At 41.3% G+C, this 72,089-nt stretch overlaps 3 protein-coding genes across 3 annotated transcripts in view; 2 read left to right on the forward strand and 1 right to left on the reverse strand.

Annotated features, from left to right (window-relative positions):
* LOC145634770 ((R)-mandelonitrile lyase-like) overlaps positions 1-343 on the forward strand; it is a 3,654-nt gene extending 3,311 nt beyond the window's left edge. The window contains exon 3 of the mRNA XM_081686153.1: positions 1-343. This exon is cut by the window's left edge and continues 27 nt beyond it. Coding sequence (XP_081542279.1) covers positions 1-13 — 13 coding nt within the window. The 3' untranslated portion in view covers positions 14-343.
* A 16,642-nt stretch (positions 344-16,985) lies between these two features.
* On the forward strand, positions 16,986-28,219 carry LOC145635977 (D-3-phosphoglycerate dehydrogenase 1, chloroplastic-like). The gene is made up of 5 exons (XM_081687396.1): positions 16,986-17,773; positions 26,283-26,659; positions 26,764-26,874; positions 26,963-27,058; positions 27,160-28,219. Exons 1-5 carry the CDS (start codon positions 17,110-17,112, stop codon positions 27,829-27,831), a joined length of 1,920 nt encoding a protein of 639 aa, XP_081543522.1. The 5' UTR covers positions 16,986-17,109; the 3' UTR covers positions 27,832-28,219.
* A 577-nt stretch (positions 28,220-28,796) lies between these two features.
* On the reverse strand, positions 28,797-33,644 carry LOC145635978 (uncharacterized). Its single transcript, XM_081687397.1, has 2 exons — positions 30,449-33,644; positions 28,797-29,358 (listed from the first exon to the last, which is right to left on the reverse strand). The coding sequence occupies exons 1-2, from the start codon at positions 33,429-33,431 to the stop codon at positions 29,009-29,011; spliced, it is 3,333 nt and encodes a 1,110-aa protein (XP_081543523.1). The 5' UTR covers positions 33,432-33,644; the 3' UTR covers positions 28,797-29,008.
* Positions 33,645-72,089: the final 38,445 nt, after the last annotated feature.

The following is a 72,089-nucleotide window of genomic DNA, read 5'->3' on the forward strand; positions in this document are numbered from 1 at the left end:
ACGAACAAGATAAATGTAAATGTCCGTTGTGGACTTGTGGTAGCCATAGCCAATCCAAGCAGTAGTAGATGCACATCATTTGTTCCTTCAATATACACAGCAAAGTGCTGGTGTATGATTCTTTTATGCTTATTTTTTTGTTCATAGTTGGTAGATGTATGAGGAATTGTTTCGTTAGCTGCACCGATAGTAGAATACTGAGGCTGTACATACATAGGAGTTGTTTCTATATAGAGCACCATTGTTCCCATGATCTGGGTCATCTGAAAGTTTTATGGGATACTATCCAAGTATCCATACATCTAGATTTTGATCATTACATATGAATTAAAACTTCAACTTACATTGACTTTTCTTCCTTTTGCCCATTTCTTCTCTTCTGTTCATTGATTTTTATGTCTTCTTGATCTCAATGCTAACAGTCTGCGACCGTCAGACATGCTGCATCTGGATGTGATTTGAATTCATATATGTCAAGCTATGTGATGAAGGTTAGAAAACAGTGAACATATAACATTCTGGAAATTTATATAGCAAATTAATTGGAGCCGTGCATCATTTGCAGAATTTAATCAGCAATCGTGTTTCTAGTTAAAGGTCTTTAAGTTCCAGCTTTCAGAGAAAATAAAGTGCAACAGTAGTAGTACCAATGTATTGTGTGATAAAACCTGTTTTCAGGTATACAAAAATTGTCATAAAAGGGCTAATTTAGATCTTGTTTTGTTTACTTCATTTCCACTTCAAGTTATTTCTCACAAGTTCAAATAAGGTTGGATAAATTCATTTAACTTCAGACAAAATACTACTCCGTATAATTCAAATATGTTCAAATAATATAATTTCAGACAAACATCAAATGAATCAAGATACTAAAAATGTTTATGTACAATAATAATGTTCAACCTACTTTTTTCTTGAGTTGTAGGCCTAATATTGATGTCTTGCAATGATAGCATTGTAGGTGGCACAAAGTTATTCATGCATATTTTGATGTAGGACCTTGACTTTAGTTTAATGTAGGGCCTAACTTTGAGCACTTGATAAAGAGACATACAAGAACCCTTCCTAAAAGTACTGAAAATTTATGCACTCCATAGAGTCCATACATGCTAATTGAAAAGCATGGTGGCCAATTAAAGAGAAAATTCTTTCAAGGATTTTATGTATGGACCCTCAATTTTTTAAAACATTAATTAGCTTTATTATTATTGTAATATAATCATTCATTATTCTTGCATCTATTTACTACGGAGTATTATTTCTTCTTTCTATTCATATCTTTTCAAAAATTCTTCAATCTTTCATTTAATTAATGTTGAAAGTCACCTCATTTTCCTTAATGTTTTGTTACCATAGACAAAATCAAATAATTGCTATTTTATTTTAAAATGGAAGTATATTATTTCAAATAAAAAATTACATTTTTCCCTCCTCAATAACATATGGTGTAAATTAATAAATGCTTTTATAATATAAAAGAATTAATGTTGAAACTATTATAAATTAGACAAAGATTTTATGCTTTTACTTTTGTTTTTAGAGAGATACTCTTTTGCCACTAAGGGCTTGTTTGGTTCACCTTATTTTTTCTTATGTAATCTGTTCCGGTCTGATCTGATCTTAATGTCAAATTTGACAAAACTTTGACTTTAAATATACGATAATCTATACGGAAAAAAATATATCAAGTGCGGTCTTGTTAGATTTGTAATAATGTGTATTTTATTAATATGTGATTTTCATAATTTTTTCATTACAAAATTAAAGATAATTAGCGATAAAAAACTACATATAAAACGATGATATGATCTTAACTTATTTTTTCTGAAATAAGTAAAAATAAGGTGAACTAAACAATGCCTAAATCACACTTAGAAGGCGTTGTTCTTTTTCACCTTATTTTTACCAAACTGAAATCATTTTAACCAATTTAAAATTATTGTGTTGAAATGAAACTACTATGTATATGTATTGATTTGAACTTATTTTTATTGAAGTGAAATATTTGTTTAATAAATCTTTTTGGTGAAAAGAACACGACCTAAATCATATTTGACTTCCATATTCAATTTTCCAACATTTATGGCATTATTTTTTTTTCTTTTCTTTTTTTTAAGTCATTGTTATAATTTTTTTTCTTTTTTTTTTCAATATTATAATTTTGTCTTAGAATAGTAGAACTTTTGTTATTTATCTTATTTTGGAAAATAATTACTTTTCTCATAAAGTCTAACAAATGAGATCAGATAAAAAGATTTAAATAAATGCTATTATATCCATTTATTTCAGTTGCATGTATAGATATCTTTAGTACATAGTACTCCATTGTCTGTTTTATGGTTACGGTTTGACCTTTACGGTCTACAATGTTCATCTTTAACCACGTATATATTCACTATAACTTGAGATAAATTTTAAAAATTTATATTTTGAAATTTCGTTTTAAGATGAATCCAAGAACATCTCACATAATATATATGGTTTTAAGGCGAATTCAATATTATAAGTTTAAATAAATAAGATAAGATCACATGCATCCATATAAAATATTTCATCATGTTTAATAAGTGTTACACTTATCAAAGCAACAATGTTTTAATAAGTGTTACACTTTTTTTTTATATACAAAAAAAACCTACATTTTAATATTATTATATCTTTTTCTTTTTATGGTTCTCATCCAAACCTACTACTACACTTTGGGGAACCCATCTTGTGACTTTGAGGTCACGAGTTCGAGCCCCACCAAATACAAAAGGCTTGGGAGTAGGGGGATTCCCTTACCTCCCCTCTCTACTCTCAAGTGATGACCTGCGGAACTGGCTGGCAAAACCTATGAAAGGTACCGGTATATATACATATAAGCTAAGGGTATGAATTACTTGTGTTAAGTAAGGAAGCATTGGATGGGTCAATTTCAACTTGGTATATCTCTTAATCTACTTGGATTTTGATGTGATTCGAGTTGGAGGTTAAAGCTTGTTTCAAGAGCTTTCCAATGATAGATCATAAGCTTAATTCCGATGAGAAACGAGGAAGTTATAGCTGTTTTACTACGAGCTATCTGTGCTGACCCGAACAAGAGATGCACGTCCGTGTCAAATTTGGCATGTCCGTGCAGCTCCAGTTCCAGACGAGCAATAGCTACTTGAATGATTTATCAAAGCTAGCACGTCTGTGCCATATTTGGCACGTCCGTGCCTACCTGATACCCTGTTCAAATCCGTTGGGGGTATAAATACCCATTAAGAGTTATTTTGTTCATTATCCCCAAATTGAGTGAAACACAATTAGAGGTAGGGTTCTTGTTCTTGAAACCTTTTTGCTTTAGAGTGGAAATTAGTGAGAGATTACTCTTGTAAACATTAATTATAATCAATACAAACATTCTCCTTGTTCTTGGGTGAGTTTTATAGTATTCAAGTAATTGCTAGAAGGATTTTCCCACCTTCAATTTTTTGTCTCTTTTTTACTATCAAATTTCTTAATTGTTCTTGCTAATTACTTCAATTATCAACCATTTGCTCTAACAATATATATATTTACAATTTTTCATATTGCAATGAACTATCACATTCACCTCTTATTTTATCTAAGTGGAATAAGTCAATTTAATTGTCTAAAATTATATACCGATTATAATATAACACTTATTAAAATACGAAGAAAATAAATTTAATTCAAGTGAATAAAACGCTATATCAAGAACATTAGACATGGCAAGTGAATATATCTGATTTGGGTATTTTATACCCGGCCAGGTGGCCCAATCAGGAAGCGCCACGTGTCCTCCATAGAGGTGCCATTTGGACCCATGGAATGATGACACGTGGAGGGCGGACACTCCTCTGTCCTACGTGGACTGAAGATCCAGCATGGACCATTCAGATGGCGACACGTGTCACTCAAAAGATGCCTCAAAAACCTTTTGGGCTCAGTGACACGTGTCACTCAGGCATTGGCCCTGGGATGGCGGCCTTCAAAGGCCCAAATCCCGAGGCGCCGCAAAACGACGTGACCTAATTCCTAGGTCACCAGATCCTAGGAGGGGCACACTTTTCAAAAGGACCCTATAAATAGGGACATTCTGGCATTTATGACAGAACAGAGAATATACACGCAATACGAGACAATACGTCACTTATCACACCTTACCTGAGCTTGGAATCCGAGCAGATAACCTAATTTCCGCACGTTTTATTACCGAACGCTTACTAACTTAATCTTCGGAGGCGGACTCCCAACCATCCGGCAGTCCGTTTGCTTTGCAGGTACAGGCGTCCTTAGTTGAATCCAGTTTCGGTGTTGTAACTCTCCCAAGGGACAAAAACCCCCGAAACATTTGGCGCCGTCTGTGGGGAGAGTACCTCTGAAATGGCTTCACAAGAACCTGTACCAAATCCAGAGGCCATTCGGCCTCCAAATGATATACTGGTCCAAACGGACCATGACTCAAGTGACAACGCCGACGTCGAAACCTATGTGGATCCAAATGGATCCCTCATCTCTAAACGCATCCGCAGTAAGGAGAGGCGGGAGCGTCACAATGACCAGGAAGGGCCAAGCAAAACTGCTGGTCAGCCAAAGAAGCCCTCGGGGCGGCCGGTTGATCCTTCCCAGGCGGCAGGATCAACTCCAGTCACTCGGGATGAACTAATGACACTCCTGAGCAGCCTCAGGGGTGAAATCAAACAACTCGCCTCAAAAAAGTCGCCTGCCCCTAGAAAGGAGCAGTCGGCCAAGAAGCCAGCCCAGGCTGGCAAGCAGAAGTCGGTCAGGGACCGTCAGCCAACTCCTCATCCTGCCCCTAAGGAGAAGGCCCGGCCCCAATTTGACCTTACTCGGCTCCGTTTCCTAGAAACGAGCACAAGAAAACCCATCCGGCACGTACAGCCGGATGGCAGCAAGAAGACGTTCTGTGACGCTCGGCAATACATTGAGGAGAAGAGAACCCAGCTATCAGAGTCGGCTTCAACGTCGACTTATCATGATATCTTTTGGAATACCTCTATGAGGTGTTCCCAGTCTGTACATGAGACCCCAGCAAGCAGCCAACGGGTTCAGTCTGGGCCTCATATGATTCAGTCCGCCCAGTACATGGCACAGCCATTGTACCAGGCGCCAGTTTTACCTTACATGCAACCTGCTCTCTATGGAGGACAGGCGGCATACGGCTATCAGCCGATGGACTGGCAGCTTAGGCTGCAACACCTTGGAGATCGACCCTCTGCTTTCTCCAGGGAAATAACTGAAGCCGTACAGTCGGCTAAAGTTAAAAACGTTCTGGTTGGAGCCTATGACGGGACCTCCAACCCAGAAGACCACCTGCTAGCATACACCCACCTCATGTATTTACAGGGGTTGGATGATGCCGCATGGTGTCGTTGCTTTCCAGCCACCCTGAAGGGCATAGCCCAGCAGTGGTTTGGCAATCTGCTGGCTGGCTGCATAAATAGCTTCAAGACGCTTACGTTCTTGTTTGCATCAAACTTCTCTATGAACATCCCTGCCAAAAAGACAAGTCTTGACTTGGGCAATGTACAGTAGGGAGATAGAGAAGGTTTGCGTTCCTACGTTAGGCGGTTCAATCTGGTCCGAATCCAGATTCATGGGCTGTCTGATGAGGTCGCTTTCACAGACTTCTTCAAGGGTCTGAAGGACGGGTCTACTTTTAAGTACGAACTCGTCCGCAAACAAATCTTTACTCTGCAAGGAGCCTTGCGAGAGGCGGAAGCCTATATACAGGCGACCGAACTCTGCTCCTCCAATAAGCAGTCGGACCATAAGAAGTCCGACCGGTAGAAAGAGAGTCGGCCTGCTCAGCCGGCTCCTAAGTCAGAAGAGAGCAAAAAGAAAAAGCAAGTCTGGGCCATTGATAACTCTGATCAACCGGCCCAGAAGAAGAAAAAGGAGTGGAAACCGTACGTCCCAAGGTACGAATTCCACAAGGACTGCTGCTCCATCCTCTTGGAAATTAAGGATCGGCTAACTCTTGAAAAGCCGACTCCTATGAAAGGTTCCGCTGAAAATCGGAACAAAAACAAGCATTGCCATTTCCATGAGGATGTTGGCCATGACACGAACGACTGCTTTAGTCTCAAGCGGGAGCTCGACCGTCTGGCCGACAAAGGACAGCTGAAGTCCTATGTGAAGTCCAAAGTGACTTCAAAGGCAAATCCGGGGCAGTCCAAGAAGAAGACTCCCCAGCCTGCTGTGAGTGCCGAAACTGATGAAGATCCGGTATACACCATAGCAGGCGGATTTGCCGGTGGTGGCCCGACCATTCGGGGCACCAAGGACCATCTGAGAAAGATGGTCAACTCTGTTGAGGAAGGGGATGCGGCAGGCACATCCACCTTCCTTAAAGTTGTCATCACCGAGCAGGACAAAGGCAAGGTCCGTCGGCCGCATGATGACCCTGTTGTCATTGAGTGCAAAGTCGCCAACCAGTTGGTTAGCCGAATTCTAATTGACACAGGAAGCTCCTCTGACCTCATCAGCCTCAAATGCTTATCCAATCTCAAGTACAAACCGGATAGCATGATGGAGGTCTCCCACACCCTTGTTGGGTTTGGGGGAGGACTTGTGCACCCAGTCGGACGAATTGACCTACCTTTCCGCCTGGGAAGCAGGGGAGACGGTCGGCACATGACCATCCGTTTCCTAGTGGTTGAAGAGCTCACAGCTTACAACCTTATCTTTGGCCGACCCACTCTTAATGAGTGTAAGGCCGTCATCATCCCTGCTCTCATGCTACTCAAGTATGAGAAGGATGATGGCACAGTTGGCTCCCTTAATGGGGACCAAAAGACGGCTCGAGAGTGTTACCTCTCGGACGTCAAGCCCGCGGCCGTAGCCTCCGGTCGGGGCAAGCAAACAATCGACCTCGACGATGTCGAGGAAGAACAGTCGGCCCCACCAGCCGGAAAGAAAAGAAAGACTGATCAGCTGGTGGTGGTCAAAAAAGAAAAGCAATAGCAATCACTGACCGGGGAATGGTTGGATGATCTTCGTCCCCAGCCTGCTGGTGAACACATTGATATCCCTCTGGACGACAGCCGTCCAAAGCGGACTGTTAAGGTGGGGACAATTGCCTTTGCAAAGCTGGGTGAAAGCCTTCACCAGCTGCTGAGGGAATTCAAAGACATCTTTGCCTTTGAAGTGGAGGAGATGCCAGGCATCAGCCCGGATCTCGCTGTCCACAAACTCGCCGTGGATCCTAAAAAGAAGCCCATCCGGCAAAAGAAAAGAAACCACGGCGAAGAAAGAAGTCAGGCGGCAGCTACCGATGTAAAAAAACTGTTAGATGCCAAGTTCATTCGGCCGTGCAATTTCCCTGAGTGGGTAGCTAACGTTGTGTTAGTAAAAAAGTCGAATGGAACTTGGCGGATGTGTGTTGACTACACAGACCTCAACAAGGCATGTCCAAAGGATAGCTATCCATTGCCTAAGATCGACAGTCTGGTCGACTCAACAGCCGGACATGCCCTGATGAGTTTCATGGACGCCTATTAAGGTTTCCATCAGATCCCCCTATGGAAAAAAGATCAAGAAAAGACGGCATTCGTCACTGATCAGGGGTTGTTCTGTTATACGGTGATGTCGTTTGGTTTGAAGAATGCGCCTGCTACTTTCCAACGAATGATTAATACGGTCTTCATTAATCAAATCGGAAGGAATGTAGAGGTGTACATTGATGACATGATAGTCAAATCCAAACTACAGGCGGATCATCTTGCTGATCTCCGAGAAACATTCGCCACACTCAGGCGGCACAAGGTCATGCTTAACCCAAAAAAGTGTGTCTTTGGTGTTGAGTCTGGGAAGTTTCTCGGATTTTTGATTGACCAAAGGGGAATAGAGGCCAACCCTGAGAAAATACAGGCGGTGATCGACATGCAGTCGCCCCGTACTGTGAAGGAGGTGCAAAAACTAACAGGTTGTCTGGCGGCCTTGGGGAGATTCCTCAGTCGGTCAGGTGACAAGTGCCTCTACTTTTTCCAGGCAATCAAAAAGAAGACAAACTTTGAATGGGGGGATGATGTAGAGGCGGCCTTTCAAAAGCTGAAAACTCATCTGCACTCTTTGCCGAGGCTTGTCAGCCCTTTGCCCACAGAGAAGCTCTTCATGTACTTAGCCGTCTCTGATCATGCCCTCAGTGCCATTCTCTTAGCTGAAAGAGACGACATCCAGCTCCCGGTGTATTTCATTAGCCATGTTCTGAGAAACGCGGAGCTTCGATACCCCACGGTTGAGAAATTCGGCCTTGCCCTTTACATGGCCATCAAGAAGCTTAAAACCTACTTCTTGGCGCATGCGGTAGAAGTCTATACTGACCAACCGATCAAACGGCCACTCACAACCTTGGAGTCTTCTGGACGAATGCTCAAATGGGCGATTGAAATGCAAGGACTAGAAATCACTTACGAACCAAGGAAGGCAATAAAAGGACAAGCATTCGCTGACTTTATTGTCGAAATGACAAGGCCGGTTGTACCGGACAATACAGACCAGGTTTGGAAAGTGTATGTGGATGGGAGCTCCACTGTGAACGGCTGTGGTGCAGGGATTATCTGTCAGTCTCCTGAAGGAGATAAGTACGAATACGCACTACGGTTCAAGTTCCAGGTCTCTAACAATGAGGCCGAGTATGAGGCCCTGCTGGCCGGCATTCGGTACTGCAAGGCGGCAGGGGCAAAGAAGATAGCCGCCTGCTCTGATTCTCAACTGGTCGTACTCCAGGTTAATGGAACGTACGAGGCCACTCATCCGGCCATGATAAAATATTTGCAGGCGGTCAAGAGTGAAGTTGGGTCACTTGAAGAATTTCATCTAACTCAAGTGCCCAGGTCTTCAAATAATCAGGCGGATGCTTTGTCAAAACTAGCATCATCTGCCTCCTGTGAAACGCCTCAGTCAGTTTTCTGGGAGGTCATGGAAAGAAGAAGTATATCTGAGGAAGACCCCATTGGAATTCATGACCGAAGCTCAACCTGGATGGACAGCATCCGGGCCTATCTTGCAGACGGCACGCTCCCTGACTCACCACAAGAGGCGGCTGTTCTGAAAAAACAAGCGGCTAACTTCGAGTTGCGACAAGGAGAACTCTTCAGGGCTGGCTTTTTGAAACCCCATTTCTCATGGTGTATGGTGCAGAAGCTGTCCTGCCCATTGAACATTATGAGCCGACTCTTCGAGTCATGTTATATGACGAGGAAGCTAACTGGGAGGCCATGCGGCTGGCATTGGACTTGCTTCCAGAGCGTAGGGGCAATGCTGCCTTACGCCATGAGATTTACCGTCTGAGAATGACACGAGCTTACAACAAGAGAGTACACAAGCGTCCTCTCAAAGTAGGGGACTTTGTGTTACGGAAGATGGAGGCAGTCGGTAGGGCGAATGAACAGGGAAAGCTAACCCCAAATTGGGAAGGCCCCTACCGAATCTATGAGGAAGTAAGAGACGGAACCTACTGCCTGGAAGACCCAGACGGCAGGCGGCTGCCTAGAACTTGGAATGTAGACAACTTGAAAAAGTACTACTTCTAAGTACGAATGTAAAGACCTAAATTTTGTTATCTCAAGCTTTGTTAATGAGAATAGGCCTTTCATTTCCTAACTTGTCTTTTTATTTAAAGTTTATTAGTTTCGCCTGTATAAAGTACAGACGGCCAATGCGTTTGGAAAGCGTCTGAACCAACAGCAGACGCCCCAATCCTTCTGAAGGAGCCGATTGCTTTAGAACAGTCGCTCCTACGAAATCCACTAAGTAAATATCGACACTTAACGAATATTTACCCAACCATTTAAGAGGCCTAAGGCCAGATAAAATCATGATGAGGCCCATGGCCGGATATTAATAAACAAAAAGAGACCGCATGGTCACAGTCTGCTCCAACATGAGTATGACCGTCTGCTCCAACATGAGTCAGATAACCGGCGACGTCCATTCGGGCGAATTCGTCGAGGAGAAGCATCTCCCATTTTGGTGGCACATTTCTCTACAAATATAACAAGCGGCCCTACCGAATGCTAAGGCAGCATTCGCAGTCATTTGTTTTAATCGAAAGTGAAATCTAAAAGGCCTGAATTTTCTAACTGTTCTAGCACAGCTTGAAAAGGGTCACTGTTTCATAAGTAGAGGCTAAAGAGGCATTAAGCCGGATGCGCCTGTTTTTGCCCAGGGGCAAAGCAGGCGGAACATTCTTGTTAATATACAAGTTAACTACTTAAGCACCTAATGAGGCTTTTGACCGGATGACGCCTGTTCTTTGCTTTTGGGGCAAGACAGGCGGACAATTCCTTTTAAAGAACATTTCCTAAGTTATAAACTTATCTTATCTCAAAGAGGCCTATGGCCGGATGCGCCTGTTTTCAGCAAACGCAAAACAGGCGGTAGTTTTCCCCTAGCAAAATTTGCTAAGTTGGAAATTTGAGTTTTGTTTGAGCCAATGGCCGAATGAAAACTTTAAGTTGCCAATTCTGGATGGACGTCTGCCGAGTGGTTTGGGGCAATCACCATAGTGATTGATTGACTTAGAAACCATGAATACTCTTCTAAGTATCAATAATTTCTAAGTCAATCAATCCAATAAACCGAAACCACTCGACATCCGTCCAGGGGCAAGAACATTCGCATGATATACAGGTTATAATACTTAGCCAAAAACATGCAATGAAAAATTCAAAAATGCAAAGGACAACAATATGAATAACTTCAGCCAAATGGCCGAATGATTAAAATTAAAAAGACCAATCGCCATCTGTAGACACCCAAATGTGTCTCCCCAAAACCAAACCCAGTGATGAGTACCTTTCACGTCGAATCATAATCGAATGAAACAAAAGTGTGGAAAGGTCTAGTGTGTTGCGGAAAGTTTTATTTCTTTTCTTTTCTCTTCTCCCTGTTTTTGAAAACTTTATTTTAAGAAAACAGACAATCCAGTTTGGTTGGTCCATGATATGGGTCCAATAGTGGTGTAGTTGGATGGGGTTTGCAAAGACCTTTCCAACGATATATTATAAGCCCAATTCCGATGAATATTGAGGAATTTATGGCCAATTTACTAAACTGGGCTCGGTTTGAGCTTTATGTACGGCCCAATGATCTAGGGGAGGGCCTAATATGATTTATCATTCCTAATGTAATTAGGAATGGTTTTGGTCTTCTAGAACATTCTAGAAGGTCTTATCATTCTTAATTCAATTAGGATTCTTCAGAGTTTTAATTAGATCAAATAGCATTTTCGACTGAAATTATATTATTTTATCTTCCAGTACGGGAAATTTATCAGATTTTCGAAAACGCGTTGAAAGCCGGTTTGGCGTCCAACCCCAGGCCTTGGCGCCTGGAATCAGGATTGGCGCCAGACGCCAGCATTGGTGCCTGGCGCTAGCCACTGGTCCTGGCGCCAATGAGTCAGGGCTGGCGCCAAGTTAGTTTTGTGGTCTTCAGACTCTGTTTTGATAAATTATCTTTTTTGGATGATTTTCTCTATAAATATCGTATCAAAAACTCCGTTTTCAATCATCAAGAGTCATCAATTCTCAGTATTCAATTCTTTTCAATAACATTCATTCATTCATGCATTCTTTCTTCTTTGCTTTTTAATACAAAATTCCGCATTCACAAGATCTTGATACGCCTAGCCATATTCGAAGTTGCCTTCGCCCTAGACGTGAAAGGTTTTAATTTCTGAGGGTTTGGTCCCAAATCTCTATTTCAATTATTTAATTTAATTGCTTTGATTATTATTCTCCTTGAAGTTACTAACGTGTGTATTTTGTTATTAGAAAGAGGTACGAGGCATCCAAGTAAGTACTTTAATGGTTTAATTGATATTATGATGTAGATATCATGCTTAGATTGTTATTTTGATTCCTAGTATCATGTCTAGGGTAATTTTAATATCAAGTATGATTAAAAGTACGATGCTTCCTATTATTCTCTTCCTAATATTTATGATTGTTAGTATCATGTTAGGGCTAAAGACTTGATTTTTATTGTTTAGTGACATGCTAGGGTTTATTATTAATCTTGTTAGTATCATGCCTAGGATCTTGCTATGCTTTAACATGATTATGATTATTTCAATTATAATTTATTTTTATGATGATATTATCATTATTATAATTATTATTCATGATATTGATTATTTATTTATGTTGCTTGATATGTATTATTTTATTTGTTATTGCTTGATCACCTTTATTGCATGTTAAAGGAAATTGGTATTTGTAATCACGCTTAATAAGATAATTAATAATCTTGTTAGGTTAATTGTGATTATAAATTCAAGTGATCGCCAATAATAGATTTATTTGTGCATTAAATTCAACCAATATAGATTAAACAGGTTTAGGGTTAACCTATTGATTGTATGTTAATCAGAAAGCGCACATGAATACGAGCAGAATAAAGTAGAGGCCTATTATTAGGGCAGGTTCAATCTCTTTTAGGTTGGATTTGTACCTTCATCCCCGAACCCTTATTTGGTTCATGACCTTATGGAGTTAACGATCTCTTGGATCGTTAAGGGGTGTAACCTTCACCTCGTGAACGGTTTACAAGTTCCTTAAAAACTTGTTGGCGACTCTTTTGCTCTATCTTCTTCCCTTTTGGACGCCACCGTACTTTAGTGTATGATCACAGTGGGGTTCAAGCTAGTGGGATTTTAAAGGCTTGAAACTATTCCCTTACACCATCTGACGACTGGTTAAGATTGTTTTCAGGCAAAGCCAGAGAAATTGTCAAAGTACCCGACCCCTCGGTCGTTAAAGAAACATCAATACTCGGCACGCAGGCCGGAAAAGCAAAGTACATGGCCATTCGGCCGCAGAAAATATAAAAAGCTTAAGTGATCAGGGGAGAGCTTCTTCATTGGCAGCCGGCCTGTTGTCCTTCGGCTGCTCTTCATCATTTTTCTCTTGATCCTCCACCTGATCTTCCTCCTCGCCACCAGAGGACGACTCCCCAGAAGAGTCGGACCCAGAGCTTTCCTAGGCCGCAGCAGCATTCTCAGCCTGTTCAATAAGGCGAGCGTCGAATGCTTTGCTGGCTTCATCAAACTTGGATTTCCAAGTCTGATAGTCCGAGTCCGGCTGCACAGCCGCCCAAGTGTCCCGCATGATGGCATCATAGTCGCTCATCATTTGCTTAACAAGAGCCTCTCTCTCTTGTTCAGCCACGGACTCAAACTTGGTCTTCAGTTGATGCTCCTGGTTGCTGAGGCGCTGCTCCAGGCGGCCCACCTTCTGCTTGGCTCTCTCGGCCTCTTCTTTGGACTCTTGAAGAGGCTCGAGCTTCTCCTTAAGATTTGCAATTTCTTTCTTAAGGGAAGTGATGCGCAGGCGGGCCGAGTCCAGGTCCTTCTTCACCTGCATATGAATTGGCTTCCGCCTGCGAATACATCATATCAAGCGTTAGAAACTCATTTTGAGCAATATCAAATTGAGCTCGATCCAAGGCGGACTCGGCCCGAGCTTTAGCGGTTGTTACCTCTTTAGACTTCTCCTTGAGAGGTTGCCTGAGCCCTTGGACGCGCAGCATGGCCTGCAAAAAGAGTCGAATGGTTAAAACCAGGCGGATAAAGACTTGAGCAAAAAAAAAAAAAAAAAAAAAAAAAAAAAAAAAAAAAAAGAATTGAATTGCTTAAGTTAAGACTCATACCTCGCAGAGGTTTCCCAAGATGCCATCCAAGTCAAGGGTGTCGGCTCCTCTGACAGACGCCTTGTTGTCAGGATCAACCGCCCTAAGCATGGATTTGGCTATCTGGATTACAGTCGGCCTCTACACAGGGACTGAGAAGGAAAGAGAGTTAGAAAAATAACACAAGTATACCTAAATGGAAGAACAAGAAAGACGAATGGTTTTTACCGTCGTCCTTCAGTTCCTCCTCTTTCCCCAGACTCCTCCTCTCTCCTGCTGAGCCGACAGCAGCAGTGGGTTGCTTGAAGCCACCTTTCGATGTCCTCTGGACATCCGGTTTGCTGATCTCCTTTTCAGCTTCGAGAGAAGAGGCGTCTGGGCCCTTCTTGGGCTTGTGTGCAATGTGCTTCCGGCCGCCCTTGCCGGATACGCTCACATCACCCGCCCTTGTCTTTTGGATCTTAGGGTCGGATGGTTTTGAGGGAGATTTGGAAGGGGCACCCTACATCAACACAAGATAAAACAAGTTAGAAATCATTCGGACAAATTTAACATTGGTCAGAAAGGATAATTATAACAATTTCCTACCTTGGGGGTGCCGCCAGTTTTCTGCTCATCCACTTTGGTGTGGGTGGCTGCCTCTGCCCTGTTTAGGACATTTGATCTGTATCGAGCAGCAGATACAACCGACTTCCTTGTGGCCGAGAGCTTCTCCATTGCCTTGTCTGCAAAAATGAACAAGTGTTAGCACCATCAAACAAGTATTGAAAAGCAAAATGAAATTGCATATAAAACAGACGGTCGACTACCTCTCGGCATTTCAGAACTTAGCCCACAGGCGGCTAAGAATGTTCCTTCTTCAAACCATTTGTACAAAGGGAGATAGCATTGAGGGGTGACCTCCTTGTCCCCCTCATCATTCGTCCACACGGACACGGTAAACAACCCCTGGTCCATGATCTCCTCCTTTGCCCGCCTGGGAAGAGGCGGCAATGCACTCCTGCCTGCTAGGAGAGGTGGATTCTTATTCCACCTGTTGTACTTTTGGTTCAGGCGGATGTCGGCAGACTTGACTATGTAAAACTTAGTCCTCCAGTCTTTCCACTTGTTCTCTTTGCCAACAGCCATCATGTACCCCTTGCAAGTGGTCAGGGTGTACCAGCCCTCACCGCCCCTAGCAAGCGCCCTGCTCAGATAGTGCATGTGGGCGAACGCTTCAAAGCTCGCCTCCACCTGCAGCATCTCACAGGCGGCAACGTACCCCAGAATATTAATGCAGGAGTTGGGTACAAGTTGCCAGATACCCAGTTGGTATCCATCCAAGATCCTCTCCAAGGCCGGATGGAGAGGGAAGCGGAGGCCAGCTTGGAAGGCCGCTTCATAGCAGCCGAATGCTTTGTCCTGATAGCTGGCCAGGCTCAGTCAGGTAATGGTGTCGCCCTCGTTAGGGACCGACAAAGTATAGCCATAGCCTAGAACGACCTTGCGCCTAAAATTGGCAAGGCCGGATGCCATGGAGCTCTGCCTGCTGGGCGGAACATGATGATAGTATGGGGCTCTCTCCAAGCGCCTGGAAGCGCTCGGCTCGGCCCAGTTTTCCCCCTTATCCACTGCCAGGGACTCCCTGGCAGAATCTATTTTCGTTCTAGCCTCCTCTGAAGTTATGGAGGCGTTCTCTGAAGAAGATGACGAGGCCGACTCGTCATCAGAGCACTCATCAGAGCTAGGGGAACGCCGACTGGTGCTAGCGGGGTCCTCCCCTAGACTCTCTTCCGGCGCCTGTCCAGAAGGCCCGGGTTGATATTCTTCATCCGCCTCCCCCAGGATTCCATCACTGGGAGTTCCACTAGATGTGGGCGAATGGTAATATGTGGGGGTTGGAGGAAGATAAGAAGGGCTGTCAGGATGTTCCGACAGCTCACTTCGAGGCACCAATAAACAGTTGACCCATCCGAATGATAGAAAACTCCATCGGAGCTACACTGCCTTGCTGTTCTTTTGGTTCTGGCCATAGTGTCCAGCACAGACACGGAAACGGTCGGATTTGGAGAAGTTCGCAAAGCAGGGTCTTTGGCCAAGCATTCGGCACTGCTAGTTCTAGATTCAGCCGTCCCCGGTGACCGGTTGATCACTATCCTACGCCGTGCCGCATGCAATTGGGGAGCCATTTTTTCGAAAACAAAGAAAAAATGAAGAGTAAAAGAAAAAACAGGCGTTACCTTTAGAAGAAGGGTGAAAGACGCTTGGTTGACTAAAGAACGGTCGGACTGTTGGCCGAGTGTCGGATGCTTGAAAAGTAGAACGCTTAGGGAATTTTGAGAATCTTTAAGTAAAAAAGTCCAAGATTCTCCAAAGATTCGCAAAGGTGTGAATCCAAGGAGGGGGGGTCAAACCTCACTATTTATAGGGGGGTAAAACCCTAAAAAATTTTCCCTCCAGTAATTTTTTGAATCTTACCATTCAGATACCGACACCTGTCACAGGTGTCACGTGCAATGCACGTGACCCCTGTGAGGGGCAAATGATTTGGGTATTTTATACCCGGCCAGGTGGCCCAATCAGGAAGCGCCATGTGTCCTCCATAGAGGTGCCATTTGGACCCATGGAATGATGACACGTGGAGGGCGGACACTCCTCTGTCCTACGTGGACTGAAGATCCAGCATGGACCATTCAGATGGCGACACGTGTCACTCAAAAGGTACCTCAAAAACCTTTTGGGCTCAGTGACACGTGTCACTCAGGCATTGGCCCTGGGATGGCGGCCTTCAAAGGCCCAAATCCCGAGGCGCCGCAAAACGGCGTGACCTAATTCCTATGTCACCAGATCCTAGGAGGGGCACACTTTTCAAAAGGACCCTATAAATAGGGAAATTCTGGCATTTATGACAGAACAGAGAATATACACGCAATACGAGACAATACGTCACTTATCACACCTTACCTGAGCTTGGAATCCGAGCAGATAACTTTATTTCCGCACGTTTTATTACCGAACGCTTACTAACTTAATCTTCGGAGGCGAACTCCCGACCATCCGACGGTCCGTTTACTTTGCAGGTACAGGCGTCCTTAGTTGAATCCAGTTTCGGTGTTGTAACTCTCCTAAGGGACAAAAACCCCCGAAACAATATCCAAATTTTAAGTCACTAAAATCATTAGATACGAAGTACTTCAATTCATACCTTAAAATATAGGAGGATGATGCCTTTCATTAAAGTTAGAAGATTCCCACTCCATCGAGTTTTTACCCACCACCATTCTTTAATCATACATGTGGACCCCACCTCCATCCTTCAAATATAGCCCCAAAATTAAATCTCCCAAAAGTTGGTGAATTAACAACAAATTAAATCTCACCTCTCACCCCATTTTTACTTTTCAGAAATTTCCTCTTTTCCCTTCATATTTTTCTTTCATTTCCTCCTTCATTCAATCATCAACATTTTTGCCCAAAAAAAAAATGGCTACATCTGCTAAAACTTCATCAATCTTTACATCTTTCAAAAACCAAAAACAACCAAAAAATTCATTATTTCATGAAAACAACAATATTAATAATCTCTCTTTTCTCAATAATTCATCCTCAAAAAAATTTCTTAAGCTCTCCTACACAAAATCAAAGCATAATAACCTAGTAACAAAAAACGCCCTCAACACAAACACCCTAGATGCAACATCCCCCGTGTCCACGAAACCTAAAGAGCCTTCAGTTCTAAACAATGGGACGGGTTCGCTACAAAAGCGAACCCGTCCCATGATCCTGGTCTCCGAGAAACTCGGAGAAGCAGGACTCGCGGTTCTACGCGAGTATGGTGAGGTGGACTGTATATACGACCTCACCCCGGAGGATCTATGCAAGAATATATCAAAGTACGACGCGTTGATCGTAAGGAGTGGGACGAAGGTGAATAGAGCGGTGTTCGAGGCGGCGAAAGGGGGGTTGAAGGTGGTGGGAAGAGCAGGGGTTGGGATTGATAATGTGGATCTTCAAGCAGCGACGGAGCATGGGAGTTTAGTAGTGAATGCACCGACGGCTAATACAATTGCGGCTGCTGAACATGGGATTGCTTTGCTCACTTCTATGGCTAGGAATGTTGCTCAGGCTGATGCTTCCATGAAAGCTGGTATGAATTCTGTTATTCGACTTATCTTTCTTTTTTATTTTTCTTGATTTCTTACCTTATTTGTATTTGTGGGTTGGTCATATGTCTTTTCTAAATTACAGTAGATTTTATAACTATTTAAAAAAAGAAATAGATTTTATAAAAATTATAATTATTACGGAGTATTATAATTATATTATAGGAATATTAGTGTTTTAAAATAAAAAAACAAATACTGTTGGGTACAGGGGTGCAAAAAGGTTTATAATAATACTCTGTCTATTCCTTTTTTACATTACTATTGTAAAATTACACGGAATTAAGAAACTTAGAATAAAACAAAGAACAATAAAACTAAGGACAATGGGAATTGCATGACATTAATTGATGTCTTTGAGTAAAACAAAAATAGAATAATATTTTATGATGCACATGTCATCAATCCTTTGAAGATAAAAATGACCAATAGCATTTTTTGATGGAAAAAAAAAATCAATCATATTCATTTAAAGGTGAAAAAATAAGAGTGAGAATTAAAAAAACACCCCAAAAAAATAAAATAAAGGAAGTATTAATTACAAAACAGAAAATAGGGATAATTTGGGATATTTAGTAAAAATTTAGTTACTAAAAAAGGAAAGTAAGAATGTAATTTTAAAATACTCAAAAAGGAAAGCAGAAATGTAAAAAAGGGACGGATGGAGTACAATATTAGTTTAAATCGAATAGCTTAAAGGTAATTCTTAGTTGCCACAAAAAAAAAAAAAAAAAAAAAAAAAAAAAAAAAAAAAAAAAAAAAAAAGGTAATTTTTAGCTAAATTAAGGTGATTTACTAATTGATTCTTACTCCATAAAAGAGATTAATACTCCCTCCGTTCCTATTGATAGTCTCTTATGGACATTTTTTTTTTAGAGGAATTAATTAACACAAGTAAGAATAGTAAAAGTATATTGAAAAAGTAAATTGACATTGATTATGCAAAAAAGTAGAGAGAGAAAGTAATAAAAGTACATGGAAAGTTAAATTTGTACAAATATTATTGCAAATTAGAGGAAATTTTTGTAAAAAATTAATATTAATAGTTGTTGGAAAAAACAAATGGGGTGAACATTTTAGGACTAAAATTTGTCCATAAAGGACTATCATTTGGGACAGAGGAAGTGTAACTTTTAGTGATGGAGGGTGTCCAAGTATATATGAAGGATTTATTATATAGTAGCAAATATATAAGTTTCGGTGAAAATATGCTATTTGTTGTACTAGAGTTGATCAAAGTCATCACGGCCTGACTTGAAAATGCGTTTTTATGTAATTTAGTTGTTTAATTGGCCCAACTTGAAAATGACCTAAAAAGCTCGCACGGTCCGGCCATTTAAATTAGGGCAGATTTGGACACATACTTTCAGGTCAAAGCTCTTCTCGCCCCGACCCGCCCAATGGTCACGTACTCTTTTAAGTTGTACATATCTATTAAACTATATGAAAAGCAAATCCATCCATAACACTTGTCATTACCTTGTGATAAATTTTCCCGCCTTTTTTGCCTTTTTATTTTGTTCAAAATCTATAAATAAACTATTTATACCTTATGATTTTCATTCTTGTTTGACAATTATATTTCATATATACCCAAATGAAATAATTCTGAATAAATTTTATATACTTTATGTAGTATTTTAAAACTAACCCAAAATCTACCTAAATAAAGGCCAATTCATAACCGACTTAGTCACCCAATAATTAACACCTCCATTTTTTAAAAAAAAAAACTTACAATAATTTACAAATTTTCCATTGATATATAAAATTATGTTTTTATTTTACAATGGAAATAATGTAATACCCCTCATATTGCTTCAAAAGGATTTGATATACTACTCATATCAACAAGATGCATCTTTCTTTTAGGAAACTCATTTTCTAAGATACTCCATAATTAAGCGTGCTTGGCAATTTTTTATTTATTTATTTTATTAAAACAATTCGTAGTCTAGTATAAAGTTTATTATGAAGGATACCCAATCGATTCCCCAAATAAACAAAATTTGTTTATCTAGGGGTATAATTGTCTTTTATTTTAAGTACCAGTGGAGGGGTATATGCGTCTTTTTATATACTAGTTGAGGGGTACATGTGTAATATCCACACCAAACAGTAAAAGCGAAAAGCAAACAACAAACAGTAATTGGACAGCTCACCAAAAGTTCTGAAAAAATGACCCTGCTTTTTCAATATAGTTACAAAAATGCCATCAGATTAACAAAAATTCATTTATCTGGCAGATTAACTTGTATTTTCCCGTTTATTATTTCTGCTTTGATTTTATTTTTTATATTTTTATATATTTTTTTTAATTGAGGGGCAATCACAAACCGTTAAAATTGAGACTTGAGAGTGAGGGATATAGTTCAAATGGTTAGAAATTTCCTTCCGGTTCCATGAGATTCTAAGATCTATTCTCACCGTCGCCCTTGAGGCTCTCTAAACACCAAAAAAAAAAAAAAAAAAACCATTAAAATTGAAATACATTATGAGGCAAAAAGTAGAGTGCCATCTTGCTGGGTCACACGACATATAGTCACCAGCAAACAAACCCTTTTTAATAGTAAATTTCCTCTATTTCTTAATTTTGATACATTAGATCTTTGTTTTGAGAAAAAACAGACCTAATTATATTCAGGTATTGTATCTCACGTTTAAAGAATAGATAATAGAGGGAGTTTAGTTTAGACTTGACGTATAATACTTCTATATACTCCAATTTTTTTGGAGTAATTCTTAAACATATTCTACTATCTGCGTTACAGGTTATGTGCAACGATTAGACATATTCCCTCTCTGCTTTATGTCAAATCGTTGCACATAACCGGTAGCGACGAAAGTATAAAAATATTTCAAATATGTATAGCCGTATAGGATTATACTTCTAATAAAAAGTAAAGACAAATGAGTTGGTGTTCACTCTTACAATAACCTTTATTCAAGACTTCGATCAAGTGGTCAAATTGGTCATACCACAGTCCACATCAGTTAGTCAATTATAACAACTCTTATTAAGAATTTTCAATGAAAATTATGACGTCATTTGTTATTTCATACGATATTCATTACTACATACGTAAACAATTAAACATTAATATTTTCTTTTGTCAATATAAGAAATTACTGTATAAGAATATAAAATTTTGTAAATACACATTAAGGCTAACCTAAGAACATTTCACATGAGTATGCTCATATTTATTAAAAAAATATTTATAACAAGAAAAAAATATTTTTTTTAAAAAAAGAATCCTGCTCAATATGAAGATTTCAAACAATACAAATATTAAAAAAGCGGAGGGAGCTATATTTTCTAAAAGCAGTGTTATTTTATTTTGTTAGATTTATAGTCAACTAAACACTGAATATATAAGTGACTATTAAAAAAAAAAAAAAAAAACACTGAATAAGTGAACAAAAAATTTCTTTTAAAGGAAAAAAAAAACATAGTTGAAACATCAATAATAATAATAATAATAATAATAATAATAATAATAATAATAATAATAATAATAATAATAATAATAATAATAATAATCTATAAATATAACTAAAGTAACAACCGCTGACATCATCCCTATTTAAATTGTACAGATGTCAAGTTGTGGTAAAAAAATTTCCCGCCTAAACCAATTGCTGACATCATATTCTTATTTTTATTATTACTTATTTTTTAAACCTTCTTATTTTTTACCTTGAATTATTAAATTATAATACGAGTATTTTTTTCTGAAGATAATTATTATAATATGTTATTTATATTTTTTTTTTACATTATTATGAATTTATAAAAAAACTATCTGGATCCCAAATATAATTATTCTCGGTTTAAGAGTACTCCGTATTGTATAATTTGATTAATGGTTATGTTTGTATATATATATATTTTTTTCTCATATGAGGTACATATATAAAATTTATTTATTTCAAAGAAATTTATTATATCATGCATTGCACGAGGCTAATTTAGTTTAAAACTATAGATCACCGTGCATGGCACGAGATCTAACCTAGTAATATACTAAAAGACACACCACCAACGACATGTGTCATCTCCTGGTCCAATTGACTGTAATAATTAATTTTTTTTGTCTCTCTAAATTAATGAATGATGACTTATCTCTCTCTAGAACTCCCAAAAACAATTATAATTTTTTTTTTTTAAAAAAAAATTATAATTAATAAGTAACAAATCTTTACGTATATAATACTGTAATAATATCTTATGGTGTATAATAGAATATTTGATGTAACATATCCTTCAAAAATAACATATCAATAATTAAAAACTTAAGCAATAAAATAAAATAAAATATTGTTAACATAATTTGTGATATATGGAGTTTATTTATTTATTTATTTATTTTAACAACAAAATCATAAAAAGTTATTGGTCCCCTTCAAACAAGTTATGACTAAGGCCATGTTTGATTCACCTTAATTTTGCTAAACTGAAATTATTTTTACTGAACATAACTTATTTTTACTGAACTGAACTTAATTTTACTGAACTGAAATTATTTTTACTGAACTGAAATTATTTTTACTGATTTTCTATTATAATTCTTCTTTAAGAAAACTGAATTTTACTAAACTGAAATTAATTTTACTGAAATGAACTTATTTTTACTGAACTGAAATTATTTTTACTTAATATTATTTTTTTAAGGTGAAGAGAACAGGGCCTAATAGAGGTAACCTGGTCAATAATGTGAGACATGAGTCGTTTTATTGGTTTGAAAATTAATTTTAAATATTTATAATTTATTTATCGATAAAAGTTTTTGAAAAGATTTTAATATTATTATTATTAAGAGAAAAATATACTTAACCGCTTAACCCACCCCTTCCCTCACCGGTCGAAAATTATGTGAGACCTTTGTCAATATTCTAATATATTTTGTAATTTATTTAAATTTTAGGAAATTTTGTCAAGAACTACCAATTATAGCGCGTGTTTTGAAAACTACCTATCAAAAATTTCTTTTAAAATAATTACCACAAAATTGTAAAAAGTTTTAAGTATCACTACCCCTCTAATAATTCCAACTAAAATATTCGGCATGTAGTTTTTTGTACCTTTTTCTCATATAATCACCATTTAAATTGACTAAATTACCCTTTACAAAGGTAAAAAGCCATAAACAGTGAGACCCAAATGTCGAAAATTTTATCAAAAATTGTTAGAGTGCTACTGCTACTTAAACATTTTACCACTTTGTGGTAGTTCTTTTAAAAAAAGTTTTTAATAGATAGTTGTTTTCAAAACACGTGCTTTAATTGATAGTTGTTGACAAAAATTTATCTTTTTTTTTTTAATCTTATAATATTTGATATTTAAAAAGACATGGATTTGGTGGGCCATAAATTAAAAGTAACATTTGCATATTTTAAGAGAGTCACACAATTGAAAAATTAGACTTCACATGAGTTGCTAAATTGAGAAGTGGGTATGATATTACAATTGGAGGTAAAAAAAAAAAAAAAAAAAAAAAAAAAAAAAAAAAAAAAAAAAAAAAAACTGATTTTGTATTTCAATACTAAAACTTAAATCTTACCATTGGAGATGGTCTAACCAGTTTACATTATTGAAATTTTTTTATCAAAATTTATTGGTAAAATTGTCAAAAAATACCTTATTTTGAAATCATTTTGTGAACTTGTACCTCACTACGGAGTATATTACTTTTGTCAACTGATACCTTGAATTAACTTTTGTTTTAATTTAATTGTTTACACTTTAATGACCAATTTTCGACCATAAAGCCAAGTCTCTAGCATTTGACTTTCATTTTCCCAACATCCTGGTGTGCGTGTGACACACTTACCTCTTATTTTTATTTAACTCAATTAAATTATCTACACTATGCGTCGATAAAAGTATAACGCTTATTAAAACACTAAGGGAGTAAAATCAGTTTAATAAATTCAGTTAAATAAAATCAGGTAATGATATGTCTTAATGGAAAAATAATGATCAGTAACATCTTAATTTTGTATTAAATTATCTTATAAAATTTTGATGCTATAAATCTATAAAGCATGGCCAATATAATCAAAGTTTATCTAATAATACATACTATCTACATTTTCAAATTATTTGCAATGATTAGATATTTTCCACTTACATTTTATGTCAAATTGCTGTAAATATTTTAAATTGAAAATAATATATTAGTAAAATATCAAAGTCAAATTGTGTAGTTTATTATTCTCTTCGTATCTGAATAATTTTTGCACTATTTACGTATTAATAAATAGTGCAAACAATACGAGACATAGGGATAAAAAAAAGGAAGAAATAGAGGTCACAGAGACCATAATAATATAATGAAATTGCGAAAGTGCTCCACCCTATTTTGTTCACCACTAAAAACTGTTTAAAATTGGTATTTCTCTTTCCGAAACGGCGAAAACTAAAGGCAGCTCATCAATATGTGGGCCTTGTGGGCAGTCCAGAGTCCAGAGCGAGTGGCCCATTAACTACATTTCCTCTTTTGTTTTTATTGATCAGACATCAATTTAACATTGAAATTAAAGCAGTACAGTATAGGAAAATTTAATATCTAAATTTGGTGGTTAGATCTTATTTTCAACACCCGAGGAAAACTAGATCTTGTCCTTTTCTAGTTATTGTACTCATATTCTGTATCTTGTATCTGGTCATTTGATTGCATCTTATAACTTGTTCATTTTAACTAAGATATGATAAGATTGATAACTGATCTAATTATAATATACAAATTCTTAAATGGACCTGGTTCACACTAAGTTATTGTGGACCACTAATATTTGAGAAACTATATTTGTTTTATTAGTTAAAAAAAAGTTCACTTTAGTTGAAAAAAGGTCTCTATGTTGAAATAAAAGTCATTTTGGTAATATATAGACTATAAGAGGTTAATTTTTTAACGAAATATTTTATATACTAGTTAATATGAATAATAAAGGTCAATATGTTAACATTAGGGTCATAACGTTATGCTTTAAGTTCACAATAATATTAAACGTTATATTAATTTTAATAAGGTTACTAAGTTAAAATTAAGGTTACTATGTTAAGAGTAAGGGTCACTATGTTCAATATAATGTTAGTTGCGTGTGTATAAATATCGAATCCACAATAACATTATTGTGGACCGGGTCCACGCAAGTCTTTGTGATTATAATAAGGTATGGTGACTTTGATCTGATTTAATTTTTAAATTTGTGAAAGGATATTGACTGTTTATATACTAAGGTATTAAAAAAAGTTATTAAGACAATATTGTTAGGTGTATTTCCAAATATACAATTACTAATCAAGTATATTAGTATAGTAAAAAGAAAACAATAATAAGTAATTACTAGAGCAATAAGTCTTCTATAAAATAGAATTGCGTTATTTTATTTATTTTTTTTTTTTTGAAAAATGGTCATTTTACTTTAACAGTTTTTATACTAACGTTAACCCCTTAACGTTAATTTTGTATTTGTTATGAATTTGAATATTTGATTGTATTTTAATGTGTATATTGTAATGAATACATGTTATAATAGCTAATCTATACAATGTACTAAAATAATCGGCAAAGGGAATACTTGGCATAATTTTGTGAAAAAATTTCCCTCCAAAATGCTATTTATTTTTCTTTAAAAAATTCTATTAATAAATTAAAATTCTTTTAATAAATTTTATTTATGCAACACATAATTAAGAATTAAAAAATGGACATTAATAAATTTAAATTTGAAAAAAAAAAATAAAATTGTTACATAAGTAATTTAATTTCAATTAACTCTATTTAGTTAATTTCAATCGACTATAATTATTAATAAATCTTACTTTATAAATCCGTGCATTGCACGGGGCCAAAAACTAGTATGATTAATTTAATACATTATAAACGTTATAAGTAAAATTATTGTTAAGAAAATGGTAACTTTTATACTATATAAAGATAACTTTATTTATACATTTTTAGGGCAACTTAAATCCTTTTTTAATAAAATAATTATCTCTATAAGATTATCTCAACATTAAAATCCTGTTCTTCATAGAATCATCTCAAAATGACATGCTACTTTGTATGTTATTACCTTTATTGATAATTGCAATCATGGAATCTATCAAAGTTTAACCTAATGCATGGTTGATAATTCAATTGTAATATTTTAAAGGTTGAAAGATAGTTATGATATTTCAACTCAAATTCAAGTTTAAAAGACAATACAACAAATTAAATCATCATTTGTTATTATAGCCTGCTACTCTGCTAGTAAGACATTAGCAATGTCATATTTGTGTAAGATCATAGTTACTTGCCTTGCTGGAGTAACTATGCAACCTGAAACTATGATACTACCTCCGGTCCAAATTACTCGCAACTTTGGGGTATTATTTATATATGAGAGATAAAATATTCCAAAGTTGCGAGTAGTTTGGATCGGAGCTAGTATATCAAATACTAGCATAAGGGCTTGAATCTAACACTTGAAAATCTCCAGGGATATGGGGAAGGAGCAAGTATGTTGGTGTCTCTCTGGTGGGGAAAACATTGGCTGTGATGGGATTTGGTAAGGTTGGATCAGAAGTTGCAAGACGAGCAAAAGGTCTAGGCATGCACGTTATTGCCCACGATCCTTATGCTCCGGCAGACAGAGCACGTGCAGTTGGTGTTGAGTTGGTTTCCTTCGACCAGGCCATCTCCACTGCTGATTTTACCTCCCTCCATATGCCTCTTACTCCAACAACTAAGAAAGTCTTCAATGATACCACCTTTTCTAAGATGAAGAAAGGTGCGCGTCTCATTAATGTTGCTAGGGGTGGTGTCATTGATGAAGATGCTTTGGTTAGGGCTCTCGACAGTGGCATAGTTGCTCAAGTAAAAACCTGTCTTATCAGTTATTGAATAGATGATCCTGGTCTACCTATGTTGTGGATTGACTAACAGCTGATTATTTTGTTGTACTAAATGATATGGAACAGGCAGCTCTTGATGTGTTCGCAGAGGAGCCCCCTGCCAAGGATAGCAAATTAGTGCAGCATGAAAATGTTACTGTCACACCTCATCTAGGAGCCAGCACCAAAGAAGCTCAGGTTAGTCTTTTTGAGCCAATGTGATTCCAATTTAACACTTTTCTTTGCCAAAATATCTTCATTGATCCACACTTCTGATATCAATCAGGAAGGAGTGGCTATTGAAATAGCAGAAGCTGTTATCGGAGCTTTGAATGGGGAACTCTCTGCAACTGCAGTGAATGCACCAATGGTTCCTGCTGAGGTATTTGATGAACCAACAAAAGTATTCATACTTGATTGAAACAGAAAAGGGAAAAAATCCATTTTTTTGTTGAGCACTTCTAAGGAGTAGTTTTGCTGCAGATTTTATCAGAACTAGCTCCTTACGTCCAGTTAGCTGAGAAGCTAGGGAGACTAGCAGTACAGCTGGTGGCTGGAGGAAGCGGGATCCAGACAATCAAAGTGTCGTACATAACAGCAAGAGGCCCAGATGACCTTGATACTAGACTCCTCAGAGCAATGATCACCAAAGGTATTATTGAGCCAATCTCTGATATGCACATCAACCTTGTCAATGCAGATTTCACTGCCAAGCAGAAGGGTCTCCGCATTAGTGAGGAGCGTGTTTCTGTTAATTCCTCCCCTGAGAACCCAATCGACTCTATCCAAATTCAAATTCCAAGTGTACAGTCGAAATTCGAGAGCACCATCACAGAGAAAGGGGATATAAGCATCGAAGGAAAAGTTAAGGATGGGATTCCCCATTTGACCCGTGTTGGATCTTTCGCAGTGGATGTAAGTCTCGAAGGGAACATTATCCTTTGCAGGCAAGTTGATCAACCAGGCATGATTGGCAAAGTAGGGATTATTCTTGCTGACCATAATGTGAACGTGAACTTTATGAGTGTTGGGAGGACTAGCAAGAAGCAGAAGGCTATAATGGCAATCGGTGTGGATGAAGAACCTGAAGAGGATGCTCTCAGGAAGATAGGCCAAGTTCCAGCTGTCGAAGAGTTCGTGTTCCTTAAACTTTAGGAAGCTTCAAGAGTGTAGAAAGAGATCATAGAATAAAGGCTAGCTTCTGCATAACATTCAGAAGCAATAGGGTAATTATATCAGATAACCCTGCTTTGCATATGCAGCTCAAGGTTTCTGATCTCCCCCTATATGTGTGTGTTAGTAATAATATTTCAGGAACTTGAACTCTTTATTGGGCTAATAATATGTTTTGGTACCATTAGTCCCCCCCCCCCCCACCCCCCCCCCCCCCCCACCCCCCACACTCCCTCACCCCGAGGAAAAAAAAACGAATTTTGTGTGTTGAATATTTGATATATGAGTTCGAGTTGAAATTAGCTTCATATATCTATGTAATGTAATGTCCTTGTTTTATTACAATATATGCAGCGAGTTGGTTTGGGGTGCAATATGTATCAAGAGTTAAGAGCCTAACTATATTCATCCACTAAAATTTCACTCCCAAAACGGATAGTAATTAGAAAAAACAGCAAGTTTAGAACAAGGGAATGAAGTGACTACATAGGTTGTGTTTTGTTGGGAGAAGATCATTTTATTAGACTATTGCTCTTCAAATCTTACTTTGTTTCATTTGTGAAAGGGATTAATATTTTGTTTGGTCCATCGATATTAGTTTTTGGTGGAAAATATTCTTCTTCATAAAGAAAGCAATGCCACATTTTTCTTCCTCTCTTTCATCCTCTTCCATTCATGTTCTGTACTTCTCTCACTAATTTATCTATAAAGGATTTAATTGAAGGAAATTCAAGTATAAAACGAGTTCACATTGAAATATGCTATTACTTTCAATTGAAGATGACATATAGTTGAATATGTTTTCCTTTGAACCAAATTATTTGGGAAGATTGAATTAGGAAGTGCTCAAATGCAATGCGATGGAGGGTCCATTAGTTTTACACCATTGACACCACTAAACAAATAACTAGAGATGTAAGATGCTACACTAGCTAGCCATCAGACCATACAGAGCAGTAATCATCATTTTGTAAGAAAGAGGAAAAACTGCTACAGAAACAATTTAGAGCTAGAAGAACTAGAGGGCCACTTATGATGCATGAAATATACACTTACACAGAAGGGTTACATCCATCGTCGTCCAAGACCACCATCGAAAACGCAAGAATGCAGATTGGCAGAACAAGGAGAGTCAGAATAATGAGCCTAAATAAAGCTACTAAGATTTCTTCCATCTTGCAGTATGATTGGTATCTTCTAATTGCTTCACAACATCTCTCATTGTTGGTCGCTTGCATGGATCTCTTTCTGTGCACTTGAGAGCTATAGAAAGGACGTCATATACTTGTTCCATGATCTCAGAATCCACAAATTCCTCACGGAGGGCTTCGTCAATCACATGGTCAATCTGTTCAGAACAGTCCAAAGCTGACCTGACCCATCCGACTATATCCATTCCCTCAGGGAATGATGCATCAACTGCTTTCTTCCTGGTCAAAAGTTCAAGCAATACAACCCCATAGCTATAAACATCTGACTCTGTACTTCTCTTTGTTGCATAAGCATTTTCTGTTAAATTAACACGGGAACATATAGTGTTATCAGCAGTTCAGCATTCTTAGCTTAAAGGCAATATTAATATCAATATGAAGTCTCGAGTATATATATATATATATATATATATATATATATATATATATATATATATATATATATATATATATATATATATATATATATATATATATATATATATATATATATATATATTTATATAGTTGTGCTAGAATTTTCACCCTAAATTCCTATGATCAACAGGTTGCAGGTTAGCAGCGTACAGGTCAAAGGTAGCTGTTAAGCCGAGACCAGACAACAGAGCATATTCTTGAAGAATATTCCAAGGAATCTTCTAGTATGGGAAAGTATAAAATGCTATCCAAAGAATTCGGGATCACTACTAGCAGTCAAGCCGTTGAGAAAGACTCATTCAAACGTGGGAGTACCAGACCTGGAGACGTGGAGAAAAAGTAGGAACGGCTTGAGGCATTAGCTTCGGATTCCTAGGGATTGTGGGAGAGAACCGTTGAAGATCTTTTCAAGTGCTTCTCTGGTATAAATAGGCAAGCTCAATCATTGTGCAAGGCATGAAAAAGATATGAGCCTTATTGCTAAGCATTAAAAGAGAAAACAATTACTATTTCCATAATCTGTAATCCGTGTTGTAACCTGTTTCACCTAAACATTTAGTGGATTGGTGGACTCATAGCCACCCGCAGTTTTTACCCTTATTCTTGGGGTTTTCTGCGTCATCATTCCTTGTGTCTTCTTCCCCTTTTCCCCCTTTTCGTTCTTGTGGGTCTCAACCTAGCAAATCTCGTTGTTTTAATCTAGCTGTAGCTATCGTAACCCAGGTCGAACCTGGCAATCAGTTTTTTGAACAAAACATATATATATATACACACGAAAATTGAATATTCTATGGGTGATTCATAGTGTTGTACACCTTGTAGTCATCTTGAAGATACATTTTAGGAAGGGAAAGGCAAAAAAAGCAAAAGTTGATAGACAAAGTTAGAACTAACACTTGAGAGTTGTGGAACAGTCCAAAATAGAAGATCAGCAAGATAATAGATGAAAAACAAAACCCTAGAAATGGTACCTGGTGCAATATAGCCGGTTGTCCCAGAAATTGCAAGAGATTGAATTGAAGTTGGTGATTGATCTAAAAGCTTAGCAATGCCGAAGTCAGAGATGTGAGGCTCCAATTCTGAGTCCAAAAGTATGTTTTCAGGCTTGATATCACGGTGTATGATAGCAGGAACACAATCAAAATGAAGGTATGCCAATCCATGTGCCATTCCAAGAGCTATCTTATATCTTATATCCCATAGCAATAAAAGAGGATCTGTCTGCTGGAGAACATCACGAAGGCTTCCGTTTTCCATGTATTTATACAGTATCAAGCCATAACCCTTCCTCAACCAAAAACCTTCAAATTTAACTAAATTTCGATGCCTGATTTTCCCAAGTGTCTGCACTTCTCTAACCATGCTCTCATTTGCACCAGTCTGACCACCAAAATCAAGCTTCTTGATAGCATAGACATCTTCTGGAGCCAATGAGGCTTTGTAGACAGTTCCATGAGCTCCTCTACCAACGGCGTATTTGTCATTCAGATTTTCAGTAGCCTCCATGATTTTGCTGAGCAGAAAGGACGTACCTTCCTGATTTGATAATTCAATGTCTTCTTTCTGTCTTCCTTGACTTCTGACACAGATATAACAGATTAAAAGGGCAAGAAGCACCACAAAGAGCAATGACCCAAGAGCTATAATTGCTATGTGAATACTGTCCAATCGGCTTTTAGAGCTTTTCCTCCCTAGCACATCATCACATGGCCTTACGTACCTTTGTGCTGTGCAATTAGAATCAGTGGCATGAGAGCAGTCAACACAAAGTGCAGAATTTCCCAAGAACGATGATGGCGATATGTTCAACAGGTTCGATAGTGTTGAGGGTATTGGACCAGAGAACAGATTGTATGAGGCATTAACCTCAACCAAAGAAGGCATATTACCGAGAGTGGCCAAGGATCCCGATAGATTGTTGTGAGAGACGTCCAGCTGCTGTAGATTGGCTAATCCCCTCAGAGAAGAAGGTAATTCACCGGTTAGCTTATTGTTGCTAAGATTTAAAGTGTATTTCAAATTTGTCAACAAGCCAATTGAAGAAGGAATTTGTCCTCTGAATAAATTGCCACCAAGTTGAAGTTCTGAGAGCATTTGGAGTTCTGATAGAAAAGGAGGAAGTCCTCCAGTAAGACTATTCTCTCTTAAATTCAAGGTAGATATGGCTTCCCAGCTTCTTAGAGTCGGTGGAATTGACCCATTCAAGGAATTGAAAGCGGCATCAAATTGAAGCAACTTATTCCAGTTCCCTAGCTGGGGTGGCAATGATCCTCCTAAACAATTGTGAGATAGGTTCGCTGCCTGAAGATTTGTCAAGTTTCCAAGCTCTGGTGGCAAAAATCCAGTAAGCTTGTTCAATGACAGATTGATTGTGGTGATATTACGACAATTCCCAAGGCTTGGTGGCACTTTTCCGCTAATATTATTTTCACTTAAGTCCATGAAAATGAGACTGTGATGCTCCGCAAATTCAGGAAGCCTCCCTGCCAGGTTATTTTGCTCAAGTCTTAACCTAGTCAAACTTGAGCAACTTCCAATATCAGGAGGTATGCTACCACTGAACATATTTTGACCTAAGTTAAGAACCTTTAGCTGCTTACCAAAACAAAGGTGAGGAGGAATTTCACCAGTGAATTTGTTGTTTGTAAATTCAATCTGCACCAAACTATTATTGATCCCCAAACCTCGTGGTATGACCCCAGAAAAATGGTTCTCATGTAAGGAAATGTTCTTGAGATTCTTCATCTTCGTCAGTTCCTGAGGTAGCTCCCCTGATAAGTTGTTGCTATAAATAATAACATCCTGAAGGGTCTGAATTTTCCAAATACTAAGTGGAAACTCTCCTGACAGTCGATTTTCAAAAAATTCAAGGTTGCTCAATTTACTTAGAGACCCCAATTCACTAGGAATCTCACCCTCAAGTTTGTTCTCTTTCAATTGTAATTCAGTCAAGGACCTACAGTTCCCAAGTTCCGGAGGTATCTTCCCTGACAGAGAGTTCTCTGCAAGGTACAGTTTAGAAAGTTTGGAAAGCTGACCTAATGAAGCCGGGATCTTTCCCGTTAAGAGATTATTTACTACAGCAAAAAGCTCCAGGTTGCTGCAGTTACCCAAGCCATGAGGTATACCACCACGAAATTTATTAAATGACAAAACGAGCTCAATCAAATGCTCACAACTACCAGAACCTAAGGGAATGGTACCTTCCAACTTGTTTTTGCTAACATCTAGATAGGCCAAATTAAGGTTATTTAGACTCTCAGGCAAAACACCCACCAGCTGATTATCATTCAAATAGACAACTTCAAGGGCAGAACAATTGCCTATGGAAGAAGGTATAATGCCAAATAACTGATTGTCATACAGATAAAGAGAAACAAGTTCACTAGCATTGCCAATATTGGAAGGAATTGAACCAGTAAGCTTGTTATCATTCAGAAAGAGTGACTGCAAATGTGGGATCCGAAACAACGATTCCGGAATCCGAGATGTTAAAGAGTTGCTAAACAAGCTAAGAGCCAATAAGTTATGCAAATTCCCTAAGGTTTCAGGAATTTCACCAGTGAAATTGTTGTTTGAAAGGTCCAAATACTCAAGAAGACTACAATTGGAAATCTCAGCAGGAATTTCACCAGAAAAGGAGTTATAACCAAGATCAATAGTATTCAAATGAGATAATTGACCAATTTCAGGGCCTAAAATCCCAGAAATCCCAAAATTTGACAAGTTGAGAGAAACTACATGATGGGTTTTGTCACATTGAACACCAACCCATGAACATGAGCTAAAATTGGAAGAAACCCAGTTAAATTTAACTGAATTAGGAACAACCCAATTAGCTAAAAGTGATGTTAAAGCCTTTTCATCTGAACTCACAGAGAATGCAGTTCTAAACAAAAAAGACATGAAAATTGACAAGAAAACAGTGTAAATGAAGCTCTTAACTTCTGCCATTACAAATCTAACTAGGAAATTGAAAGATAGAGAAGAAAAATACCAACTTTGAAGGGTGAAATGTTTGGAATCACTTCATTTGGAACATGATAATAGAACCCACCAGAAAATTTACGACTAAACGAGTTAATAGCAAGTACAGAAAAAATTAATTGAATAGTGAACAAAGGCAGTATAAATGTCGAAGTATTAAAGAAGAAGAATAATGAAAAATGTGTTTCTGATACCGAGTAGTATAAATTCCACGCGGTTTCAAACTTTCAATATTCAGTGTCCACTAGCCACGGTCTTTGTGACTTTGTCCTAGTGCATTACTACTGCAGCAAAGTTTGGTGTGAACAAGTATGAACAGTTGAACACTAGTTCCTCTAAAAAAAAAAATTTACTTTATTATTATTATTTTTTTTTTTTGAAGGAACTTTTTTTTTTAATTTAACTATCCATCAATTGAATTAATTATACTTTGGTCATTTTACATTCGTGTGTTGCTTGGTGAGTGCTTGAATGGTTGTACAAACTTGTGAACTATGATATGATTAATATTCCATCGGTTTATAATAATCAAAATGCTTTGATCGACACATATCAATATGTAGTTTTGACAAATGAAAATTAATATTTGTATTTATATATTATTAAAAATTATAAAAGCTTGATCTAATGAAAGTATACATAAAGACTAATCTAAAAATATTTTACATAGCAATATATGTATTTTTTTTTTTTTGTATATTGATTTAAAAAAATAAAGTATAGTTATAGTAAGCATATGAATAATGAAAGAAATAAAAAACATACAAATAGTGTAAATGTCAAAACATTGCGACTATTACGAAACAGGGGGAATGATGAAGTTTTCGCTCAAAACTATGAATGTCATCCTGATTTCTGTGGATTAAATACACTGTATTTGCACTTTATAATCCCGACATCAACATTTACTCCCTCCGTCACGAAATTAAGTATTTGTTTTTCTTTTTTAATGTCCCAAAATTAAGTGCTCATTTCTAAAACGGCCCAGTATTTAGGACAATTTTACCCTCATCTAGTCGTCTCCAATATTAAATCCCCAATTTCTCACAAGATTCCATCCACTTGTCATAAATTCTCCCGCACATTCACTCACTTCATAATACACCTTCCGTATTTTATTACTTGCTCCATTTTTCCGGAAACGAAGTTTTAAGAAGAATAGTAAAAAAAAAGTACTACCTTTGTTGTTTTTTTAGTTGACACATTTCTATTATTATGCTTGCCAAAACATTATTTTAACGATTAATATATCAAATTATTGATATTGCAAAATTTTAAAATGTGGATATTAATAAAATATGCATTGAGCTGATTTAAACAAAATCTCACATGACTACGTTATATCATAGCGATAAATTACAAAAGGTACTCAAATCAGAAAAAATATGTTCTGACACACTTTATCATTTTATATGCGGTTTTTATTTACTGCTAAATGTCTTTAACTTTGTAAAGAATAATAAAAATTACTCCTACATTTTTATAAAATATTTAATACTACGAATCTAACCAAGCCTCATTTGATATATATATATATATATATATATATATATATATATATATATATATATATATATATATATATATATATATATATATATATATATATATATATATATATATATATATTATTGTACACATAAGGTCAAGTTTGGTCAAATCAAACAGTGAGATCTAATTAGATCATACCATATCAGATCAAAACAAAGCATACTAGATTAGATAAATAAAAATAAGATAAGCTAAATAAGCCTTTACACTGCATCTTGGTCAGCTATTTGATCGAAATTCTTTGTTAAACTGTTGAAGAAGCTTCAAAATTAATTAGGCTTTACTAAAAAAACACAAACATTTTTTTTCTTGTAGAATTTTAAAACAAAGAAAATGATTTGGGGTGAGAGAAAGAATTTCTAGAAAAAGCATGATTTTGTTGTAAAAAAATAAATAAATAAAAGAAAAAGCATGATTTTGGTAAATGTTTTTTTTTTTTAATTATTTTTTTGGAAAGATAATATTAGGGATGACAATGACCCCAAACCCAACCCAAATTCGATTAGACACTTTGACCTGACCGATATTTTAGGAATGGGTCCCAACGAGTGGTGGAGGAGTGGTGGATGTAGTTTGGAGTTAGATTGTTTAGGTTTTCCTTTTATCTAATCTTTAGATGAGATAACATATGACTTCTTAATCATCCCAACGTACAGAGTACAAAGTAATACATTGTCAAAGACGTATCACCAAAAATTACAAATCGTTTTTAATAACACAAAACAAATAACAGGGTTTGTACTCATGAAAAAGATCCATGATTATTTATAAGGGAAAACAAAAGGCAACACATAATTTAAAAGAAATTACAATTGTTCTTGTTTAGGGTAAAAATACCCTAGACACGTGTACCAATGAGAGGAGGCCACGTGTCGAGTTCAGGATGGCCCACGTGGCTTAATATCCCCTTGACACATGGCCCCCTTGGATAGATTTCTGAAATGGATGCCTTCAAGGGCCCAAATCCCAAGAAGCGCCGTAAAACGGCGCAGCCCACTGAAATCTAGGTCAAGTGACCTAGATGGGGGCATGTTCTCCAATGACCCTATAAATAGGGAGATATTTCCCCATTTTGGGGACACATTCAATCATTTATTATACCTACATTCTCTCTCATCAGAGAAAGACCTGAGCTTGGAATCCAAGAAGATCCCCACCTAAATTTCCGTACTCTTTATTCCCTTTCAAGTTACTAACTTAATCTTCGGAGGCGGAGCTCCAACCACCCGGAGTCTCCGTTGTTTTGCAGGTACAACTCAGTCGGACCAAACTTCGTGACGTAACTCTCCCGATGGACAAAAACACCCAAAAAATTTGGCGCCGTCTGTGGGGAGAGTACCTCGAAGATGGTTCAAGAGTCTGTACCACCCCCTAAGCATCTGGGTGATGACCCGGCAGTTTTTACAGACCAGGAGGATGAAGATCATCAGGTTGAAACCTATACAACCGTTGATGGCTCTCTAATAACTAAGTGCATCCGGCACAGAGACACTCTGGAGCGTGGTGCCACCCAGGCGGGTGCAAATCGACCCCCTGGGCAGCCGGAAAGGGAAACCCACACGGCAGCTGGATCAGCTCCTGTCACCCGGGACGAACTCATGAGGTTCATGACAAGTTTCAAGGGTGAAATCAAAGATCTGATCACTAAGAGCCGGGCTGGCTCAAGTAGGTGTCAGTCGACCAAGAAGACTCCTCTAGAAAAGGGGAAGTCAGTCAGAGATCGGCAGCCAACTCCTCATCCAAAGTAGAAGGCAGCCGGGACCATTGATTGGTCTAAAATTCTTCTTCCTAAGAGGAATACCAACAACACTCGCCGGACTCAACAGTCGGTGGAAAGCAAAAAATCAACTCTTGATGCACAGGAGATCATCACCCGCAAGAGAAATCAACAGTTGTCTGAGTCGGCTTCTACGTTGAATTTTCCAGACAAATTCAACAACGCTTCTGCAGGGAATGCACTTTCCTTGCATGAGAGTCAGACATGCGGTAATACCGACCACTATGGCCCTCAGATGATTGCGACTGCACCGTATGTACCTTCTCAGGTCTACGGCCAGTATCCACCTTACTATATGCAGCTGGCCTTCTTCGGAGGTCAGGCGGCATATAACAATTTCCAGCCACTGGACTGGCAGCTCCGTCTGCTCCGCCTGGGTGAACAACCTTCCGCGTTCCACCGGGAGATAACCGAGGCGGCACAGCCGGCCAAGGTTAAAAATGTGTTGGTAGGTACCTATGATGGTACCACCAACCCGGAAGATCACCTCATGGCATACACCAACTTCATGTACTTACAAGGGTTGGATGATGCCACTTGGTGTCGATGCTTCCCGGCTACGTTGAAGGGCATTGCCCAACAATGGTTTGGCAACTTGCCAGCCGGGTCCATTGATAGTTTCAGGAAGCTTGCCTTCCTGTTTGCTTCCAACTTCTTAATGAACATCCCTGCTAAGAAAACAAGTCTTGACTTGAGCACCATTAAGCAGGGGGAGAGAGAAGGGATGCGCTCCTATGTCAGGCGGTTCAATCTGATTAGAATTCAGATCCAAGGACTGTCTGATGAGGTAGCTTTTACAGACTTTTTCAAGGGTCTGAGAGACGGGTCGACTTTTAAGTTCGACCTACTCAGAAAAGGGGCTTTCACTTTACAGGCGGCCCTGAGGAAGGCGGAAAACTATATTCAAGCAACCGACCTCTGCACGCCTGGTAATCAGTCGGACTCCAAGAAGTCTGAAAAACAGAAAGACAGCCGGCCTACTCAGCCGGACAAGAAGAAAGAAGAGAGCAAGAAAAGAAAAGAAGTTTGGGCGGTTAGTGACTCTGACCAGCCGTCCCATAAGAAGAAGAAGGAATTTAAACCGTACGTCCCTAAGTACGAGTTTAACAAGGACTGCAACTCCATCCTCATGGAAATTAAGGACCGACTGTCCCTAGAGAAGCCGGATCCAATGAAAAGTTCCATTCAATCAAGGAACAAAAACAAATTCTGCCAATACCATGAGGAAGTTGGCCATGACACCAACGACTGCTTCAGCCTTCAATGGGCGTTGGACCGTGTGGCTGACAAGGGGATGTTAAAGTCCTACATTTCTAAGTCCAAAGGGACTAATAAGAAGAATCTGGGGCAGTCGTCTAAGACACCCCAGCCTGCTAGTAGTTCGGACACTGACAAGGAGCCGGTCTACACAATAGCAGGCGGGTTCTCATGCGGTGGCCCTACCATCCGGGGAACCAAGAGCCATCTTCGAAAGATGGAAAAAATATGATGATGAGCAAGCATCTTCAAGCTCCTCGTTCCAAGTCGGCAAAGATACAATATTACACGGCATACAAGCCGGCAAAGAAAATGGTTGGCATACTGTCGCAGAAAGTGGGGAGGCCCGCCTAAGGCTGAGGTGGATGTTGCTGCTCCGGCTGATTTTGGCTGGTTTGGCCTTCATTTTTCTCATCCGCCGCCGGCTCCTCGTTATCAGAGACTTCATATCCCTGCTCGGCAGCCCAATCTTTGAAGCGAGGCGGAGGAGCCTCACCCAGTATTTGGGCATCATACACCTCAGTGGCGTAATCATACCTTAGTTTATAGACCTCAAAGTCTATATCTGGGTAGAGGAGGCTCCAAGCTAGGTGATCTTCAACCGGGCCAGATTATCACGCTCATTTTCCTCCGTCAGCCGCTTTTGCTCTTGGGCTAGCTCGTCCGACTGCTTGTTTCGCAGATTGACAAGCTCATCCCCCAGGCGGGAAACGTCTTCTCGGAGTTGAGTGTTTTCTTGATCAACATCTTCTAATGCCTTGAGCTTAGATTTGGCATCCTTGAGTTTTTGCTCAAGGTGATCAGCCCGGTTGTTAGCTTCGTCCTTCGCAGCCGTCAAGCTCCGGATCAGCTCCTCCTATTTCAACTCTACTGCTTTAATCTTTAAATCACGCATATAATTAGCATATTCAGCAGATTTGAGGTTTTCAAGGGCCCTCCGTTTGGCGTCATTTACCTCTTCTTGTTTCCGCCTGAAGGGGCCCCAGAGGCCATCCACTCTCAGCATTACCTGAGAAAAGAGCAGCCAGATTATGTTGTGCTTAGTAAAATATAAAGAAAATATATTAGGGTTGTGGGATTCCTTACCTCAGCCAGTTGACCCATTATCTGTTCGAAGTCTATCACCTGCAGGTCAGGTATGGAGTTTTTCTCCGACCGGGTGAGGGTCCTCACCATCCGTTTTGCGAAACCCACAAGATTCGGCACGTTAGATGTCAGATCTGCACCAAAAGTATTACTCTGTGAGTAAGAGGCAGCATAGTTGGCACTCATACGTTGCCGGCTGCTCACTGAACCCCTAGAGGGGTCTACCTTAGTCTTGACTCTCATAAAGTCAAGTGGCCAAGGTATCTCAATTCCTCCCTTACCTTTGGTATCCGGATGGGGCGCAGGCTTCTGCTCCTCCCCAGTTGTTGCCGCACCGGCTGCAACATTAGGTGGCTCGCCACCCTTCGATGCCGTAGAGGCATCCGGCGCTTTCTGCTGTGAGCGTTCTGAACTTTCGCTCAAAATCTTCATCGCAGCAGGAGATTTGCCTTCGGTCGTTAGACGATCGGATTTGGCAGCAGAATGTGTCTGGGGAGGGGGGTCCTTTCTGGTGGCCTTCGCAACCAGAGCTTTTTCCAGATCTTTTCCTTGCCTTATGAGAAGCTTGGAGAAGGATCGTGGTATTCGCTTTGCAGAGTCCTGAGAAATGAACTAGGGTAAGTATACCCAACCGGCAAATTGCTTTTTTTTTTAAAAAAAATGTATGAATACATATAAAGTCAGGCGGTCTTACCCCGCCTTTCTTAAACTCTTTTGCACCGACGACTGCTTTCTTGGCAAGAGCAACCTCTTTGCGCAGCAGCGCCGCCGACTTAGCCGGTGTCTTTGCCGGATCGACCATCTTCAAGGCGTCGGCTGCATGAACAGAATTCAAGGTTAGAAGAAATTGTGGCAAGTTTGCAATAAAAATAAAAATAACAAACACTCCGGATGTAAGGTAAACTACCCTTAGGAAACATGGTACTCAGCCCGCAGGCGGACAAGAAGCACTCGTCCTTGAAGAAGTCCGGATGGGGGATCCAGTTCTTGAGAACTATAATGTGAGTCCCATCCCCCATGGGCTCGGTTGTTGTTTCAAAAAATCCCGGATCTATTATTTGCTCCCGAGCCTTAGTAGACAGCTCCGGGAGAGGGCACTTCCTGCCTAGAAGAGCCGGCTCAGTGTTGTACCGGCGTAGTGTCCGGTTATGCCTCAAAGTTGGGGAAGAAATCAAGTAAAACTTGTCCTTCCACCCGGACCATTTGGACACTTTGTCCAAAGTCATCAAATATTGGGGCAAGGTAGTCAGAGTATACCATGCCCCATGGCCGCCTGGGGCCTTGCTCAAATAATGCATGTGAGCGAAGGCGGAGAAGCTTGGATTTATATTTTAGAACTCGTAGGCGGCGATGTAACTTAGAATGTTCACCCATGAATTGGGGGTGAGCTGCCAAACTCCTACATCGTACCCCTTTAGGATTTTCCTAATCCCGGGGTGGAGGGGGAACCGGAGGCCGGCTTCGATGACCGCCTCGTAGCAGACAAAGTAATGGTCTGCATTATCAATATCATCGCTCCAGGCCATTACAGCGTCAGCCGGGGGAACGATGATGTCCCAGCCCCTTCCAAAGGGGTGCTTTTCTTTAAAAGCCCTAAAGCCGCTCTTAAGTAGGGCAATGTTACCCGGCAGCATTCTAGTCCGTTTGGGGTTGGGGTTGTCGGCGACCTTAGGCGGCTGCTGATAGTCAGCTGCAAAATTATCTTGGTCAGAGCCGGAATATTTGGCCCTTGACCCTTCGTTGGCCTCAGCATCGCCGGCTTCATTAGAAGAGGCGGCTCCCTTGCCGCCTACCTCTCGTACCCCAGAGCTCCTGGAAGTAGAGGGAGCCTCTTCATCAGACCTGCTCTCCTTCAAATCCCTCTGTTCCCCGTCTGGGACAACCACATCGGCTGGCACTGATATAGTGTGACGGCTCCTAGACCTTCTGGGCGTTTGTTTTGTTCTGGCCATTGTGTCCTGCACAGACACAGAGAGGGAGGAATTCGGGGATGAGCACATCGGTGCTGGCAGTCCAGAAAAGGCACCCCCTGTTCTAGACTCAGCCGTCCCAGGGGACCGGATGAGTGTCCTAGGCAGTGCCGAGTGTGTGGATTGAGAACTCATTTATATTTTCTAAAACTATGTATACAGGCGGAGAAAGAATTGTATACAAGTTGAAAAAGAGAAAAGCTAAAATGGAACAGGCGGTTACCTTACTTTAACTCTGAAAAATCTGAAAACCGCTACAGCCGGTAAATCGGGTGTTGAACTGCTAGCACACGGAAACTCGAAAATGCTCTGACGCAGACGGAGGCAGAGAATCTCTCTCTAAAAGCTCTCTCTTTCTCTCTCTAAAAAGTCAAATGAACGTAAGGTGAGAGAAAAGGGGGGGGGGGTAAACTTCTATTTATAGAAGGTGAAAACGGGGGGAAAATTTTTGTTTGAAATTTAAATTTACCATCCGTTACTGTTCACCTCTGATAGGTGGACACGTGTAACAGGCCCAACGTGATACGTACGTGAGCCCTGTGAGGGGCAAATGTTTAGGGTAAAAATACCCTAGACACGTGTACCAATGAGAGGAGGCCACGTGTGGAGTTCAGGATGGCCCACGTGGCTTAATATCCCCTTGACACATGGCCCCCTTGGATAGATTTCTGAAATGGCGACCTTCAAGGGCCCAAATCCCAAGAAGCGCCGTAAAACGGCGCAGCCTACTGAAATCTAGGTCAAGTGACCTAGATGGGGGCACGTTCTCCAATGACCCTATAAATAGGGAGATATTTCCCCATTTTGGGGACACATTCAATCATTTATTACACCTACATTCTCTCTCATCAGAGAAAGACCTGAGCTTGGAATACAAGCAGATCCCCACCTAAATTTCCGTACTCTTTATTCCCTTTCAAGTTACTAACTTAATCTTCGGAGGCGGAGCTCCAACCACCCGGAGTCTCCGTTGTTTTGCAGGTACAACTCAGCCGGACCAGACTTCGTGACGTAACTCTCCCGAGGGACAAAAACACCCAAAACAGTTCTTGTCGATTTTAATTTCTTGGAAGCGCAATATTTGTCTCTATGAAAGAAACCAAACAAACGTTTAAAAATGATCATCTATATTATTTCGTAACTTATAAAAATATTTGAAAATAAAAAAATAAAAAAAATTAAATAGCTGTCATATCTTCACGTGAAAAAGCAGGAAGATGAGAAGTAAAGAAGTAGGTGTGTTTGTCAGCTTATGAGATGATATTTGGAATGGAAGTCCAAATTTTTAGTCTTTTATTTTTGAAAATTAACTTAGGCCTAAGAACTTGGGTTTTTTTTTCACAAAATGGGGATGCAGGTGCTCCCTATGTGGGCTTAATAGGTTTTCCATTGCTGATAGTCTATAAAGTTTTGGTAAATATATGTCGTCAATTGTTACGGCGGCGGGGAAAGATAATCACGAAAAGGATGAGGATGAAGAAAGGGCTTCAATGGAAGAAAATTCTCACACCGCTATAATGAAGAGTCGAGAGTACATTTTAATGGATGAGAGAAAGCATGGAGGATACAACCTGCTTCAATGGAGGAGAGAAAAAATTGGGAATAGGTGTTGGGCAGTAGAGAAAGAATTGGGTTTTTTTTTTACTTAATGTTGGAATTTGAAATGATGGGCTTAGAGTTGAAATTTCAATTTCAACAAAATAAACTTATGTCTTCAAAACCTAGGAATTGGGCCAAATCCAATTCCCAAATTACAAGCACATCCAAACAAGGCAATTGGCCCATTCCAGCACTTCAAATAAAATGCTTCATACCAAACAAGCCATAAAGATATTAATGTGATATACGATTGGTGCCAATTAAAAACGGACGTAATAAGTGATTAAAAAAATCATAGTTAAACCCACTTTAGACCCGAGACCCAGAAGACCTAGGCCAAATCTGGATCCACCTCCAAAAATCCAGGTCTGGGTCTTGTCAAACCCAACCCAGATTTGTCTCATTGTCATCCCTAAATAAGAACAATTAATGTGGACCATGGGTCGTTTTTCCATAAAATAAACCATGGGTCTGGGTCTTTTTTTTTTTTTTTTTTGTTTTTTTTATTTTATGAAAGGAGGGTCTTTTGTTAGTTAACTAGATTAGACCCGTAAGATACACGGATTAAAAAAATTATTGGAATAAAATAAATAATTCTATTATTTATTTTCCTATATATACTTGTAAATTTGATTATAAAAACACATCTTTCATCATAAATTACAAAGTAACAAAATATAAAAACGAAAGCCAATTTGATCTAATCAAACCATATGCATATGATTTTATATAAAAACACATCTTTCATCATAAATTACAAAGTAACAAAATACTTGTAGTTTAAATAAATTGAAGCACCTTGGAAATACAAAACAATGATAACATTTAACGACAACATTAATTCATTTTTGTATAACAAACATTCATATTATTAGCATATGACTTCATAGCTAGGCACTTGCAGAATCATTAGAAGAAGAAGAAGAAGAAAAAAAACACACAAAAAATAACATTAAAACCTTTAAAAAAAAAAAAAAAAAAAACTCCATAGTTATCTAAAAGGTTTTGGAAAATTTGTTAAGAATAAGCCTACCTTTGTCCGGTTAGCTCAACCTCTTGATTAACTAAATATAAGTCAACCTTTATAGGGTATTTTCACAAAATAAGTCATGACCTGGTGAATTTTGAGATTACCGGTTATTTGGGTTAATTATGCCACATGTCATTATGTAATTGGTCTTTTTTATATCATATAACTAATATATAAAGCTAAAATTTTAGTCAGGCGATGAGACAACGACACTTGGCATTTCAGCTTTTCGCCAAGTGTTGCACCACGTAGGATAGAGTTATATAGAATTCAATTTGTAGGATAAAAAAATTACTCCGTAGTTTATAATTCTATTTTCGATAGAATTTTAGGATAAAATTGTTAATTTAGAGTTTTATTTTCAATAAAGTACCAATATTTCATATGTACAAATTGAATTATTATTTTATTCAAAAAATAATTAGATTATAACTCTCATAAATTATCATATAAATTTATTTTTTGAATAATATTTTCTTAGAGAGAAGGAATTAGTTCAAAATGCACCACATCCATTATTTATAATATATTCTAATCAATTTAAATAATATATACTTCACAATCTAATATAATTTTATTACTGTGTGTAGACCAGTCATTGTCAATCGGATCTGGTCATAAGTCATTTCAAACAGGGTCATTATTTCAGATTACGGGTCATGAAATATTTTTCACCAATATTATTATTATTAATCATTACATGTCTACTACATAGTTTAAATTGTCACAAAAACACATCAATTCCTAACTAATTTTGTATCAATGATATATTTTAAAATTTGACATATATATTAAAAATTTATCTTAAAATTCAATAAACAACCCGGGCACGCACGGGCACAAAACTAGTATATAAAAAATTGATTAAGATTTCATTTTGATTAATTATGTAAAAAAAACCTTTTATTCAATTAAAAATAATATCAAATAAAAAATAAACTAAAAAAATTTTCAGCCACCTACCCATTGCTAGCCTCACTCCCCACCATCTCCCTTGCCACCGGCCGCCGAACGACGGTCACCCCGCTCCCCTGGCCCACGCGACCAACCTCTCTCCCTTCTCCCACCCACGAACACACCCTATCCCTCCCAACCTCCCTTTCCCCTTCCCCGTTTCCCCAAACCCCAACACCTACTCTTCTTTTTCTTTGTAGTTCACCAGAAATTCGCCGCACAAAATGTGGGTAATAGCTTAACATTTCTTCTGCTAATTTGTTTTCTGGTACAATCCAATGGTTTCGAATTTTTGATTACTTCAACGTGGTCAACGATTGGTTTCGGGGTTGGTTTAAGGGTTTGGGGTGGAGAAGGGCAGGGGGGTCGACTCATGGTAGGGGAAGCGAGAAAGGGGAAAGAAGGGTGGGGTCTGGAGTGTTGATATGGATGGGGAAAGGGAAGGGATACGGGTAGGGATGGCAGTGGGTCGGGTTAAATGAGAGACCTGCCCCATCCCCGCCCAAGTGGGGCGGGGATGGAGGGAGGTTTGGTAGGTGATGGGGCGGGGATGGGTATAAAATGTGTACCCGCCATGGGTGATGGGGCTGGTATAGATTTTAGAATAGACCTGACCCATATCAGCCCCGCCCCATACCTACCTTATACCCGCACCATATTTCTTTTAGAAGAGTTGAGAATTTATGAAACTTGAAACCCCCTGTTTGGGGTAATTTTACCCTGCCACGTGGTCCAACCAGCAAGTGACACGTGTCACCCTAGGGTTAGTCCAAAATGGACCAATCCCTGTTTGACATGTATCATCCCAAAGAAATGGGAAAAAGGCGGCCTTCGTGGCCCAAATCCCGAGAAAACCGCTATGCGGCGCAGCCCACCAATGATTAGGGCTTGATGACCTTATCAGGGGCACAATTCCCGAGGACCCTATACTATTTATTACACATTTACTCTTTGAAATAAACATCTCGAGCTTGGAATCCGAGCAGATACCTACCTAAATTTCCGCACCTTTTTACTCCTATTCAAGTTGCTAACTTGATCGTCGGAGGCGGAGCTCCAACCACTCGAAGTCTTCGTTGTTTTGCAGGTACAGCTCACGCTGGACCAGACTTTGTGACGTAACTCTCCCGAGGGACAAAAACACCCAAAACATTTGGCGCCGTCTGTGGGGAGAGTACCTCAAAGATGGTTCAAGAGTTTGTACCACCTCCTGATCCAAACAACCCTCAACCTATTACCTGACCGGGTAATACAAGCATTTCTCAACCGGTTTATCAATCGGGTAGTTCAAGCATTCCTCAACTGGTACATCAGCCGAAGGTCTTCACTGACCAAGATGATGATGATGATGATGATGACGTATGTGGCCAAAGATGGCTCATTCATCTCCAAATACACTTGTTCCAAAGATCAGCTGGAACGTGATGCAAACCAGGCAGGTCGAATCAGGCCCACTGGGAGGCCAGAAGGGGAATCCCAGAAGCCAAAGGATCATCTCCAGTCACCCGGGACAAGCTCATGACTTTCATGAACTCCTTCAAGGGTTAAATTAAGGAGATGATCAAAGTAAACAAGGTTGGCCCCGCAAGGGTCAGCCGGCTAAAAAGACACCTCCATCTGGGAGGAAGAAGCCGGTCAGGGACAGGCAGCCTACTCCTCACCCTAAGGAGAAGGAGAGGGCAGCCGCAAGACTTGACTGGACCATGATCCTTTTGCCAAAGGGTCCTCGGAGGCACGCCCGACACGAGCAGCCGGAAGCCACAAAGAAAATTGTTTCCGACGCTCGACAAATCATTGAGCGGAGGAGACACCAGCAGCTGTCTGAGTCAGCCTCCACTTCGAGCTTTCCAGACAACTTCAAATAAACTTATGTAAGGAACTCACTGTCCTTACTTGAGAGTGGGACAGGCGGCAAGTCTTTCAACACCGACCCTCAGATGATGATAGGGTCTGTTCCGTTTGCGCCTCAGGCGCAATATGGGCAATATGGCCTTCCATTTATGCAGCCACCTCCCTTCGGAGGACAGGTGACATTCAACAACGTCCAACCTTTGGACTGGCAGCTCCTGTTTCGGGGGTTTTTGTCCCTTGGGAGAGTTACAACACCGAAACTGGATTCAACTAAGGACGCCTGTACCTGCAAAGCAAACGGACCGCCGGATGGTCGGGAGTCCGCCTCCGAAGATTAAGTTAGTAAGCGTTCGGTAATAAAACGTGCGGAAATAAAGTTATCTGCTCGGATTCCAAGCTCAGGTAAGGTGTGATAAGTGACGTATTGTCTCGTATTGCGTGTATATTCTCTGTTCTGTCATAAATGCCAGAATGTCCCTATTTATAGGGTCCTTTTGAAAAGTGTGCCCCTCATACGATCTGGTGACCTAGGAATTAGGTCACGCCATTTTGCGGCGCCTCGGGATTTGGGCCTTTGAAGGACGCCATCCCAGGGCCAATGCCTGAGTGACACGTGTCACTGAGCCCAAAAGGTTTTTGAGGCACCTTTTGAGTGACACGTGTCGCCATCTGAATGGTCCATGATGGATCATCAGTCCACGTAGGACAGAGGAGTGTCCGCCCTCCACGTGTCATCATTCCATGGGTCCAAATGGCACCTCTATGGAGGACACGTGGCGCTTCCTGATTGGGCCACCTGGCCGGGTATAAAATACCCAAATCATTTGCCCCTTACAGGGGTCACGTGCATTGCACGTGACACCTGTGACAGGTGTTAGTATCTGAATGGTCAGATTCAAAAAATTACTGGAGGGAAAATTTTTTAGGGTTTTACCCCCCTATAAATAGTGAGGTTTGACCCCCCCCCCTTGGATTCACACCTTTGCGAATCTTTGGAGAATCTTGGACTTTTTGACTTAAAGAATCTCAAAATTCCCTAAGCGTTCTACTTTTCAAGCATCCGACACTCGCCCAACAGTCCGATCGTTCTTTAGTCAACCAAGCGTCTTTCACCCTTCTTCTAAAGGTAACGCCTGTTTTTTCTTTTACTCTTCATTTTTTCTTTGTTTTCGAAAAAATGGCTCCCCAATTGCATGCGGCACGACGTAGGATTGTGATCAGCCGGTCACCAGGGACGGCTGAATCTAGAACTAGCAGTGCCGAATGCTTGGCCAAAGACTCTGCTTTGCGAACTTCTCCAAATCTGACCGTTTCCGTGTCTGTGCAGGACACTATGGCCAGAACCAAAAGAACAGCAAGGCAATGTAGCTCCGATGGAGTTTTCTATCATTCGGATGGGTCGACTGTTTATTCAGACGGCTTAATAAGGGTGCCTCGAAGTGAGCTGTCGGAACATCCTGACAGCCCTTCTTATCTTCCTCCAACCCCCACCTATTACCATTCGCCCACATCTAGTGGAACTCCTAGTGATGGAATCCTGGGGGAGGCGGATGAAGAATATCAACCCGGGCCTTCTGGACAGGCGCCGGAAGAGAGTCTAGGGGAGGACCCCGCTGGCACCAGTCGGCGGTCCCCTAGCTCTGATGAGTGCTCTGATGACGAGTCGGCCTCGTCATCTTCTTCCGAGAACGCCTCCATAACTTCAGAGGAGGCTAGAACAAAAATAGATTCTGCCAGGGAGTCCCTGGCAGTGGATAAGGGGGAAAACTGGGCCGAGCCGAGCGCTTCCAGGCGCTTGGAGAGAGCCCCATACTATCATCATGTTCTGCCCAGCAGGCGGAGTTGCATGGCATCCGGCCTTGCCAATTTCAGGCGCAAGGTCGTTCTAGGCTATGGCTGTACTTTGTCGGTCCCTAACGAGGGCGACACCATTACCTGGCCGAGCCTGGCTAGCTATCAGGACAAAGCATTCGGCTGCTATGAAGCGGCCTTCCAAGCTGGCCTCCGCTTCCTTCTCCATCCGGTCGTGGAGAGGATCTTGGATGGATACTAACTGGGTATCTGGCAACTTGTACCCAACTCCTGGATTAATATTCTGGGGTACGTTTCCGCCTGTGAGATACTGCAGGTGGAGGCGAGCTTTGAAGCGTTCGCCCACATGCACTATCTAAGCAGGGCGCCTGCTAGGGGCGGTGAGGGCTGGTACACCCTGACCACTTGCAAGGGGTACATGATGGCTATTGGCAAAGAGAACAAGTGGAAAGACTGGAGGACTAAGTTTTACATAGTCAAGTCTGCCGACAACCGCCTGAACCAAAAGTACAACAGGTGGAATAAGAATCCACCTCTCCTAGCAGGCAAAAGTGCATTGCCGCCTCTTCTCAGGCGGGCAAAGGAGGAGATCATGGACCAGGGGTTGTTTACCGTGTCCGTGTGGACGAATGATGAGGGGGACAAGGAGGTCACCCCTCAATGCTATCTCCCTTTGTACAAATGGTTTGAAGAAGGAACATTCTTTGCCGCCTGTGGGCTAAGTTCTGAAATGCCGAGAGGTAGTCGGCCGTCTGTTTTATATGCAATTTCATTTTGCTTTTCAATACTTGTTTGATGGTGCTAACACTTGTTCATTTTTGCAAACAAGGCAATGGAGAAGCTCTCGGCCACAAGGAAGTCGGCTGTATCTGCTGCTCGATACAGATCGAATGTATTAAACAGGGCAGAGGCAGCCACCCACACCAAAGTGGATGAGCAGAAAACTGGCGGCACCCCCAAGGTAGGAAATTGTTATACTTATCATTTCTGACCAATGTTAAATTTGTCCGAATGATTTCTAACTTGTTTTATCTTGTGTTGATGTAGGGTGCCCCTTCCAAATCTCCCTCAAAACCATCCGACCCTAAGATCCAAAAGACAAGGGTAGGTGATGTGAGCGCATCCGGTAAGGGCGGCCGGAAGCACATTGCACACAAGCCCAAAAAGGGCCCAGACGCCTCTTCTCTCGAAGCTGAAAAGGAGATCAGCAAACCGGATGTCCAGAGGACATCGAAGGGTGGCTTCAAGCAACCCACCGCTGCTGTCGGCTCAGCAGGAGAGAGGAGGAGTCTGGGGAAAGAGGAGGAACCAAAGGACGACGGTAAAAACCATTCGTCTTTCTTGTTCTTCCATTTAGGTATACTTGTGTTATTTTTCTAACTCTCTTTCCTTCTCAGTCCCTGTGCAGAGGCCGACTGTAATCCAGATGGCCAAGTCCATGCTTAGGGCGGTTGATCCTGATGACAAGGCGTCTGTCAGAGGAGTCGGCACCCTTGACTTGGATGACATCTTGGGAAACCTCTGCGAGGTATGAGTCTTAACTTAAGCAATTCAATTCTTTTTTTTTTTTTTTTTTTTTTTTGCTCAAGTCTTTATCCGCCTGGTTTTAACCATTCGGCTCTTTTTGCAGTCCATGCTGCGCGTCCAAGGGCTCAGGCAACCTCTCAAGGAGAAGTCCAAAGAGGTAACAGCCGCTAAAGCTCGGGCCGAGTCCGCCTTGGATCGAGCTCAATTTGATATTGCTAAAAATGAGTTTCTGACGCTTGATATGATGTATTCGCAGGCGGAAGCCAATATGCAGGTGAAGAAGGACCCGGACTCGGCCCGCCTGCACATCACTTCCCTTAAGAAAGAAATTACAAATCTTAAGGAGAAGCTCGAGCCTCTTCAAGATGCCAAAGAAGAGGCCGAGAGAGCCAAGCAGAAGGTGGGCCGCCTGGAGCAGCGCCTCAGCAACCAGGAGCATCAGCTGAAGACCAAGTTTGAGTCCGTGGCTGAACAAGAGAGAGAGGCTCTTGTTAAGCAAATGATGAGCGACTATGATGCCATCATGCAGGACACTTGGGCGGCTGTGCAGCCGGACTCGGACTATCAGACTTGGAAATCCAAGTTTGATGAAGCCAGCAAAGCATTCGACGCTCGCCTTATTGAAGAGGCTGAGAATGCTGCTGCGGCCGAGGAAAGCTCTGGGTCCGACTCTTCTGGAGAGTCGTCCTCTGGTGGCGAGGAAGATCAGGTGGAGGATCAAGAGAAAAATGATGAAGAGCAGCCGAAGGACAACAGGCCGGCTGCCAATGAAGAAGCTCTCACCTGATCACTTAAGCTTTTTATATTTTCTGCGGCCGAATGGCCATGTAATTTGCTTTTCCGGCCTGCGTGCCGAGTATTGATGTTTCTTTACCGACCGAGGGGTCGGGTACTTTGACAATTTCTCTGGCTTTGCCAGAAAACAATCTTAACCAGTCGTCAGATGGCGATTGGTCTTTTTAATTTTAATCATTCGGCCATTTGGCTGAAGTTATTCATATTGTTGTCCTTTGCATTTTTGAATTTTTCATTGCATGTTTTTGGCTAAGTATTATAACCTGTATATCATGCGAATGTTCTTGCCCCTGGACGGATGTCGAGTGGTTTCGGTTTATTGGATTGATTGACTTAGAAATTATTGATACTTAGAAGAGTATTCATGGTTTCTAAGTCAATCAATCACTATGGTGATTGCCCCAAACCACTCGGCAGACGTCCATCCAGAATTGGCAACTTAAAGTTTTCATTCGGCCATTGGCTCAAACAAAACTCAAATTTCCAACTTAGCAAATTTTGCTAGGGGAAAACTACCGCCTGTTTTGCGTTTGCTGAAAACAGGCGCATCCGGCCATAGGCCTCTTTGAGATAAGATAAGTTTATAACTTAGGAAATGTTCTTTAAAAGGAATTGTCCGCCTGTCTTGCCCCAAAAGCAAAGAAGAGGCGTCATCCGGTCAAAAGCCTCATTAGGTGCTTAAGTAGTTAACTTGTATATTAACAAGAATGTTCCGCCTGCTTTGCCCATGGGCAAAAACAGGCGCATCCGGCTTAATGCCTCTTTAGCCTCTACTTATGAAACAGTGGCCCTTTTCAAGCTGTGCTAGAACAGTTAGAAAATTCAAGCCTTTTAGATTTCACTTTCGATTAAAACAAATGACTGCGAATGCTGCCTTAGCATTCGGTAGGGCCGCTTGTTATATTTGTAGAGAAATGTGCCACCCAAATGGGAGATGCTTCTCCTTGACTAATTCGCCCGAATGGACGTCGCCGGTTATCTGACTCATGTTGGAGCAGACGATCATACTCATGTTGGAGCAGACTGTGACCATGCGGTCTCTTTTTGTTTATTAATATCCGGCCATGGGCCTCATCATGATTTTATATGGCCTTAGGCCTCTTAAATGGTTGGGTAAATATTCGTTAAGTGTCGATATTTACTTAGTGGATTTCGTAGGAGCGACTGTTCTAAAGCAATCGGCTCCTTCAGAAGGATTGGGGCGTCTGCTATTGGGACAGACGCTTTCCAAACGCATTGGCCGTCTGTACTTTATACAGGCGAAACTAAGAAACTTTAAATAAAAATACAAGTTAGGAAATGAAAGGCCTATTCACATTAACAAAGCTTGAGATAACAAAATTTAGGTCTTTACATTCGTACTTAGAAGTAGTACTTTTTCAAGTTGTCTACATTCGAAGTTCTAGGTAGCCGCCTGCCGTCTGGGTCTTCCAGGCGGTAGGTGCCGTCTCTTACTTCCTCATAGATTCGGTAGGGGCCTTCCCAATTTGGGGTTAGCTTTCCCTGTTCATTCGCCCTACCGACTGCCTCCATCTTCCGTAACACAAAGTCCCCTACTTTGAGAGGACGCTTGTGTACTCTCTTGTTGTAAGCTCGTGTCATTCTCAAACGGTAAATCTCATGGCGTAAGGCAGCATTGCCCCTACGCTCTGGAAGTGAGTCCAATGCCAGCCGCATGGCCTCCCAGTTAGCTTCCTCGTCATATAACATGACTCGAAGAGTCGGCTCATAGTGTTCAATGGGCAGGACAGCTTCTGCACCATACACCATAAGAAACGGGGTTTCTCCAGTTGCCCCTTTAGCAGTCGTTCTGATGGACCAGAGGACGTGTGGTAATTCATCCGCCCACAGACCACCAGCCCGCTCAATTTTCTTTTTAATCCCGTCTGAGATTAACTTGTTGAAGGCTTCGACCTGGCCGTTTGCTTGCGGCCGGCCGACTGATGCAAAGAAGCTTGAGACCCCCTGGTCTCCCAGCCAAGTCTTGAGTTGAGGCGTCTCAAATTGAGGACCATTGTCAAAAACCATAGACATGGGCACCCCGAAACGAGTGATTATGCTCCTCCAGATGAAGGAAATAAAGTCTTTAGTCTTGATGTTTTTGACCGCCTCCGCCTCTACCCACTTGGTAAAGTAATCCACAGCTACCAGTATATAGCGCTTGCCGCCTGGTGCAGTTGTATATGGCCCCAGAATGTCCATGCCACATTTGGCAAAAGGTATTGGGCTGTGGATGGCCGTCAGGTCTGTAGCCGGACGATGGATGAGCTTGCCAAATTTTTGGCACTTATCACATTTTTTTACCATTTCCATTGCATCCGACTCCAGAGTTGGCCAGAAGTAAAGCAGTCTGGCCTTGGCAGCGAGGGATCTGCCGCCTATATGGGAGGCGCAGAATCCTGAATGCAACTCTTCGAGGACTTCCTTACCCTTCTCAGGGGTAACACACTTCAACAGGAGTTTCAAAAAACCAGCCTTGAAGAGTTCTCCTTGTCGCAACTCGAAGTTAGCCGCTCGTTTTTTCAGAACAGCCGCCTCCTGTTGTGAGTCAGGGAGCGTGCCGTCTGCAAGATAGGCCCGGATGCTGTCCATCCAGGTTGAGCTTCGGTCAAGAATTCCAATGGGGTCTTCCTCAGATATACTTCTTCTTTCCATGACCTCACAGAAAACTGACCGAGGCGTTTCACAGGAGGCGGATGATGCTAGTTTTGACAAAGCATCCGCCTGATTATTTGAAGACCTGGGCACTTGAGTTAGATGAAATTCTTCAAGTGACCCAACTTCACTCTTGACCGCCTGCAAATATTTTATCATGGCCGGATGAGTGGCCTCGTACGTTCCATTAACCTGGAGTACGACCAGTTGAGAATCAGAGCAGGCGGCTATCTTCTTTGCCCCTGCCGCCTTGCAGTACCGAATGCCGGTCAGCAGGGCTTCATACTCGGCCTCATTGTTAGAGACCTGGAACTTGAACGGTAGTGTGTATTCGTACTTATCTCCTTCAAGAGACTGACAGATAATCCTAGCACCACAGCCGTTCACAGTGGAGCTCCCATCCACATACACTTTCCAAACCTGGTCTGTATTGTCCGGTACAACCGGCCTTGTCATTTCGACAATAAAGTCAGCGAATGCTTGTCCCTTTATTTCCTTCCTTGGTTCGTAAGTGATTTCTAGTCCTTGCATTTCAATCGCCCATTTGACGTCCGAGAGGTAACACTCTCGAGCCGTCTTTTGGTCCCCATTAAGGGAGCCGACTGTGCCATCATCCTTCTCATACTTGAGTAGCATGAGAGCGGGGATGATGACGGCCTAACACTCGTTAAGAGTGGGTCGGCCAAAGATAAGGTTGTAAGCTGTGAGCTCTTCAACCACTAGGAAACGGATGGTCATGTGCCGACCGTCTCCCCTGCTTCCCAAGCGGACAGGTAGGTCAATTCGTCCGACTGGGTGCACAAGTCCTCCCCCAAACCCAACAAGGGTGTGGGAGACCTCCATCATGCTATCTGGTTTGTACTTGAGATTGGATAAGCATTTGAGGCTGATGAGTTCAGAGGAGCTTCCTGTGTCAATCAGAATTCGGCTAACCAACTGGTTGGCGACTTTGCACTCAATGACAACAGGGTCATCATGCGGCCGACGGACCTTGCCTTTGTCCTGCTCGGTGATGACAACTTTAGGGAAGGTGGATGTGCCTGCCGCATCCCCTTCCTCAACAGAGTTGACCATCTTTCTCAGATGGTCCTTGGTGCCCCGAATGGTCGGGCCACCACCGGCAAATCCGCCTGCTATGGTGTATACCGGATCTTCATCAGTTTCGGCACTCACAGCAGGCTGGGGAGTCTTCTTCTTGGACTGCCCCGGATTTGCCTTTGAAGTCACTTTGGACTTCACATAGGACTTCAGCTGTCCTTTGTCGGCCAGACGGTCGAGCTCCCGCTTGAGACTAAAGCAGTCGTTCGTGTCATGGCCAACATCCTCATGGAAATGGCAATGCTTGTTTTTGTTCCGATTTTCAGCGGAACCTTTCATAGGAGTCGGCTTTTCAAGAGTCAGTCGATCCTTAATTTCCAAGAGGATGGAGCAGCAGTCCTTGTGGAATTCGTACCTTGGGACGTACGGTTTCCACTCCTTTTTCTTCTTCTGGGCCGGTTGATCAGAGTTATCAATGGCCCAGACTTGCTTTTTCTTTTTGCTCTCTTCTGGCTTAGGAGCCGGCTGAGCAGGCCGACTCTCTTTCTGCCGGTCGGACTTCTTATGGTCCGACTGCTTATTGGAGGAGCAGAGTTCGGTCGCCTGTATATAGGCTTCCGCCTCTCGCAAGGCTCCTTGCAGAGTAAAGATTTGTTTGCGGACGAGTTTGTACTTAAAAATAGACCCGTCCTTCAGACCCTTGAAGAAGTCTGTGAAAGCGACCTCATTAGACAGCCCATGAATCTGGATTCGGACCAGATTGAACCGCCTGACGTAGGAACGCAAACCTTCTCTATCTCCCTGCTGTACATTGCCCAAGTCAAGACTTGTCTTTTTAGCAGGGATGTTCATAGAGAAGTTTGATGCAAACAAGAACGCAAGCGTCTTGAAGCTATTTATGCAGCCAGCCGGCAGATTGCCAAACCACTGATGGGCTATGCCCTTCAGGGTGGCTGGAAAGCAACGACACCATGCGGCATCATCCAACCCCTGTAAATGCATGAGGTGGGTGTATGCTAGTAGGTGGTCTTCTGGGTTGGAGGTCCCGTCATAGGCTCCAACCAGAACGTTTTTAACTTTAGCCGGCTGTGCGGCTTCAGTTATTTCCCTGGAGAAAGAAGAGGGTTGATCTCCAAGGTGTTGCAGCCTAAGCTGCCAGTCCATCGGCTGATAGCCGTATGCCGCCTGTCCTCCATAGAGAGCAGGTTGCATGTAAGGTAAAACTGGCGCCTGGTACAATGGCTGTGCCATGTACTGGGCGGACTGAATCATATGAGGCCCAGACTGAACCCGTTGGCTGCTTGCTGGGGTCTTATGTACAGACTGGGAACACCTCATAGAGGTATTCCGAAAGCTATCATGATAAGTCACGTTGAAGCCGACTCTGATAGCTGGGTTCTCTTCTCCTCAATGTATTGCCGAGCGTCAGAGAACGTCTTCTTGCTGTCATCCGGCTGTACGTGCCGGATGGGTTTTCTTGTGCTCGTTTCTGGGAAACGGAGCCGAGTAAGGTCAAATTGGGGTCGGGCCTTCTCCTTAGGGGCAGGATGAGGAGTTGGCTGACGGTCCATGACCGACTTCTGCTTGCCAGCCTGGGCTGGCTTCTTGGCCGACTGCTCCTTCCTAGGGGCAGGCGACTTTTTTGAGGCGAGTTATTTGATTTCACCCCTGAGGCTGCTCAGGAGTGTCATTAGTTCATCCCGAGTGACGGGAGTTGATCCTGCCGCCTGGGAAGGATCAACCGGCCGCCCCGAGGGCTTCTTTGGCTGACCAGCAGTTTTGCTTTGCCCTGCCTGGTCATTGTGACGCTTGACGAGGGGAAAATGTATGTCGTTATCTACCCTTCCCCCAAGTCAAACAAAATTTGTAAACACCTAACCAACCTTATATGAATATAGGGCAAGTTAAGGGTCGATCCCTAGGGAATGCAATGATGAAAACTAGAGTCTAAGTCAAGCTACCTCGAAGATGGAGTTGATATTATGGTTTGCACTATGGTAAAATAAAGCAAGTCTAATCAAGTAAAACAAAGGTCTAAACACTAGGGATATGGGTTCCACATGCAAGTTCAATGATAATGCTAGTTTAGAGCTCAATCAATTAATTCAAGTATTGCAATGGACAAACAATAGTAGCAATCAAGAAAGTTCAAATGCTATCTCCTATAGGCCAATCTAGGTGTCACTATGAAAGGCAAATCAAGAAGAATCACAAGCAAACCCAATTAATTAGAGCAACTTTCAATTCAATTGTTCAAGTCATTAAGAGTTGCAATGCAATCTAGATTAATCTTATAGGTTGATCACTCCTAGTCTAATCAATCACATGAAAAACTATGTCAACCAATTTAATTGCAACAAATCAATCAATCAAAGAGCATCAACTAGCAATTTCATTAATCAAACATGCTTCTCCCTTTCCCTAGCGACTAATCTACTCACTAATCATGGTGAAATTTAAGAACAAACAACTAGATATTGCTTTAATCTTCATTTCTATATCAAAATCTAAGAGAAATCAAAATAATCAACAATATCAAATTCAAATCCAAAGAAGAACAAGCAACAAGCAAAAATCAAATAGCAAGTAAGTAAAAGATGAAGGAAGGAATAGATTCTCACTAATATTGGTAATTGAAAATGAAGAAATCCAAACTTGATTGATCAAATGTTGAGTTACAAATCCAAAACCAAGAACTTCTCTCTAACTTCTCTCTAGATTCTCTCTCTAAAACTAAGCTAATGAAAATTATCAAAAAGTTGATTTCAAAAAGGAAATACAATTCTATTTATAAGCAAAGAAGAAATCGGCAGCTCCCGCGCCCTCTCTCGATAGACCCGCGGCCGCGGAGAAATGGGTACGGAACCCTCCGCGGGCTATCTGGGCAGACCCCGCGTCCGCGGCAACAGAGACCCTCGCCCGCGGCAGTGAAACCCGCGCCCGCGGCTAATCCCTTGCTCCCAAAGCCTGATCAGGGGGTCGCGGTCTCTCTGAATGGAGCGGCCTCTCCATTTTACCCGCGCCCGCGGAGAGCCCGCGGGGCAACCGCGGCAAGTTCCTGCCAAGTTTTGGCAATTTTGAGTAACATAGGCCCGCGCCCGCGGCAAGATGACCCGCGCCCGCGGCCTTCTGGATTTGCCTTGGAAACCTCTCCGAGGCCTCTCCAAGGCCTCTCTAAGCCCTCTCTAGCCAAATGCTTCTTCCTTGCTTGATCATTAAGGTCCCAAATTGAATCCTTTGCCAAAGTGATTCTCACAATACCTACACAAATAAACAAAGAAAGGAAATAAAAGGGAAAAAGAGCCAAATAAAGGAAAACACGATAAAAACACGAGAATCATAAGGAAAAGAGGAAAAAGAGAAACTAAAGGAAAAAGGACCAAAAATAAGAGAAGAAAGCATGAAAAGGGGAAAGAAATAACCCTAAAAGACTACCCTATGAGTGCCATAAATGACACTCATCAACGCTCCCGCCTCTCCTTACTGCGGATGCGTTTAGAGATGAGGGATCCATTTGGATCCACATAGGTTTCGACGTCGGCGTCGTCACCCGAGTCATGGTCCGTTTGGACCAGTATATCATTTGGAGGCCGAATGGCCTCTGAATTTGGTACAGGTTCTTGTGAAGCCATTTCAGAGGTACTCTCCCCACAGACGGCGCCAAATGTTTCGGGGATTTTTGTCCCTTGGGAGAGTTACAACACCGAAACTGGATTCAACTAAGGACGCCTGTACCTGCAAAGCAAACGGACCGCCGGATGGTCGGGAGTCCGCCTCCGAAGATTAAGTTAGTAAGCGTTCGGTAATAAAACGTGCGGAAATAAAGTTATCTGCTCGGATTCCAAGCTCAGGTAAGGTGTGATAAGTGACGTATTGTCTCGTATTGCGTGTATATTCTCTGTTCTGTCATAAATGCCAGAATGTCCCTATTTATAGGGTCCTTTTGAAAAGTGTGCCCCTCCTAGGATCTGGTGACCTAGGAATTAGGTCACGCCGTTTTGCGGCGCCTCGGGATTTGGGCCTTTGAAGGCCGCCATCCCAGGGCCAATGCCTGAGTGACACGTGTCACTGAGCCTAAAAGGTTTTTGAGGCACCTTTTGAGTGACACGTGTCGCCATCTGAATGGTCCATGCTGGATCTTCAGTCTACGTAGGACAGAGGAGTGTCCGCCCTCCACGTGTCATCATTCCATGGGTCCAAATGGCACCTCTATGGAGGACACGTGGCGCTTCCTGATTGGGCCACCTGGCCGGGTATAAAATACCCAAATCAGCTCCGACTGCTCAAACTTAGTGAACAACCATCTGCGATCACCAAGAATATAACCGAGGCGGCACAGCCGGCCAAGGTTAAGAATGTGTTGGTAGGTACTTATGACGGTACCTCCAACCTAGAAGACCACCTGATGGCATACACCAACCTCATGTGTCTACAGGGGTGGGATGATGCCACTTGGTGTCGATGTTTCCCGGCTACGTTGAGGGGAATTGCCCAACAATGGTTTGACAACCTGCCAGCCGGCTCCATTGATTGCTTCAAGAAGCTAGCCTTCTTGTTTGCCACAAACTTCTCAATAAACATCCCTGCTAAGAAAACGAGCATTGATTTGAGCACCGTTAAGCAGGGTGAGATAGAAGGGCTACGCTCATATGTCAGGCGGTTCAACCTGGTCAGAATCCAGATCCAGGGGCTATCTGACGAGGTAGCATTCACAGACTTCTTCAAGGGTCTGAGAGACGGGTCGAAATTTAAGTTTGACCTCGTCAGAAAGGGGGCATTTACGCTGCAAGCAGCCTTGAGGGAGGCGGAGAGGTAATTCCCAAGAAGTCTAACAAACAAAAAGAAAGCCGGTCTGCTCAGCCGGCAAAAAAGAAAGAAGACAGCAAGAAGAGAAAAGAAGTCTGGGCGGTTAGTGATTCTGACCAGCCGTCTCAGAAGAAAAAGAGGGAGTTTAAATCGTACGTCCCCAAGTACGGGTTTAACAAGGACTCTAACTCCATCCTCATGGAGATAAAGGACCGGCTGACTATTGAGAAGCTGAATCCAATGAAAAGTTCCGTCCAGTCATGGAACAAGAACAAATTATGTCAGTACGATGAGGAAGTTGGCCATAACACCAACGACTGCTTCAGCCTTCAACTGGCATTGGACCGTCTTGCTGACAAAGGGCTATTAAAGTCCTACATTTCTAAGTCCAAAGGGACTAATAAGAAGAACAAGGGGCAGTTGTCCAAGACTCCCCAGCCTACTAGTAGTTCGGACACCGATAAGGAGCTGGTCTACACCATAGCAGGCGGGTTCTCATGTGGTGGCCTTACCATCCGGGGCACCAAGAGCCATCTTCGAAAGATGGACAAGGATGAGGATGAGAAGGCATCAGCGAGCTCCTCCTTCCCATACGTTCTAATCACTGAGAAGGACAGGGGTAGCGTCCACCGTCCGCACGACAACCCGGTCGTCATTGAATGTAAGGTCGCCAACCAGCTAGTTGGTCGAATCCTTATTGACACAGGCAGCTCATCGGACATCATCAGTCTCTGGTGCCTGCAAAAGCTAAAATACAATCTCAGCAGCATGCATTCGGGTACCAACCCCTTGTTAGGTTTTGGGGGTGGGATGGTTTACCCAGTCGGTAGGGTCGACTTACCTATCCGGCTGAGGGAAAAAGGAAAAGGACGACACCTGGTCGTCAAATTCTTGGTCGTTGAGGAACTGACAGCCTATAACATCATCTTAGGCCGTCCAACCCTCAACGAAGCCAAGGCTGTAATCATCCCTTCTCTCATGCTCATCAAGTATGAGAGGGATGATGGCTCTGTTGGCTCCCTGAACGGGGACCAAAAGACGGCTTGGGAGTGCTACCTCTCAGCCGTCAAAGTTACTATGGCCCCAGACGGCCAAGGGCAGGAGCCTATAGACCTTGACAATGTCAAGGATGCCAGCCTAACCCCACCAGCAACCGGAAATAAAAGAAAAGCTTCTCGGCTGGTGGAGGTGAAGAAAGAGAAAAAATAGCAATCACTGACCGATGAACGGTCAGACGAGCTCCGTCCCCAACCAGCCGGAGAGTACATAGATCTCGCTCTAGGTGACAGTCGACCAGAGCATACTGTTAAGGTGGGGACGACTACTTATGCTAAGATGGGTGCAGACTTGCACCTTCTGCTAAAAGAATTCAAATACATTTTTGCCTTTGAAGTGGAAGAGATGCCAGGTTTCAGCTCGGATCTCGCTGTCCACAGACTCGCCGTGGATCCAAAAAAGAAGCCCATCCAGCAAAAGAAAATAAATCACGGCGAGGAAAGAAGTCAGGCGGCAGCTGCCGAAGTTGAAAGTTGCTAGACGCTGGGTTCATTCGGCCATGTAATTTCCCCGACTGGGTGGCCAATGTTGTGCTTGTAAAGAAGCCGAATGGTACCTGGCGTATGTGTGTTGATTACACAGACCTCAACAAGGCGTGCCCCAAAGACAGTTATCCGTTTCCAAAGGTCGACAGTTTGGTTGAATCTACAGCCGACCACGCCTTGATGAGCTTCATGGATGCCTATTCCGGCTTCCATCAGATACCCCTGTGGAGAAAAGATCAAGAGAAGACGGCCTTCGTCACTAATCAGGGGTTATTCTGTTATACTGTGATGTCGTTTGGCTTGAAGAATGCACCGGCTACATTCCAACGGATGATTAATACGGTCTTCATTAATCAAATTGGGAGGAATGTGGAGGCGTACATTGATGATATGATAGTCAAATCCAAGCAACAGACAGATCACCTTGCTGATCTCCGATAAACCTTCACCACCCTCAGGCGGCATAAGGTTATGTTAAATCCCAAGAAATGCGTCTTTGGTGTTGAGTCTGGGAAGTTTCTCGGATTCCTGATTGATCAAAGGGGGATAGAGGCTAACCCCGAGAAGATACAGGCGGTAATTGACATGAAGTCACCCCGTACTGTCAATGAAGTTCAAAGATTAACTGGTTGTCTGGCGGCATTGAGGAAATTCCTCAGCCAGTCAGGCGACAAATGCCTTTACTTCTTCCAAGCAATCGGGAAGAAGACCAGATTTGAATGGGGGGATGATGCTGAGGCGGCCTTTCAAAAGCTAAAAGAGCACTTTCACTCCTTATCGAGGCTCGTTAGTCCTCTTCCTAGAGAGACGTTGTAGATGTACTTAGCCGTCTCAGATCATGCCCTCAGTGCCGTTCTCCTTGCTGAACGAGACGGCGTCTAGCTCCCGGTCTATTTCATTAGTCATGTACTCAATAATGCTGAACTCCGATATTCAATGGTTGAAAATTTTGGTCTTGCTTTGTATATGGCATTCAAGAAGTTGAAGCCTTATCTTTTGGCACATCCGGTGGTGATATACACCGATCAGCCACTCAAGCGGCCAATGTCCACCTTGGAGTCATCGGAAGAATGCTAAAATGGGCTATTGAAATGCAAAGTCTTGAAATCACTTACAAACCAAGAAAGGCAGTGAAAGGTCAGGCGTTTGCCGACTTCATTGTTGAAATGACCCGTCTGGTGGCTCTGGATAATCTTAACCAGGTTTGGAAAGTGTATGTAGACGGGAGCTCTTCAAAGAACAGTTGTGGTGTAGGCGTAATCTATGAATCTCCGGAAGGAGACAAATATGAGTATGCACTACGGTTCAAGTTTCAGGCCTTAAACAATGAGGCAGAGTACAAAGCCCTGCTAGCCGGAATCCGCATGTGTAAGGCAGCAGGGGCAACAAAAATTGACGCCTATTCTAATTCTCAATTGGTCGTTAGCCAGTACAAAGGTACATATGAAGCTTCCCATCCGGCAATGATCAAATATCTTCAGGCGGTCAAAGAGGAGGCTGGGAAACTTGAAGGGTTCACTCTGAGCCAAGTGCCCAGGTCCCGCAACAACTAGGCGGATGCATTGTCCAAACTGGCATCTTTCGCCTGCTGTGATACACCTCGGTCAGTCTTTTGGAAAGTTCTTGAAAAAAGAATCATATATGAAGAGCCCATTGGAATTTTGGACCGAAGCTCTACCTAGATGGATGGCATCCGGGTTTTCTTAACAGACGGCACGCTCCTTGATTCGCCACAGGAGGCAGCCATCATGAAAAAGAGAGCGGCAAACTTCGAGATGTGAAACGGAGAACCCTTCAAGGCGGGATTTTTGAAGCCTCTTCTGAAGTGTGTTACCCTAGAAAAGGGGAAGGAAGTTCTCGAAGATTTGCATGCGGGATACTGCGCCTCCCATATAGGCGGCAGATCCCTAGCCGTCAGAGTCAGACGACATTATTTTTGGCCTACCCTTGAGGCAGACGCTAAAGAGCTGGTGAAGAAATGTGACAAATGTCAGAAATTTGGCAAACTTATTCACCGCCCAGCTGCTGATCTGACGGCAATCCACAGCCCAGTCCCGTTTGCTAAATGGGGCATGGACATTTTAGGTCCTTATACGCCTGCACCGGGCGGAAAACGCTACATTCTGGTGGCTGTGGATTACTTCACCAAATGGGTGGAGGCGGAGGCAATCAGGAACATCAAGACAAAGGACGTCATTTCTTTCATTTGGAAGAACATCATCACCCGGTTTGGGGTGCCTATGTCTATGGTGTTTGATAATGGCCCTCAGTTTGAGACGCATAAGCTCAAGATTTGGTTGGGAGATCAAGGGATCTCAAACTGTTTCGCATCAGTCGACCGACCCCAAGCAAACGGCCAAGTTGAAGCCTTTTACAAACTCATCTCAGACGGCATTAAGAAAAAAATTGAAAGAGCCGGTGGTTTATGGGCAGAAGAATTAATTCATGTCCTATGGGCCATCCGGACAACAGCAAAAGGGGAAATTGGTGAAACCCCATTTCTCATGGTATACGGCGCTGAAGCCGTCTTGCCCATTGAACATTATGAGCCAACTCTCAGAGTCATGCTTTTTGATGAAGAGGCAAATTGGGAGGACATGCGTCTGGCATTGGACTCTCTCCCAGAGCGCATGGGTAATGTCGCCTTGCGTCATGAGATATACCGTCTGAGAATGAAAAGAGCCTACAACAAGAAAGTGCACAAGCGCCCTTTGAAAGTTGGCGACTTCGTGTTACGGAAAATGGAGGCAACCGGTAGGGCCAATGAACTGGGAAAGTTAACTCCTAATTGGGAAGGCCCTTACCGGATCTATGAGAAAGTCAGAGATGGCACCTACCGCCTGGAAACTCCAGACGGTAGACGCCTGCCCAGGACTTGGAATGTAGACGATCTGAAAAAAGTACTACTTCTGAGTTGTAAATTTTTGTAAACAAGAAATCTATTAATGAGAAATCACTTTTTGTTTTCAATTATTTTATTTCCTTTTTTAATTTTAAAAAGCGTCTGGGCAATACACAGACGACCCAATTGTTGAACTCTCTATGTTTGAAACTTAGTAGAAAATTAAACGTCCAATTACATGAGGCCACTGGCCAGATAACTAAACTAGGTACAAAACTGCTTAGTGGCTATACAGCCGGTCTCAACCTAGACTAGAGGCCAATGGCCGGATGGTTGTTTGTTTTATAAAATTGCCTGTCCCAACATGGACATTGGCGTCCGGCGACACTCCTCCGGGTGCAATTGTCGCACAGAGCAGCCTACCTGTTTGCTCTATGTATCTATGCATACGGCAAATACTGAACGACCAAATTGGTCAACTCATAGCCATCTGACCAGAACAGCCTATAGAACGATTAAGTTTTCAAAATACCGGATGTCCAAAGACATCAGTCGATTTCCGACCAAAGTTCTTACTTAGGTTTTTCATTCCAAAATTGCATATACTCTCCCGTTGGGGAAAAAAGCGTTGTGCAATGGCTATACTACCGTCTTGGAAAAGGCATGAGGCCAATGGCCGGATGGTTATACATTTTTACAAATTTTCCTGTTTTCAATGAGAAATAAGGCGTCCGGTGACACCCCTTCGGGTGCAATCATCACAAGCACTATCAAAGAGTTCATGTACACATGCAGACGGCAAAAAATGGATGACTTCATTGGTCAACTCATAGCCGCCTGACCTGGGTAATCTAGAGAGCGATTAAGTTTACGAAATACCGGGTGTCTAAAACGACACCAGCCGGTAACCAACCTAAGCTCTAACCTATATTACCCTCCGAAATTATACAAGTCTTCCCAATGGGGTAAAGGACATGAAAAGTATAATTGGATTGCAAACCCCCCAAGCGGCCACCTGCCTCCTGTCTTCTGAAAGGACAGGCGGCTATTCGCCTCCTGCAATTTTCTCATACGGTCTTTTTCCGTCTGGTTGGATGTCTGGAACGCCTATCGTTTGGACGGCTGTGTACTTGGTTTGGGGCAATCACAATTGTGATTGATTGACTTGCAAACATATCATGGTCTTTAAAGCATCAGACGTTTCCAAGCCAATCAATCGACTTAAAATTGAAACCAACCACACAGCCGCCCAGGGGCAAGAACAGCCGGACTATCAATTGCCGCATGCTTTTCATAATATAGGCAAAAATATCAAGTACACTTGCAAAACTAAAAATGCCAAATTCAAGCTCAAAATGATCAAAACCGACTCAGTCGGTACATTCATTAAAAACTACCCAATCAAACGGTTGTGGTAGAGCATTGTTAACCGGACCCCGTCCGGGAAGTGAAGCAAATATTCAATTAACCCGGCTCCTCGGCCGATAAAAACAACAAATACTCGGCACCTAGGCCGGAAAGAAAGTAATTTGGCATACAGCCGCTGAACAAGAGAAAATAAAAATGGCATACTGCCGCAGAAAATCATTGTTGAGCTACAGACGGGTCCCCCTAGTCATTGTCCCCTTCATCTTCTTCATCAGAAGGAATTTTATGTGCTTGGCCTTGGACGGGATGCTCAGGCTCTAGCAGCTCAGTATTGGCCCAGACTTCAAAGGACTCCGGCTCTGGCTCGCCCTTCTCTCTCAAGTATACAACCTCCTCGGCATACTTGTGAGCCAATGCCCAGACGTCGTACTCCTTGTTTGGGTACAAGGTGTTCCAGACAATCCTCATCCGGGAATCGTTATTAGCCTCACTTTCGGCAACCAGGCGCTCTTGTTCCGCCTGCAATGTTGCCGCAAAGTTAAGCAGCGCTTGAGCAGCCGCGTCCTCCAGCTCTTTGACCTTGGCCTTGAGATCGGTATTCTCTTGGGGAACACCCTTGAGCTTTTCCAACTCCGCCTGAGACTTGCTAAGTTCCTCTTAAGCTTTTTTTAGCGTCATCTCAGCATCGCCGGCTTTCTGCTTGGCTGCCTCCAAGTCCTTCTCAAGCTGCTTAATCCTCGCCGCCTGTGTCATTATCGTGGCTTTAGTCTCAAGTTAATTTAACGTACAGGATTATAGAGCAACGTTGTTGTAGGGAATAATTTCAAGCGTTAAACCCTAGCTTAAACCCCACTGTGATCATACACTAAAGTACGGTGGCGTCCAAAAGGGAAGAAGATAGAGCAAAAGAGTCGCCAACAAGTTTTAGAAACTTGTAAACCGTTCACAGGGTGAAGGTTACACCCCTTAACGATCCAAGAGATCGTCAACTCCATCAGGTCTTGAACCAAATAGGGTTTGGGGATGAAGGTACAAATCCAACCTAAAAGAGATTGAACCTGCCCTAATAATAGGCCTCTACTTTATTCTGATCGTATTCATGGGCGCTTTTTGACTAACATGCAATCAATAGGTTTACCCTAAACCTGTTTAATCTATGTTGGTTGAATATTAATGCACAAACAAAACTATTATTGGCGATCACTTGAAATTATAATCAAATTAGCCCTAAATAAGATTATTAAATTATCTTATTAAGCGTGATTACAAGTACAAATTCCCTTTAAACATGCATAAAAGGCGTGATCTAGCAATAAAAATATATCAAGCAACATAATAATAATCGTAACAATAATCATCATAATAATATTTATAAAAATCATAATCATAATAATCATGTTAAAGCATAACAATAGCAAGACCCTAGGCATGATACTAACAAGATTAATAACAAACCCTAGCATGTCACTAAACAATAAAAATCAAAGTTTTAGCCCTAACATGATAGTAACAATCATAAATATTAGGAAAAAAATAGGAAGCATCGTAACAATCATATTTGATATTAAATTTACCCTAAACATGATACTAGGAATCATTATTGTCATTCAAAACATCAAGCATCCTAACATGATACTAGGAATCATAATAACAATCTAAGCATGATTTCTATATCATAATATCAATAAAAACCATTAAAGCACTTACTTTGATGCCTCGTACCTCTTTCTAATAACAAAATACACACGTTAGTAACTTCAAGGAAAATAATAAACAAAACAATTAAATTAAATAATTGAAATAGAGATTTGGGACCAAACCCTCATAAATTAAACCTTTCACGTCTAGGGAGAAGGCAACTTCGAATATAGCTAGGTGTTTCTAGATCTTGAGAATGCGGAATTTTGTACGTAAAAAGCTAGTTTAGAAAAAGAGAGAGAGAGATGGTGAATGATTAGAGAATGAGAGAATGAAAATTGGTTGTAGGTGAATCTCGGTTGTAAGTCAAATCTGGTTGTCGAAAACGAAGTTTTTAATACGTTATTTATAGAGAAAATCAACAAAAAAGATAAAATATCAAAACAAAGTCTGGCGCACAAAAAACAGAACCAGCGCCAACGCTGGCTGTTGGCGTCAGGCGCCAACACTAGCGCCAGGCGCCAATGCTGGCGCCAGGCGCTACAGTTGGCATTTGGCGCTGATTTTAGAAATTCACGCGTTTTCTTAAAATCAAATAAAAATTGCCGTACAGGAGGATAAAATCGTATTTCCTTCAAAAAATGCTCTTTGATTTTAATTAAAACTCTGAAAAGTCAACAAAGTCAATTTATCAATGCTAATTGAAATAGGAATGAAAAGAACCTTCTAGAAGAATCTAGAAAACTAAAACCACTCCTAATTGCATTAGGAATGATAAATCTATATTAGGCCCTCCCCTAGATCATTGGGCAACATATAAGGCTCAAACCGAGCCCAGTTCAGTAAATTGGCCATAACTTCCTCAATATTCATCGGAATCGGGCTTATAATATATCGTTCGAAAGCTCTTTTCAAGACCCATCCAACTACACTACCATTGGACCCATATCATGAACCAAAAAAACTGGATTGGCTGTTTTTTTAAGATAAGTTTTCAAAAACAGAGTAGAAAAGAAATTAAAACTATCCGCAACACTAGACTTTCCACACTTTCACTTCATTCGATTATGATTCGACGTGAAAGGTACTCATCACTGGGTTTGGTTTTGGGGAGACACAAATGGGTGTCTACAGAAGCCCCCACTTTGACTGAGTTTGGAGAAACACAAGTTTCGAAAACAAAAGTCAAAGTATCGATAGGGACGGAGAATGGTTCAGAACGTTCTGCGATTCTAAGCCATTCTTGTAACGCTGATACCTGCAAACTAGCGTTAGTTAAACAAATAAAAGAGTTAAGAAACGTGTATCTTGCACCGTCGAACACACGTCTCTGAAAGTAACCGATTTTCTGCTGCTTTACTGTTGCTTTGATGACCTCCTACAAGCTAGAGAATGCCATCCCGCTTAAAAACCGCTACGCTTGTAACTGCTTCCAATAACAATCCTCTCCCGCTATGATAATATTCCGCGTCCAAGGGAACACTATCGAAGACAACTTCACTTGAAATCATCCCTTTCAGTTGTTTGTGACAACTTTCCACAATCTATGGAACGCCATCTTGCTGCTTGTTTTGACGATCTTCCGCAATCTAGGGAACGCCGTCGATCAATGTTGCTACATCTCGAGCCTTTTCTTGAATCATAGTGACAACCTCTCCAATCATAGCAAAAGTCGTCGAAGACCACCTCATCATGAACCGCTCTTCTCATATCTTGGTGACAACCTCCACAATCTTAGCGAACGCCGTCGAAGACCGCCCATCTCGTGCTATCTTCTCAAATCTTTTCTCAAATCTTAGTGACAAACTCCACAATCTTAGCGAATGCCGTCGAAGACCGCCCATCTCGTGCTATCTTCTCAAATCTTTGGTGACAACTTCCACAATCTTAGCGAATGCCGTCGAAGACTGCCCATCTCGTGCTATCTTCTCAAATCTTTGGTGACAACTTCCACAATCTTAGCGAACGCTGTCAAAAATAACTTTACATGAAGTCATCCTCAGTTGTTGCGATAATCTTTAAAGCTCGCTTGAACTTTGCTTCCGCTAAAACCAGTATGTCGGTGTCTCCATGATGAGCCAATTCTTAGGCGCTTTAAGCTAAGTGAGACGATCTTTCATCAGGTCGATCACTTATTTGCGGTTGTAATCAAATCGACTACTCAATCATGCCAAATTGCTTATAGGGGCTAACTGGCATACCAAGGAACCCGAAATTGCTGTTCTGAGAGGCTTCGAGCTCTGTCGCTGCTGAAATATCTCCGGCGCCAAGAATAAGCTCTGTCGCCAGACGCTGTGATCTAGCGCCAAGCGCTGAAATCTATTTTCAGACGCTAGATGTTTTCGTCCGACGCTGGAGTAGGGTCTTCCCTGTTCTGCTGCACCTGTATTTATTTTTTACCATAGAACTTTGCTAACCTTTTTAACCATCTTAGGGTTGGCCCAAGGTTTAATGTCGCTTAACTTATTGACTCGACATGACTCAAGGCATAAACTTGACTTGCTGTGATTGACTCGAGGTTGACTCGACTCAAAGTGAAATTACACGTGTGTTAGACTCAAATCAAGGTGATATGACACGACATGACTCAATGTGTACATGACTCGTGTGTGCATTGTATTGTGCGACTCGAAAATGCGAAAAAAGCAAAAAATTTCCGTCATTTTTGTGGAGGGTACCGACTTTCTCCCGAAAAAGAAAAACGCAAAAAAAAAAAAAGAAGCAAAGTTTTTGAAGATGCATGTTGAATGAGTTTAGTCAAATGTCATTTGATACTATCTCTCAAGGGGCAAGGATTAATCCATCCTAGGCTATCTCAACTGTTGACTCAACGATGAAAGTAGTTGGGTAACTTAGGCACGAAGGCTAAGCACTTCATACTTCGATATGAAATGATGATTATGACTGATGAGTGATTTTGACATGACAAGGCATGCTTCATCGTTATGTTAAGATTTCATGACAAAGGGTTCCTAAGGGAAGTATATTTGGTCATGTATCTGTGCAGTGTGTGAAAGTGACAATAAAGCTAGGCCGCAAGAGCTAAGTGTGTGAAAATATATTATTTTTAGAAGAATCAAATGGTGGTGACTCTTAGGCTAGGTAAGCTAATGATGTAGGGATCAAGCCCCCAAGTCTAGCTCTAAGTATATAGGGATGAGCGTTGGAGATCCCTTGATATGATCATGGTGCAAGTGTGTGAATTTGAATGCATTTTTATTACGGCCGCACCTCGATGTGAGGTTGCTTACATATCCGTTAGGAATCAGGCCGAACGTAGCTCTAGCCGAACCTCGCACAAGTATGTGTATACCTCAAAAAGGTCTTTTGAAGGTGTAGACACCCATTTGTGTCTCCCCAAAACCAAACCCGGTGATGAGTACCTTTCATGTCGAATCATAATCGAATGAAACGAAAGTGTGGAAAAGTCTAGTGTTGCGGAAAGCTTTTATTTTCTTTTCTCTTCTTTCTGTTTTCGAAAACCCACTCTATTTTATGAAAACGTCCATTCCAGTTTAGCTTGGTCCATGATAAGGGTCCAATAATGGTGTAATTGGATGGGGTTTGAAAAGACCTTTCCAACGATATATTATAAGCCCAATTCCGATGAATATTGAGGAAGTTATGGCCAAAATACTAAACTGGGCCCAAACCGGATTTTACCTACGACCCAATGATCATGAGGAGGGTCCAAAGGTTTAATCCTATTCCTAAACTAATTAGGATTGATTAGAATCTTCTATAAGTTTCTAAAATATCTTAATTATCCTTTTTTGAAAAGATAGGATTAAGGAATTTGATTTAAATATAAACTTTCCTTTTTTATAAAACTTTCCTTTTTTAAAGTCCTAATTCTATTCGGATTTAAACATGTTCAAAGACAGTCAGATATTATTTTCGTGCCTCATATTCTTTATCCAAATTTTATATGGTTGGATAGATATTTAAATTATCTTTCCAATGATATATTATAATATTAAATCCGAGCTATAACGAAAAAGATATGAATGAGACATGAAACTTTATCCAAAACTGACACCCTTCTACTATTTCGGCTATATATTTTTATCTACAAAATATTTTAATCTGATTCTAATTGGGTTGTAAAGAAGACTTTAATAGCTTTCCAACGACATATTATATGCCTTATTTGGACTTCTGGATCAAAAGATATGATAAAAACAAAAACGTGTTAAAAACAGGCTTGGCGCCTGACTCCAGGCATTGGCGCCTGGAATCAGACCTGGCGCCTGGCACCAATAGCCAACTAGGACTGAAATAACACCGCGCGAAACTGGATGATTTTATTGAGCACAGAAAGCTGCTGAGGCATGTGGGAAGTAGCGTCAGGGGCCAGAGCTTGGCGCCAAACTTTTAGCCGTAGCGCCAGACGCCAGTATTGGCGCCAGGCGCTACAGTTAAAAGTTGGCGCCAGTCTCTGTTTGCTGGCGCCAATTTCCCCCAATACCGAGCCAGAAATATGCGTTCTAATTTCGACCGGTTTTTCGTATTGTTTGCTCGATCCTACTTCCTGATTGAATTTTTTTCTCACTTTTCTGAAACCCATATGTGTTCTACATATGGACATAACCCTCTGGGAATTCATGCTCTATCTACCTGATTGAACGCTCCTGGCAACAAAGGGTACATATGAGATGTTGAATTCACCAAACCATGGAAGTGGGTTTTTTCTAAAAACTCGCGGTGTCCTATCCACACGCGTTAACCCTTCACGGTTAGGCTTCTACGCGGTGCATCTGGACAATTAACCATGGACCCTATTTGACTAAACCATATCCCGAACTTTAGAGAACTAGAGCCATGGTTAGGTTGCGAACTCATTGCATCATGTTGTGCCTACTTGACTAATTGTGCATTATTTGTTGTGCATATATATTCTATGTTTTTCTTAACCGTTTGTTTGACTTGTGTTAAGACTAAATAAACTGATTAATGACAAAAGGACTTTGTTTAATTAATTAATTAATTAATTTGAGCTAATAAATAAACATAAAATCGAGTCAAAGTTCCTTTAAGTCAACCCGGATTTTTATTCCCGTATACTGCACAAACGTCAACTTGTTTTGGTCATATCTGGAGTTCTAGAAAGAACTACGAGTCGTACAACCTATGGATCTGTAGCCCCGAGTTTTATCTTTAATTCGGCGTTGGTTTCATCCCAATCAGAGTTACAGATAAAAAGTAATGACTAAAATACCACAGTCTGTCCAGTTTAATGCATATACGTGAAGTCTTAACTTAGTCTTTGCTTGAGTCTAGTTACATAGTCTAGCCACATGGTCATGACACGAGTCTTAACATGTCACCTACACTCACTAGTCTTAGCACACACTTTGAGTACACATCACCATGACCATGTCGTAGGTCCATGCATGAGTCGGTCTTTCCGTCATTTGAGTTGGGGGGTACATTCTATTCCTAATTCTTCATATCCCTCTATCTAAATCTTTCTTCACATTCTTCCATCTTTCTTCACCTCCTCCATCCATTGCATGTTGAATAAAGTT

This window comes from Chenopodium album, chromosome 6 (assembly GCF_948465745.1).
Source record: "Chenopodium album chromosome 6, dcCheAlbu1.1, whole genome shotgun sequence".
Classification (NCBI taxonomy): domain Eukaryota; kingdom Viridiplantae; phylum Streptophyta; class Magnoliopsida; order Caryophyllales; family Amaranthaceae; genus Chenopodium; species Chenopodium album.

Coding starts and splice junctions, on each gene's coding strand:
- LOC145635977 (XM_081687396.1), top strand. CDS start 17,110: ATGGCTACATCTGCTAAAACTTCATCAATCTTTACATCTTTCAAAAAC. Junction 26,875..26,962: donor CCAGCACCAAAGAAGCTCAG/GTTAGTCTTTTT, acceptor GATATCAATCAG/GAAGGAGTGGCTATTGAAAT. Junction 27,059..27,159: donor CACCAATGGTTCCTGCTGAG/GTATTTGATGAA, acceptor GTTTTGCTGCAG/ATTTTATCAGAACTAGCTCC.
- LOC145635978 (XM_081687397.1), bottom strand. CDS start 33,431: ATGGCAGAAGTTAAGAGCTTCATTTACACTGTTTTCTTGTCAATTTTC. Junction 29,359..30,448: donor AACCGGCTATATTGCACCAG/GTACCATTTCTA, acceptor TTAATTTAACAG/AAAATGCTTATGCAACAAAG.